Source organism: Chiloscyllium plagiosum, unplaced genomic scaffold (assembly GCF_037043375.1).
Source record: "Chiloscyllium plagiosum isolate Xiang-an unplaced genomic scaffold, Cpla_swu_hap1 HiC_scaffold_51, whole genome shotgun sequence".
Taxonomy (NCBI): Eukaryota; Metazoa; Chordata; class Chondrichthyes; order Orectolobiformes; family Hemiscylliidae; genus Chiloscyllium; species Chiloscyllium plagiosum.
Window position 1 is genome coordinate 16,696,845 of NW_028270189.1, and position 72,089 is coordinate 16,768,933.

The 72,089-nt window shown below is 42.1% G+C and overlaps 1 long non-coding RNA gene and 1 pseudogene across 2 annotated transcripts; one reads left to right on the forward strand and one right to left on the reverse strand.

Moving 5' to 3' along the window:
- Positions 1 to 8,628: 8,628 nt before the first annotated feature.
- On the reverse strand, positions 8,629 to 32,940 carry LOC148135027 (Ig heavy chain C region, membrane-bound form-like; annotated as a pseudogene). Its single transcript, XR_015755567.1, has 9 exons — positions 32,806 to 32,940; positions 32,369 to 32,677; positions 31,107 to 31,175; positions 18,609 to 18,914; positions 15,215 to 15,526; positions 12,963 to 13,271; positions 12,177 to 12,506; positions 9,232 to 9,359; positions 8,629 to 9,092 (listed from the first exon to the last, which is right to left on the reverse strand). The product of XR_015755567.1 is annotated as an Ig heavy chain C region, membrane-bound form-like (transcript).
- A 24,652-nt stretch (positions 32,941 to 57,592) lies between these two features.
- Positions 57,593 to 61,814, forward strand: LOC148135028 (uncharacterized). The gene is made up of 2 exons (XR_015755574.1): positions 57,593 to 58,233; positions 61,311 to 61,814. It is a non-coding gene; the product is annotated as an uncharacterized LOC148135028 (long non-coding RNA).
- Positions 61,815 to 72,089: the final 10,275 nt, after the last annotated feature.

The following is a 72,089-nucleotide window of genomic DNA, read 5'->3' on the forward strand; positions in this document are numbered from 1 at the left end:
ATATTCAAAAGGGAAGAATGACCTACTGAGGAGAGATATTACAGAACTTTTTGTAGCTTTAACGGTGGACACTGATAGAAATTACTGACTCCAGTAGAACACACAGGGAATCAGCAAAGGTGACCCAAAGTGCTGATTCCTAATTACACATGTTGCACTTTCCAAATGACAACAGCCCATTTTCCTTTTTTTAAAATTAAAATGTTCAGCGATGTATGACACACTTCTGGAGTAGGTGAGACAGGAATCCAAGTCTACTAAATCTAATTTAGGAACTTAAGCCTACTGACCAAGGGTAGGGAGACTATCATTCTATCATCAGAGGTCTGTTTTGCATCTCATACAGAATTGATGCAATTGCCGTTAATTGCTTCATTATTCCCTGGGGATGTAAATAATAAGCCACTTGTCAGAGCATTGTGCGTTGCTCAGGTGCCACTGAGTACAATGCTGATCGTTGAGTCGGAGGGTTCAAGATCTACCCTCGGGTTTAGAATACACTAATTGATACTGCCACGGCAGTGCAATCTTGAGATAATCCTGCACATCAGACGTGTATGAGGCATTAAACCAAAGCCACACTGCCCTCTAATGGGACCCTTATTATTTTGAATTAAAGTGAGATTATATCTGGTGTCCTGGCCAATACTTATCGCTCAATCCCGATGAGCAGACCATCTGGTCATCATCTCCTTCCTGCTTTTCTCACGGTACACAAATTAGATATCACATTTCTGACATGTGACTACATGATCAAAAGTACTTCGGTTGTTGTATAGAACATCTCTGATTGAAAATTGACTTTGTCAGAACCTGCATGTATTATTACTCAACTTGGCCGTTCATTTTTCACTCTCTTGACCCTCTGTTGTAAGAAAGCACTCCTTTCCAACTTCCACCAAAGGAGAATGAGACAAAGCTCAGTGCTGTAATATTTCACTTTATACTAACATCTTGATCAAACTGAAATACCATTCAATGCAAATATATAACGGACTGAACCAGTTTTAAAGGATTAAAACAAATTATATTTTTCACCAAAGGAGAGTATTGAAATATTTCAATAGTTCTCATTGTGTCAAGTACAAGCAAACAGTGGAGTCTGTTGCAATCTATTTTATCTTGTCTAAAGAACAGGCTGAGGAAAAGCATTGCAGGCTCTTTAAATTCGAGAATGAGGAAAGGAGTACAGTGTGGAACAGTGACTAACAGCAGGAAAATTATTCTCCAGATTAGAATAGATATGGAGTGGAATATACTAAATGATAGAATGCGAGAAGCTAAAGTGGGATATTGCCAGCGGAATGTTTTATAAGCTTGTTAATATCGGGTCAGTCAGGATCTTATTAAGATGTTATATAAATGTGCAACTTTTCTACTCTGCAAGGGTAGAGAGGGTTTTGCTCTCTATCAAACCTGTGCATCATTTGACTTCAATCTGCTTTTCTTTGTTGCATTATTGTATGGAGTTTATTCTCTTAAGTCAATAGCCTGTGCCTTGCCCAAATTTTAAGGGACTCTTACTGACATTGGTGAGTTTCTGTATCCCATGAGGTATATTCGTTGCAATCAGTAATGGAAAATATAGCAGATCAAATATATTATTGTTAATTGTTATTACATCTTTTAACATGGATAACTATGTGCTGTTCTATGAACCTCAGGATTTAAAAACCTTTTCAGTGGAGCCACTGCTGATTTAACCAATGCGCTATACTGGCGGACTCACTGATACTGAAACCTCTATAATCTGGGACAATGATGAAATAGAAACTGACTGGAACTGCAACTTATCAAGAAAGCTAGTGATCAGCGAGAGGTTGGGGCCGAAGCTCAGAATACAGAGGCACTGCAAACCCAAACACCCATTGACACAGCTTCTGGAGATGAGTTTTGATGTGGTTCTGCACTATTCGGTTCTGATCTCTGTGGTTTGTGGAAAAAAATGATGTCTGCTAGAAGACAACTACAAAGCTCTCTTGCGATAATGTGACACAGAATCAAGTGAAATTTGGAGTTCTCCTTATGGGCTTCTTTCATCCTTTCAAGTGGCAGCTGAAGTTGGTGATCAGGTATCAATTACTATCAAATTGGATGAAATCTTGATAGTGATTCCTTTATTTACATTTCCCTATCTCTGAGGTTTGCCCCATTTCTTTATTAAAGGGCCAATGGGTGTGAGATCTCTTTAGTGCTGTCAATAGGATAGCCGTGCTCCTGCCACTGTGTAACTTCATATTGATAGCTGCCTTTAAAAACAATCTGAATCTATGGTCACATACTGGGGTCGTAATTAACCGGGGTTCATAATAGAATGACTCATTCTTCAACTGCTGCAAACCAATATGGGCTAGATTTTCAAACTGTCATTATCATAAAGGTGCTTTTGGTGCCACATTCAGTATTCAGAATGACAATGAGGTTTTCTGTTAGTGCAGAATTTCTCTCTATTACTTTAAATAATAGTGTGCTGTGTGTATGTGCATGTGGTTTGTTTCTATTTATTTCTGTTCCTCAATGGCTTTGAAATTGTTGTTGTATAGGATCAAAGGCAAAGTATTGTCTCCACAAGGACATTGTTGCTGGTTTTCCTCTGAGACCAGTGCAGAACTTTACCAGTTCATTGTAGGCCTGATACATTATAGTTAAGTTTCACCTCTGCCAGCTGGTACAACATGGAAATTTGAGTATTGATGAAAATAAAGTTTTTAAATTTAAGTCTTTAATATTGTACTTGGCAGGACACTCTCAAAAATTCCAATGGAAAGGGAGAAAGCATTTAATCTGTCTGGGTAATGAGTGCTGTTTGGTAAAGACATGGAGAGTGGACCAGGTGATGGTTGGCAGTTAACTGCTAATGCTTGTTGTGATTCGACTAAATTGGTGATGGCCATTCTCTGCCTCATTTGGCATGACAATACCTTGACCACTCAGGCAACCTGCCAATTGAAAGCAGAACAAAGTTCAGTTGTCAACTGTCCATCACCATCTGACCAGTCCATTTTTCCATTGGGAACATCTCGGTCAATGATTGTGCACTTTCCAAAGCAACAGAACTCATTTCTTGTTAGTACAAAATGTTGTTTCCCTTTATGTCAAAATATTTCTGTATTTGCAAACAATCGTTTGACTTTGGGAACCTTTTGTTAATGGAGTATCCAACATCCAGCTGCTATGATTAAAATGGAATCTAGTTTTCGAATTTGAAATGATTTCACCCCCTGACAAGCTCACTTTGTTCATGAAGATCCTCTTTGAATATTGTATCAGTCTGGCTGTTGAAAGACAGCTTTGGAAAGTTGTTTACTTTGGTCAATTTCTATTTAATGAATTGCTGAAACGGTGCAAAATGCATTCTATTGCATTTACAAAACTAAGATATCTTGTGAAATCAGGAGATGTGCACAGTGCAAATAAAAATCCCATTTACTGCTGGCCTGGACAAGACTGGTAAACTTCAACTTGTGCTTATAGAGAAAGGACTGAGATCTGAAGTGGCTCATTATCATCTCATGTATTGAGTTTAAACTTATGTCTATCTCTAAATTCTTCAAAGCCTTGATCCACGCTGTCTCTTGTACCCCTTATATACACACTCTGTTCTTTGGTTCTCTGATTGCTTTATATCTTTTTGTCCATGAGTATGGCCAAGCCCCTTAATTAGCTGTACTTTACTGATAAACTTCCTCAGATGACCTCTGGTACTCATTCTCTCTTTGAAAGCTTGCTTAAAAGCCGGTTTCATGTTTTTGGTCTTGGTCCTAACTCTTCTGATACATGCCAATAAACTTCCCCTGTTTGGCATTTGGTGCATCCTTTTCTAGTTTGGAAGGTCGAACTCGAATAAATATAGGGTTAAAGACAGGATTCTTGGCAGTGTGGAGGAACAGAGGGATCTGGGTGTGCAGTACATAGATCCCTCAAAATTGCCACCCAAATAGATAGGGTTGTTAAGAAAGCATTTGGTGTTTTGGCTTTCATTAACAGGGGGATCGAGTTTGAGAACCACGAGGTTTTGCGACAGCTCTACAAGTCCCTGGTGAGACCACACTTGGAATATTGTGTCCAGTTCTGGTCGCCCTACTGTAAGAAAGATGTAGAGTCTTTGGAGAGCATTCAAAGAAGGTTTACTAGAATGCTGTCTGGACTGGAGGGCTTGCCTTATGAAGAAAGTTGGAATAAGCTCAGACGTTTCTCTCTGGAGAGAAGGAGGAAAAGAGGAGACCTGATTGAGGTATACAAGATAATGAGAGGAATAGATAAAGTCAATAGCTAGACACTTTTCTCCAGGGCCCATTGTAATTCTCTATTCCCATCCCTTCCAAGTGCTCGCCTTGAAATACATCTAAACAATTGATTTCTACTATTCCGACTGGTCACATATTCCCCGTTCTCATCATTCTTTCAGTGAAGAGGTTTCTTCTGAATTCCCTTTTGGATTTCTTGAGGTACTGTCTTATATTGACAGTCTCTAGTTACGTTATACACCGTAGTGAAATGTTTTCTCTGTACCTTCTGTTTTCAAAACCTTTCATAATTTTAGAACTGTCATCCTTCTTTACAAGAGAGAAGTGAACAGCACAACAATTCTTCCTTGATATACACAGCCAGAAACTTGTGTAGCATTCTTATAAATCTTCTCTTCACTCTCTCTCATACATTCTATAATATGTCAACTCGAACCGCAGGCAATACTATTAATTATAGTCAACCAAATTTCTATAGTGACCCTACTTTCAAATCTATCCCTTTAGAGATAAAACTTAGAGCCTTGTTTGCATTTTTATGGCCTTTGCAACCTGTGGTGAAATTGTTAGTGACTGATGTAATTGTCTGACATCCCTTTGTTTGTCTCCCTCACTTAGACGTGCATCTTTGAATAAATGACCTGCACATTATTCCTACCAAGATGTAACACCTTATGTTTATCTGTGTGGATCTTCATTTGCTAATTATTTGAACATGCCGTAAATTAGTTAATGATCACTTGCAACTTTTTGTAGTCCTCAGAATTGGCTACATTTCAACATTCCTTTCCAATATGGTGTCATTGAATTGCTAATTATTTTTCTCGTAATTACATACAATATTAATTTTGCAGTTTTACTTTATTTTGTTTTGAATTTTTAGAGAGGTGCAGTAATCCACACGGTAACTATAACAACTAAATGTAGAATGACAGATAGATGGAAAGTATTACACACACAGGACTAATTAATAGGCTCTATTAACTTCAAGGTCAAAACAGGGAATTATTTTTTACACCAATGATATGGTGAGATTATCCGTAGTGCAATCACTTTTGTCCATTTCTTTTTTGGTGCAGTTTATTCCGCCAGGTCTTTCTGTGCTACTGGTATGAAATTGAAAAGGCACCCATCCTCCATTTTAAGCTAAATGATAATTTAAAAAAAACAGCGTTTATATAAAATGTAACATGATTTATGAAAACATCTCTCTCGGCTTATACATATTCACAGCCATGTAGAGTTATACAGGGAGAGGCTGAATGAGCTGGGGTTGATTTCCCTGGAGCGTTGGAGGCTGAGGGGTGACTTTATAAAGGTTTATAAAATCATCAGAGGCATGGATACAGTGAATAGACAAGGTCGTTTTCCCTGAGGTGGGTGGAGTCTCATCTAAACCTCGTGAGTATAGGTTTAGAGTGAGAGGGGAAAATGTTGAAAGTACCTAAGGAGTAACTTTTTCATGCAGGGGATGGTGTGTATGGAATCAACTGCCACAGGAAGCAGTGGAGGCTGGTGCAATTTCAACATTTAAAAGGCATCTGAGTGTGTAGACGAATAGGAGGGTTTAGAAGGATATGGGCCAAGTACTGGCAAATGGGACTAGATTAGTTTAGGATATCTGGTCAGCATGGGCAAGTGAGACTGAAAGATCTGTTTCCAAGTTGTACATCTCTATGATTCTATGATCTACCCCTTTGCTCTTAATGTACTAGTCGAATCTCTTTGGATTATCTTTAACATTATCTCCCAAGGTTATCTCATTTTCCTTTCTTGCCCTCCTCATTTCCCTCTTTACAATGTCCCTGCACTTCTTGTACTCTTCGGGATTCACTTGATCTTATTTCTCTATATCTAATATACGATTCATTCTTAATCTGAACCAGAGCCTCAATATCGTTATTCCTCCAGTGTTCCCTCCTCTTACCAGCCTTATCTTCACACCAACAGGAACATCACGCCTCCAAACTCTCGATATCTCACTTCTGAAAGCCTCACTCCTGCCGGCCGTCCCTTGAGCTGCAAACAGTCTACTCCAATCAACCCTTGAAAGTTTTTGTCTCATACTATCAAAATTTGCCCTCGTCCAATTAAGAACTTTAACTTATATATAATGCCAATCCTTTCCATAAATATTTTACAAATAATCGAATTATGACCCCGGCCCCAAAACGCTCCCCTACTAACCATTCAGTCACTTGCCCTGCCTTATATCACAAGAGTAGGTCAGGTTTGCTCCTTCTGTGATAGTTACATCTGCATATTAATGAAGAAAATTGACTTTAGCACTTACCAAATTCCTCACCATCCACGCTCTTAAGACCATGGCTGTCCCACTTTATGTTTGGAAGGTTAAAATTTGCTATTATTCCAATCCTATTATTCCTACATATAAATAAGATCTTTCGACATATTTGCTACTGAATTTCACTCTGACTACCGGGGGGACTATTACAATCGCATAAAAGTAATCATGCTTTTCTTATTTCTGAGTTCCATCCACATAGCTTCACTAGACCATCCCTCAGAAATACCTTGTGTTAGAACAGTAGTCATGTTTCACCACAAGAAAAATTGACTCCAATCTCCTTCTAGCTCTTCCTACTTCTGCCGTACCTTTGATGATGGGAGGGGCTTTGAACATAAATTATTCAACTTACTGGTGATGGTTAGTAGCTGAAAATAAAGATCCTATGGGTGACTTGGGTGATGGGAAATAAAAGGTTACATTGTGTGGAAGGAATATTCTGGATAGAAACAAGAATTTTAAAAAACAAACTCCATTCTGTCTGCCCAGGTCTTGCCTACACCGCTCTACCTCCAGAGTACTTTCCTTTTATTTTGATGAGTTCAAGATAATCTCAGCCGCTGTTTTGTACTTGTTAACCATTTGTTAACGGGTGTTTGCCGTTTCAGAATGTAGGTTGCCTTATCGTGTACGTTCTCAGAGTTCAGTGTTTGGAGTCCTTGTTGGTTCAACCTGTGCTTTGGTCTATAATGCAAAATTACAGAAAAATATTAATAGCAATTTAAAATAAAATGTTTGGGTATTGGAAGAACAGCTGAGAGCTTCAAAGCTTGACAGACGGCTTGTGGGAAAGGACATGGAAAGCAGCAGGGTTTCCAGAACTTCTCATCTCTGCCTTCCCTGATCGAAATCAACCTGTGATTTATAATTGTTGAGGATTGTTATTAATTAATATCGGTGTGTCAGATAGATCTCAGTCTCAGGGAGGGGTGACCTGCTTCTTTGTTTTGTGATGAACTCAGGGGAACATACAATAGTAAGGGGGTAAACCCAAAGGGGTGCAGGAGCAGAGGATCCCCCGTGTGTATGTGCACAAATCAGGGAATGTACCATGATACATGGACAGAAGAGCAAATAAACCCTACTTCATCACCCTACGCTGTAGAGAACAAACACAAAGCAATTATGTTAAACTGAAATAAAACAGTCTCTTGTCTCACCTGGAATGTTGCATCTAGTTTCAGGTGCCACGTTTTTGAAAAAAATGCAAAGTTATGAGATTGGGTGCGTGACTGATTCACAACACTATTCCCGGGATGATACACCTCACTAACTCTGAGAAATTGAGAATGTTCTCCTCTGCTGATAGTCTCCAGACTCTGTGACCAGTTGCTGTGATTGGTTCTCAATTCCGTCTTGCGTCATTTCGATCTCAATGGCTGAATATTTCAGGTACTCATGAGCTGTGCCTTGCCTGATCACAGCGACCTCTGATTTATTATTTTTGAGGGTTGCTGTTCAGTAATATCCCTGTTTCAGACAGATCTCAGTCTCATTCCCTGGGATTTGACAGATGTGGTGTGTCAAGTAGATCCCAGGAATTGTGCTCCATGAGATTTATGTGTGAGAAAAACTCCAGTTCTGAGAATCCGCCCTTGGATTGTGCACGTGTTGTGTCTGAATACCTGACTGAACGTTGACATTTTTGGCTGATGAATGTTTCGTTGGGCGCTTTAGTTGGCGATTTCTGCATTACTAACCCAGGCTGCCCTGACATTGGGAGTACTTTTAGTTTAGACAGTGTAGAGTAAACTTTCAAACTCCGTTGTCTGCCTTTTTTCGGCTTCTGGTGGAGCCTATAAAATTATCATGAGGTGACCCGAGGCCGTGACCCTTGGTGCATAAGTGGAAATGTTCTCTAATCATTCTGCCTCTGGAGTGTTCCATCAGGCACATCGTGTGAAAGATGTATTTACATTAGTGGGCTGCATGGGAGCGCAGCATTAAACTAAATGACTGGATAAAATACAATCAAACAGAACAAGTGAAAGTATTTGGCTGGGAAAGGAGTAGGATGTGGGAAAATGTATTATTACTGACTGGCCTTGAAGAAAGAATTAAGCAAACTCAAGGTTAGTGCATATTCATTCGAGATTTATTAACCATTTCAGAAAGCATTTTTATCCAAAAGATTGATGTAAAAGCTAACAGAATTGAATATAATGGCTGGATGCCAATTGAGACGAGAACACATGCGCTGTGAGCTGGGAATTTTCTGTACATTAGTAACAGTCACAAGAAAGGGAATACAAAGGCTCATCAGAAAGGGTAGGCAACCATTCTGAGTAAGGAACAAATAAAAACAAAACAAACGGGCTTCAAACAACTGGGAAGCTACAAATTCTTCCAACCACAACCATCTCAAAGATATCAAAGTAAAAAGGAAAATCCATCAATAATTGTCTCAGTTACACGCTGATAAACTGAAGTCATCTCACTGTTCGAGTCAGCAACAGGACAGATTGGAGATTGGGAATTCAGAGACCTTGATAAGCAGATCAGGAAAATCAAAGGGGTCCACAACTCATTCACTTAACCTGGAAAAGAGAGAGAAAGCAATGACGCAGATATTTATGATCAGGGACTTTCAGATTTAATGTTTATTCAATGGCACACTGAGAGATTTCACAAAACATATTGGGCTGCTTGGCGTGAGAAAGATGTGATTATTCTCACCTTCACCAGAGTGACGGCAGCGCTGTAGAAAATACTCAGGAAGAACAAGGTGATGAACGTGGAAGCAGTTGTCCAGATGTTGCTGTTATCATCCTCATAGTCTTCAATCCAAGTGCGATCTATTGAATCTATGAATATAAAGCCGAGAGAACGCATTTAGATTGTTTATTGATCCAGATCGATCTATCTGCATCCAAGTCATGTAATTGGAGACCATTACATCTTCATAAAGCAGTCAGGGATTTCTCAATGTGACTCTTATCTGTATCTATTAGTGCATTATTGACTCAGCAACAAATTACAAATACTAACTGCACATGTTCTTTCTTCATTGTCCATGTCAGAACGTTTTAAATTATTTTTCTTTTCATCTATTATTTAAGGATATTATTATTTGAGGAATGTTTATTACGAATGATGATTTTAATTATATCATTATATTTTAAATATAGGCTGTGACAGCACTTTAGTTGAAAATTGTGGCCATCACTGAATAAAAGTTCAAATGTGATTCTCATCTTTTATATTGGTGACCAATTGCTTGGCAAATCATGAATATAAGTAACATTACAGTCAGGACATTGCTTCATATTTTAGTTTGTAGGATCTGTATATTTAGGAATAAGTTTTTGTACGTGTGTCCCTTAATTTATTTGATCTACTGCTTGGTGTGTTTGGTTTCCCTTTAATGTTTGTGTATGTGGTTATGAGAGTCTCTTACTTCACTCTAGCCCATGTTGGAGTCTGTGCATGAATAAACATATTTCTGTTCCTTTACTGCTGGTGTGCTCATGTGTTTGTGCACCCAAAGTTTGGTCTTTTCCCAGTGTGTAAGCATCATCATGCTAATATGCCACTTCGTTGCTGCCTATGCTTCTCTTGTAATGTCTTTGTGAGTGTTCACTTTTCATTAGTGCGATCTAAAATGTGTGCTTATGTGTCTGTTTCAGATCCTACCTACACTGGGTTATTTTCATGTTTATGCTTAATAAATGTTAGCATGCAATGTTATGTTTTGATGGATGTTTGTATTTATATGATGATGATTACTTGTGTGGCAATCTTTCCCAAACCATCTCCTGATAAGCTTGTTTGTGCTATTGTTTGTGGATGCTTGCTGATCCTTGTGCCCATTATCCTTATTTAATAAACACCCCTCTATTTGTTCATCTATGCACTTGTGTGTCTGCATGTGGGACTCTGAATTTGTGTGTGCGTGTGATATTGTGTCCATGCTGATCAATGTGGTTTCAAAATAATTAATTCAGCTGCCTCTGTCATCATTTGTTTGTGATTCTGAAAATGGGAAAATAATGATATTAATGTTTATCTCTGTGCACTTACGTGCCTGTGTGAGTTGACATGTGGGAGGACATTTTTCGGAATTTGTATCTGTGTGTTCATTTGTGTATGTCTGTACGCATTGTGCTGTATGAATGTATATGTATTCATGCCCATTTGTGTGTTACCGTGTGTCGATGTTTCTCATGGTTATGTGTGAGTACTCCTGTTCATTTGTGCAAATGATTTTCTTTCGGTGTATGTGAGTTTTTGTATGAGCTTAGCTGAGTGTTCAAGTACCACTTGCATGTGTGGCTCTGTGCGAGTATGCGTGTGTGACATCTTATCTATATGCACATTTGAGTGTGCACATAAATATGTGTCTTTAGGTGAGAGCCCATATATGTGTCATTACGTGTGTATTTGCGATCATCTCTCTGTATCTGTTCTTATACCAGACTGCAATTTTCATTATTCTAATTTATTGTTCTAATTTTAATGCATTGCCCATAATTAGATTTGACCTTGGTGTTGCAGGAAACATTTCCCATCGTCGTGCTGAGGTAACCGTTTTATGAGCAACTCTTCTGTTGCAGTGATAGAACTTCTGTCTCTGAGAGAAAAGGCGTGAGTTCAAATCCCCACTGCCCCAGAGATAACATTTCTGAATATGTTTATGAGAAAATGTCTACTTGTTTCTGTATGTGAAACAAAATGATATCAGGTATTCGAATACCAGAATTGATCCCATGTGCTCCAGAAAACTGAGACAAAACTATGGAATTCAAACTGGGACGATGCAAACACCAGTTTTGCATTATGGGAATCAATGTTAATCATTTGTGAACAGAGCCAAGCGTGTCTAACTTGCTTCAAAGATATTGTTTTGCATGGGAATGTAAAATCTTTGGACAGTAAGCAAGAAGCTGACTGTTCCTGTTTGCAACTGGGTTACATTACAGAGGACATCTACCATGAAAACTCTGCACAGGGAGCAAGAGGACAGACCATTCATCGTTCCCCTCCCCTCTGCTCCACAACAACTTATCTGTTGATTCTCTTTGGTGTGAAGGTGAAGATACATTCTGTCAACTCATGCGCTGGCGCAAAATCCCTGGCAGTTCCCCAGAAACAAAGGTTACATTCAAACTGTTCGGCACTCTTTACGATTGGTATGTTCCAATCAAATTTAATTTTAAAGTGTCTTAAATTTACATTTCCAATTGGTGCAATTTGGCAGTTTAAAACTGACATGAATTTTGTAAGAATGTCAAATGGGGGGAATCAAAAACACCAAGTTCAAAACTCGTGCCCTACGTGGACATTGTCAGATTTTCTCACAGAGGGATTTAGGATGAATGAGGTACTTGGTGGAATCCTGCAATGAGTGAGCTTTACTCTGTCTCTGACCCAGGGTGTATCTGAGCAGAGAACATTAACTGCACAAGACACTCGTCCTAGACCTGTTAATAATCCACTTTAACTACACAGATGGAATGTAAGTCAGAGTGAGAAACAACTAATTCAGTATTTAACTCACAACTGGAGGAAAAGAAACACTTCATTACTTCTGTTGAATTATTAAATGCAACTTTGAGATTTTTATTGACATGAATTAACAGTGTCCATCAGTGCAAGTGAAATGTTTACAAAACTCGGTTTACCGCTGGATTTATCGACTGTTCTGTTGATGATCTTCAATGGAATCGCTTCATGTCCCACCACACAGGAGTAAGAAGCACCGCTGGCCCACTCCTCCGCTGTAATGGATAACAGGCTGTAGATGAAGAAGGAAGTGTTGTCACTCTCCGCTATCACCTCGGTGTTCTTGTAGTTACTGGGATTCACCGGCTTGTCATTGTTTGTCCACTTGACGAAGATCTCTCGGGGGGAGAAACCTCTCACTAAACAGGTGAGGGAGAGAAACCTCTGAGCGGAGATTTCTTCTGTTGGTGGCAGGAGGACCGACACTGATGGCTCCAGCGGATTAATCACTGCAGAATATTTGAGACAAATATAAATCAACCAAAAAAATCCTGAACCAATATCACAATTTCACTAAATATTAAAATACGCCATTTTAAATTTGGGATTTATTCACTTTCGTTTTCGAAAGGAGCAGAATGGTATACATACTGTTCAGTAAAAAATAGAACGTTTAATGTGAATGTTGCCTCCATGTTTCCAGCCCACAACAAGGACATTCTGTCCATTTGTCATTGCTGATGGTGACGTCACAACCCAGGCTTCTTCCCACCTTCTCTGACTTAATCAGAATACAATATCCTTTGGTCCATCTTTTTCTTAATCAGCTAATTAGCTATCCTGCCTTCAGATGCATCGTTAATGCCCCCAACGGGTGTTGGTTCATTTCCAATCAAAGCCTGTCATTGATGTAACTGGATCTGGATTACACATGGGATCCTTTGTGTTTTAATCTCACTGCTCACCTTTCTCCTTGTGGATGGAGTCTCTCAGCGGAGTCGGTAGATTCTGATGGTACACCACACATTCAAAAGTAACGCCACTCAGCCAGGCTTCAGTAGAAATGTCTAATTTGCTGATCACGCTGTCGGGATTCTGTCCAGGCTGCTCAGCAATCTCTGATTTCAGAGGCTTCTTTTCTTGTCTCCAGGTCACATTGACTCCAGAAGGAAGATTGGACACAACGCAGGTTAACGTCACCGTCGCCTCCAGTAAGACTTGTTCTACTGGCGGTGGGAGGATTTTAACGGTGTTAGGGTGGCACTCGGTATCTTCTATGAAACAAAAATCAAAGTCAATGAAAAATGCCCCTTTCTGATACAAGCAGCCAATCTTCAGATTACTCCTTCACAGGGTGAAGACACCACCTTCAAAATGGCAAATCCAACTATTGCTGAAACGATGCTTACTATTGTTGATGTATTTTGATCTGTGAAACATTTGTGATTACCTATAACATACCCTGTGTAATTATTCCTAAAGAGCACTGGCTTTGTAACAAGTGAAACCTGTGAAAAAAGTAAAATCATCAAAGATACCATCATGTAACCCATGGAATTATCTTTCTTTCGGAGTTTGTCTCTCACTTAAGACCATCTATTGATACTTGTGAGAAGAGTAATCTGAATATAATGAGTTCATTTCCATGTTCATAACCCTTAGGTACAAGTGCTGCTGGTCACACTGACTGCCAAATCACATCCCAAATTTTGGACAAATTATAATAAATAATAATTATTCTCTTTGCAGAGTTCTAAAGTGTTACAGGAGCGGTGTACAGCCATGGAAATTCTGTTCATTATATTTAACGTGATCAAAAATACTTTGCGTTATTGGTGTGATGTCATTCTCTAATTTATGTCATTGTTCCTCGTGGGCTGTGTTTGGAATAGATCTGAAAACAAGACATTGAGTACATCACTGGATATCGAGAAGGACACCCATCTCCTAAAGTCTTTGCCTCCATTCAGTTAGTTCATAACTGGTCTGTACTTTTACTTTATTTACCAAGCTGCATTTTTTAATTTCTTCATAGAGCAGGGGAGAAAAAAACAAACAAAAGCGTCTTAAATTAATCTACAAACGCGATGGAAATGTCACTAATTTTATAGACATCCACTACTCACTGTGTAAACCTCGCCACCCCAAACCAGGCTAAATCAGCCTGTCTCAAGTTCCTCGTTCATTCATCCCTATTGTAGCATTCCCACCAGAATTTATTCTCCTGCCTCATCCATTAATTACAGAGAGCATCTTAAAGAAGCTCAGTGAGATCACATTTATCCCAGTTCATCAAATGTGATACCCACTTGGTCTGTGGTCTGATCCCATAAATGAAGTTAAAGAGCTCAGTACCAGATAAAAATCGATGTCGTACAATGTCCAATAAACAGGTCATTCCTGAGCAGGGAATGAAGCATTGAACGCATTTTGATTTATTTTCAAGTAAGGGTCTCTGCATATGTTAACCACGTCAATTTGATAGAGGTTCAGAATAAGGATGTTCGGCCAATCCAGAGTTTAGATCAGAATGATGCTGGAAAAGCACAGCAGGTCAGGAAGCATCTGACGATCAGGAAAATCGACGTTTCGGGCTAAAGCCATTCTCCTGCCTTCTCCCCGTACTAAACAAGAGCCGATCTATCTCTGGCTTGAGTACACACAATGGCCTGGACCCACAGCCCTCTGCAGCAACATGTTCCACAGACTCATCACCCTCTGGCTGAAGAAACCCTCCCCATCTCAGTTCTAAACGGTGCCCCTTTGACCCTGAGACTGTGCCTTTGGGTCCTAGTCTCGCCTACCAGTCAAAGCATCTATTCCACATTCACTCGACCTCAGTCTCTCAGTATTTTCTATGTTTCAATCAGATATCTCTCCAATATCCCCCCTCCACCCCAAACTTATCCTTGAAGCGGCTACCAGGCAAGTATTCAGCACTCTGAATGCCTCTCCCAGCATGATCAGGCAACAAACTATTTAACAAAGCTCACTGTCTATATATCTATCTTCAACAGAGACGAAACATGCTTTTCTGACTTGCCAAAAGGTTGAATTATGAGCAATGCTCATGTAACACTCAAACTGAAATGAGATACGTGGCATGTTGGGAAACGAGAAGCTGTACCGTGCTGTTTACTACGCCTGATAAATTAGTGTGTTTGATTCACATCAGAGTTCAGAATGATTTGTAGCTCTCTCAGTGTGTGTCTCTTACCCTGGAGTGCGGTGATGTTTTTATTTTGAGTGTTCTCTCCATGAGTGACCTGGCAGGTATAGACCGCACTGTTGTACCATTCACCATAAGGGACCATCAGCCGACTCGTCACCGAGAAGTTCCCGTTCGCCTCACACACGGGAGACGTGAAGAAGCCAGAATCCAAGCGTCGGCCATTTTTCAACCAACTCACGGAGATTGACTTCGGACGGAACTCGATGATTGAACAGACGACGGTTGCAAACTTGCTGCTTGCGATGTCTTCACTGGAGCTCACAGTTAGGAGAAGGGTTGGTTGGAGAATATCTGGACCTTTAGGAAACACATCGCATACATTATCCGACGAATTTCATAACAAATACAATCAGTTCTCATATATCAAGGTTTCTTGTGGTTAATGGACACAGGAATCATAATTGTGCAGAGTGCTGGAGAAGCTGGGATCCACACAGAAAGACCAGCAGGACAATGTGAAAGGCTAAAGTTAGAGGACACAGCAAGGGAGTCAAGGAGGCACAGAAACTATAGGCCGGTAACATCAGAAGGGAGATAGCAACGTTGGATGGTATTCGTTTTAATGACAGAGTCTGATGAACAAGGCAGACGAATTACTGGCATAAATGAAGATATGATGCCGTTGCTATCACGGAGACATATTGAGAGCCGGGCAGGAGTGGCTATTCAATATTCCAGGATTTAGTGCCTTCAGGCGAGACAGGGAAAGATAGAAAATGATGGGGACAGGGGTGTGCGGTACAGAATGTTGCTTCTGTCGCAATTCTGACAAGAGTATTTTAGGCTGTAAAGAGAAATGAAATCATGGATACCTCCTTGAACAAAGGCAAATGGACAGTACTTCAAAACCAAAACACAGCAAACATAACTACTGGGAGAGCACGATAGACCTTACTATTGGTCCAAAAGACCAAGTGCAAATACATGGGCAAATTTCAGAGACATGTAAATTAAATAGGGGAATGAGAAAAGAGGTTTTTAACTTCCTCAGCATAGGCTTGGATATTCATTTTGTCAAAAATTTACAGGGAGCACAATTCTGAAAATTCCCCCAGGAGAATATTTGAACAAAGTATGTGTTTAATACAGAGAATTTTAATCCAGACCTTGCAAGAGAGGGGTGAACCTGAACTTAACTTTAGGGAATGAAGTCGACCCAGTGGGTAAAACACCAATGGTGGAGCACTTTGCAGACAGTGATCGTAAATCAGTGGGATTTCAGATTGTACTGCAAAGGAATAGAAATTGGCCCAAAGTTCTGAAAAGGGAAGGACAATTTTAGTAAGATCAGGTAATGACTTGACCAGAGTGGACTGGAAGCTGACACTTATTGGTAAATCTGGGTCAGAGCAGTGTGACACATTTAAGAAAGAGATAGGAAAATCACAGGGAGGACATTTCCCAGGAAGCCACTGCGTGGTACCAAGAATGCAGCGGGCTCTGGACACCAAAGGGCATGGAGGGGGAGATAAAGAGAAACAAGGGAGGCTTCCGGTCTATACTGAAATCTCAAAACAATAGAAACTAATATGGAGTACAGAACGTGCAAGGGGAAGTTTGAAAGACAAAGGAATTAGAAGAGCAAAAGGGACCATGAGAAAATAATAGCAGCCAAAATAAAGGAAAATATTTTTAAAAGTTACAGACTCATTCATAATAAAAGAATTATTTGGGAAACAGTAATGCCCATTAAGTGTTATTATTGGAGTGGAGCTGGAGGATTTGGTTATGGTCAAAACGAATGTGTTGTGTCAGTGTTCACTAGTAAGAGGGACAGTGTGGGGACAGAAATCATGGAGGGGTGTTGTGATGTACTTTCAGAAATTAGGACACATGACGTGATGTTCTGTGTTGTCTTGCTGAAAGAAAAGTGGTTATATTTCCAGGGCAGGTGAAAAGTATACCAAGCGGTTGAGCGATGCAAAGGATGAAATAGTTGGGTCGCTGACAATAATTTAGAATTCCTGTCTTGCCACAGCAGTTGTGCCAAGTGAGTGTAGATCAACCAACGTTGCACTGTTATGCAGGACGAAGGAAGGGATAAATAATGAAAACACAGATCTGTCAAGCTAGTCTCAGTGGTAAGGAAACTATTGAGAAGTGAAATTAGTCTTCATTTGGAAGATAAATCAACAATTTTCAGCACGGTTTTATTGAGAGGAAGTCACGTGTAACAATTTGATAGTAGTTTTCAGAGATAACTCGATGTCCAGATGATAGCAATAATCAGAGCCAATGGGATCCGAGTTAATTTGACAGATTGGATCTAGAACTGGCTGAGTGATGGGAGCAGGGGATAATAGTCATCGGGTGTCTGCGTGACTGGAAATCTATGTCTCCTGGTGTTCTGTAGGGATTGGTGTTGATTTCCGTGCTATTTCTCTTACATACCAATGATTGAGACTCAAATTTAGGAGGATTAACCAGTGAATTCACAGATGAAATGAAAACTGTCATGTTGGTAAGTCATGAGCATAATGGCTTTAGATTGCAGGAGGATATAAAAGGGTTGGTTGTATGTGAAGAGAAAAGTTGCAAATGGAAATTATTCTGAATAAATGTAAGGTGATGTAATTCGGCAGAAGAATCTGTGAGGTATGACGTTTTGAATGATGGAACCCTGGAAAGACCTGAGGATCTTTGGTGCATGTACCCACCGATCCCCTATAGTACTGTGTCGTCTGGATAAAGGGGCTAAGAAAGTGGGAGGATATTTGCTTTTATTAGCCTAGACATTGACAATGAAGAGTGGTGAGATGATACTGGAACTTAATAAAACACTGGTTAGGCCATACTGAAGCGTTGTGTGCATGTTATGGAAGGAATGTGATTACACTGAAGGCAGTATTGATGAGATTTGCCAGGGTCTTGCCTGGGTTGGAGGGTTTTAGTTATGAAACTAGTTTAGATAGACAGGGGTTTTCCTTGGAGCAGAGGAGAATTAGGGAGAAGATTATCATGATGTCTAGAATTATTTTAGGCATAGACAGGGTAAACTGGATGAAACCTTTCCCCTTGATGGAGAGATCAATGCCTCAGGGGCACAGGGTGAAGGTTAGGCCAGGAGGTTCCAAGTGGATCTCAGGGGAAAACAAAATCAAACAGAGGGTGGTGTTAGCCTGGAGCTCAGCACCTATAAGTCATGTAGAGACTGAGCCCCTCATTATAAGTATGAAGTATCCTTGCAAGGGCAAGTCACACAAGGCTGGCACATGAGACTGGAATAGTTAGGTGGCTGTTATTGATAGGCGTGAATTGGGTGGATCAAAGGGCCTTTTTCCTGTGCTGTATAAGGTGAGTCTGTGAAAACGGTTATAAATAATGCCTTATTCATGTTAATCACAGATGATCTGTTTATCTCAGTTCCCACAACACTTACCTGGACATGGCATTACTTTGCTCTTGTGTGTCCCGCTGTGTTGAACCTCACAGGAGATTTTGCTGGGGCAATCTACCGCTGACCCGGGCAGGGTTAACTGGCTGCTCAGGGTATAGGTTCCCTTCTTGTTTCTCACTGATGGGTAAGTCTTCAATCCAGTCGTGATTAGCTCCCCTCCTTTCTTCCAGGTTACCTTGGTGACGTCAGGGGAATAGTCCATCGCCAAACAACCAAAGATCACAGAACCGGTGTTGTGCTCCTGACAGGAGGAGACCAGGCCATAAAGCGTGGGGGGAGACGGTGTCTCTACAATAGAATGACCAATTGAGCATGTTAGTTTCTGTTAATTTGACCTTATCAGTTACTCAAATGTATCCTCAGCTGTTTGCCAGTATGCTCCCGCTGAAGTCGACAGCATAACTGGGGTTTATTTTTGTTTCCTATCAGTTGCTGATCATGATCATTGGTTCCCTCCTTAGAAACATGCCCTCGACCTTGACCATTACCATATAATTTTGGAAGAAGAACATCCTGATCCCACCCCAGTAACTGTTTGAAGATCTCACCAACTGACACTTTCACTGGATTGCTGTGAAGAGCAGAGACGTTTCACAAAATACAAACCAAGGAAATGCAGATTCATCGAAATTCTACAGTGTGTGCAAACAGGCCATTTGGCCCAACAAGTCCACACCCACCCTCTGAAAAGTAACGCATCCAGACCCATTCCCCTACCCGATTATGCTACAGTTAACCCTGACTAATGCACCTAAACTCCTAATCACTGAATACAACATTTGCAATTCCCCCAGCTTGCACATCTTTGGAGTGTGGGAGGAAACGCACACAGACATGGGGAGAAAGTGCCAACTCCACACAGACAGTCACCCGAGGCTGGAATGGAACCCGAGTCCCGAGCACTGTGAGGCAGCAGCACTAACCACGGAACCAGCGTGCTGCCCCACGAGGTGCCGTGCTGCTGGAAATACCCAACAGCTGGCAGTACCCCCGGAGAGAAGTCAGAGTGAATCATAGAACATAGAACATTACAGCGCAGTACAGGCCCTTCGGCCCTCGATGTTGCGCTGCCCTGTCATACTAATCTGAAGCCCATCCCACCTACACTATCCCATGTACGTCCATATGTTAGCTCAATGACGACTTAAATGTATTTAAACTTGGCGAATCTACTACCGTTGCAGGCAAAGCATTCCATACCCTTATTACTCAATGAGTAAAGAAACTACCTCTGACATCTGTCTTATACCTATCTCCCCTCACTTTAAAGTTGTGTCCCCCCGTGTTTGCCATCCCCATACTTGGAAATCAGGTCCAGTGAGCCTTCCTCACTTATCAATGCAAGGTAGAATGTTCTCTCTGGGAGGAAGGTCACTGCAGCAGCAGCACAGGCAGGAGCTGAGCACTGGGACGGGGAGGATGGCTGTCACGGCTGAACTCTGGAAGTTGAAACATCTCATTTACAATTATCTGAATTCTGGAGGCCTCTGAAAAATGGAGGACTATTAAGGTTCAGAGACTTTGGAGTGTTACAGCTGAGTATTTACGTAAATATGATTTGAGAAATGAACAAGTAATCTGTAACTTTAATAACTATCAAACTGACACGCAGTTCACCACCAAACCTCATGTCTCAGACTAACTACTGCACTTACTCTGTCTAGACCTAAATTCCCACTCACATTGACAAACCCTACCCTGCTATACACCCATTCATGCCCGGAACACACAACCCCTATCACACGAAACACATCCAAGGCAATCCATATTGGTAGTGTAGCTGAGCAGAGAGATCTCGGTGTCCATGTACATAGATCCCTAAAAGTTGCCAGCCAGTTTGATAGAGTTGTTAAGAAGGCATACTTTGTGTTGGCTTTCATCGATAGAGGGAATGAGTGTCAGAACCACGAGGTTAGGCTGCGGCTGTACAAAACTCTGGTGTGGCTGCACTTGGGAGTATTGTGTACTGTTCTGGTCACCACATTATAGGGAGAATGTTGAAGCTTTGGAAGAGTTCAGAGGAGGTTTACCAGGATGTTGCTTGGTACGGTGGGAAGGTTTAATTCGGAAAGGATGAAGGTATTTGAGAGAAGAAGGTTGAGAGGTTACTTAATTGAGACATAAAAGATAAACAGAGGGTGGACAGTGAAAGTCTTTTTCCTTGAATAGTGATGGCTAGCAGGAGAGGACATAGATGACAGATGTCAGAGGTTGTTTCTTTACTCAGAGAGTAGTAGGGCCATGGAACGCACTGCCTGCAACAATAGTACACTCGCCAACTTTAAGGGCATTTAAAAGGTCATTGGATAAACATATGGATGTAAATGGAATCGTGTAGGATAGATAGGCTTCAGATTGGTTCCACAGGTCAGCGCAACATTGAGGGCTGAAGGGCCTGTACTGCACTGTAATGTTCTATATTCCAGATGGACATATGATCTCAATTCCTTTCACTCATTTACACTCTTGCCGCCCTGCACCTGGCCCATGGTGAATCTGGGCCTGACTGGACCTAGCACCATCATTTTCACAACCTCTGACAAAAGCCCACTACCCAAGACGTGACCTCAGTCCTTGATCACTGACCTCTCACCTTACCCAAGTCAACCTGTGCACATTGCATCCCAGCTCCTTTCGCATCTGTCCTTTACCACCCACCATTTTGCCAGACTCCGAGCTTTGCATTTAGACAACACGTCCCCCTGTCACTTCATTACAGTGACCCTCCACCCCCGAAACATCCTGGCACTCTGCCCAGCTCTACACTAACCAGCCTAGCACACTGCCCACCTCTACACTAACCAGCCTGGCACTCTGCCCAGCTCTACACTAACCAGCCTAGCACACTGCCCACCTCTACACTAACCAGCCTGGAACACTGCCCACCTCTGCACTAACCAGCCTGGCACACTGCCCACCTCTGCACTAACCTGCCTGGCACTCTGCCCACCTCTACACTAACCAGCCTGGCACACTGCCCATCTCTGCACTAACCTGCCTGGCACTCTGCCCACCTCTACACTAACCAGCCTGGCACACTGCCCATCTCTGCACTAACCAGCCTGGCACACTGCCCACCTCTACACTAACCAGCCTGGCACTCTGCCCACCTCTGCACTAACCAGCCTGGCACACTGCCCACCTCTACACTAACCAGCCTAGCACACTGCCCACCTCTGCACTAACCAGCCTGGCACTCTGCCCACCTCTACACTAACCAGCCTGGCACACTGCCCACCTCTACACTAACCAGCCTGGCACACTGCCCACCTCTACACTAACCAGCCTGACACTCTGCCCACCTCTGCACTAACCAGCCTGGCACTCTGCCCACCTCTGCACTAACCAACCTGGCATCCTGCCCACCTCTGCACTAACCAGCCTGGCACTCTGCCCACCTCTACACTAACCAGCCTGGCACTCTGCCCACCCCTACACTAACCAGCCTGGCACTCTGCCCACCTCTGCACTAACCAGCCTGGCACTCTGCCCACCTCTGCACTAACCAACCTGGCATCCTGCCCACCTCTGCACTAACCAGCCTGGCACTCTGCCCACCTCTGCACTAACCAGCCTGGCACACTGCCCACCTCTACACTAACCAGCCTGGCACTCTGCCCACCTCTGCACTAACCAGCCTGGCACACTGCCCACCTCTACACTAACCAGCCTAGCACACTGCCCACCTCTGCACTAACCAGCCTGGCACTCTGCCCACCTCTACACTAACCAGCCTGGCACACTGCCCACCTCTACACTAACCAGCCTGGCACTCTGCCCACCTCTGCACTAACCAGCCTGGCACACTGCCCACCTCTACACTAACCAGCCTAGCACACTGCCCACCTCTGCACTAACCAGCCTGGCACTCTGCCCACCTCTACACTAACCAGCCTGGCACACTGCCCACCTCTACACTAACCAGCCTGGCACACTGCCCACCTCTACACTAACCAGCCTGACACTCTGCCCACCTCTGCACTAACCAGCCTGGCACTCTGCCCACCTCTGCACTAACCAACCTGGCATCCTGCCCACCTCTGCACTAACCAGCCTGGCACTCTGCCCACCTCTACACTAACCAGCCTGGCACTCTGCCCACCTCTACACTAACCAGCCTGGCACTCTGCCCACCTCTGCACTAACCAGCCTGGCACTCTGCCCACCTCTGCACTAACCAACCTGGCATCCTGCCCACCTCTGCACTAACCAGCCTGGCACTCTGCCCACCTCTGCACTAACCAGCCTGGCACACTGCCCACCTCTACACTAACCAGCCTGGCACTCTGCCCACCTCTGCACTAACCAGCCTGGCACACTGCCCACCTCTACACTAACCAGCCTAGCACACTGCCCACCTCTGCACTAACCAGCCTGGCACTCTGCCCACCTCTACACTAACCAGCCTGGCACACTGCCCACCTCTACACTAACCAGCCTGACACTCTGCCCACCTCTGCACTAACCAACCTGGCATCCTGCCCACCTCTGCACTAACCAGCCTGGCACACTGCCCACCTCTGCACTAACCAGCCTGGCACACTGCCCACCTCTGCACTAATCAGCCTGACACACTGCCCACCTCTGCACTAACCAACCTGGCACACTGCCCACCTCTACACTAACCAGCCTGGCATCCTGTCCACCTCTACACTAACCAGCCTGGCACACTGCCCACCTCTGCACTAACCAGCCTGGCACTCTGCCCACCTCTACACTAACCAGCCTGGCACACTGCCCACCTCTGCACTAACCGGCCTGGCACACTGCCCACCTATGCACTAACCAGCCTGGCATCCTGCCCACCTCTGCACTAACCAGCCTGGCATCCTGCTCACCTCTCCATAAACCAGCCTGGCAAAGACAGACCTCCTGCATTTCAGCTCAAACTACCCCTCACCTACCAAGCACAATTCGACCAAATTATCCTGTGACCATTACCATTTACCTTGATGCCACCTTGCCAGACAGAGTGCATGCAAGCTTACCCAGCAGCCAGCCAACACCTCACAGCCTACCAGCCCAAACTCTCCCACATGCCCAATCTAGCCCCTCACTTGCTCACCACCTTCCAACTTTGAGCCTACTCCACCATAAAGTCAGTGAGTCATAAAGTCAGACAGCACAGAAACAGTTCCTTTGGTCCAGCTCATTCATGCTGACCAGAGTTCCCAAATTAAACTAATTCCACTTGCCTGCCTTTGGCCCATATCCATCCAGACCTATCCAGTTCCTGGAGCTATTCAAATGTCTTCTAAATGTTGGACCTATCTCTGCATTTACCACTTCCTCTGGCAGCTCATTCCAATGTTTTGGACAGTTACAACATGAAGCCCCAACTCCTGCACTCAGTGCTCTGACCAATGAAGGTACATGTGCCAAACGCCTTCAACACACTAGCTACTTGAGACAACGCTTTCAAGAATCTATGAGTCTGGACCCTCAGGGTCCTCAGTGTTCAACATCACTACCCAGTGCCTTACCATGAACTCTGTAAGACTCTATGAATCTGGACCCTCAGGGCCCTGTGTTCAACATCACTATCCAGTGCCCTACCATTAACTCTGTAAGTTGTGACCTGATTTGTCTTCTCAAAAAGCAACACGTCATATTCATTTAAATTACACTCAATCTGCCTCTCCTCAGCCCATTGGCCCAGCTGATCAAGATCTCATTGTACGTTTAGATAACTTTCACTGCCAATTATACCACCAATGTTGGTGTTATGTGCAAACTTACAAACCATGTCCCAGTCAATGTTTTCATGGCTTCCAACCAATATTGTACCCTGTTTGCCTTTCTCCCACATAACCGGAGCATTTTTTTAAGGATTGAAGGAATCTATCTCCTTATTGAAATCATTTAATGTTTTGTCCTCAATCAATTTCTGTGGTGGAGAATTCCAAAGGTTCACCATTCTTTTGCTGGAGAGTAAACAATCAGGTTCAATGTTATCAGTGTGTTGGGAAGACTGGTGAGCAGCAAGATTAATGATGATCCCATGAATGGAATAGCCTTCTAGAGGGGCCGAGGGGCCTTCTTCAGCTTCCAGTTTGCATGCTGACATGTCCCTTCAGCAGCATGTTCCAAAGCTGTGATCCTTGAGGATAAGGGTGCACATGCATGTAAATGCTTCACCTGAAAGCTCTCCTCTCAACTATTTCTCTGCCGTTTCCTCTTCCTCAATCACAGCCATGGGACTCACTTCCTAACAGCGCTGTGAATGTGCTAATACCACACAAACTTCAGCAATTCAAATAGACTGATGATAACTGGTTTCTCAAGGCGATATAAAAAGTCTGACACTTCCACACCTGTCTAGAGATTCAAACAACCACTGGAAGAATTGAAAATTATTTGAGGCACTTGTGTGTCTCCACAAGATGACATGGTTTCCTTTTGTGTGATTTGACTGTGTTTTCACTGAATGAACAGAGCTATTTCTTAATTATATAATAGGAATGAAGCTTCCCTCATTTTTAGCAGGGCAATCACACATTATATTTCTTTATTCCAGGGAGGTACAGTGTTAAATTAATGAAATATGATGATTGGGATGTTTCAATTGGAAATTGTCAGAGATTTAAAGTTTACTTTCATGAGAAATTAATTCCAGCCTCATTGTGTCACAGTACTCACAGGAATGTCTTTCAGAAATGGTGTCTCCCTTTGTTACGGGCAGTCCAATCAGTAAATCTGGGATAGTTTTTGCTTGTTAATCAAAGGTGTTAAAGAGTTTTAGCCAAAGGGAGACCTGTGGATTTAGCTCACAGATGCTCCATGATCTAAGTAAGTGGTGGAACAGCTCGAGGGGCTGAGTGCCCTCCTCTTGCTCCGACCTTCCTATCATTGTGTCATTCATTAAGCTAGCACTGGCGGTGAACACTTTTTATTAAAATATTTCAACAAATTAATTGTTTCACACATGCTGTAAAAAAACCTTCTGTTGATTATTTGGAACGGGATCATTGACATTCTCTATTTGAGTGATCAAAATAACTTCCACCCAATTACAGCAGCCACTGCGCTCTGGAGTGTGTTGTTACTTCATAATAGTTTCTTGTGAAATTAGAGCTCGAGATCAGGGCGATCAAATTCAATGATTCTCTGATATTTAATATCTCTGAACATTCGCAATTTGTTCAAATGCATCTTTTCTCTGAAGAACGTATTTCATCGAACAGAACTTTTTTCAATGAAACAACAAACTTTAAATGCTAGAAAACCAAAATAAAGACAGAAATTTCTGAAGAAACTCAGCAGGTCTAGCAGCTCCTGGGGAGAGAAGGCAAGGTTAACCTTTCGCATCCAGAGACCCCCGCCCCCCTCTTCACCAAATTGTTTTCATGTTTTTGCCACAAGAGCTCACACCTGTTGAGATAAACAGTGATTACGTTGGCTTGACTCCTGTTGGAAAAAGAATTCTTAGCAGAGGTACTGGATGGTCTGAGATAGCAATTGAAGACCAACTGAAAAGCTATCACCATCTGCAGCAAGTGTTGGATTTAGCGGAACTCCCAGCGTACTGAACAATCAAATTCAGCTACAGCACTGGTTTAATATAAAGTAAACCAGCCTAAGCCTAATCTCATCAAATATGCTTCGAAAATGATTCATTCTGGATTAGTTATAAATGATATTGTTAGAACAGCAAATCAAAAGCTGGGATTTCTTTGAGCACTTACTCCATTAACCCCATCGAGCGATGCCCAAAAGCTTGTGAACAAATATTGATCTGGAAAAAGCTGCTAACCACCAAATTTCTGTTTAATATCTAAGACACACAAGTCAGGACTGTGATTGAATAGATTTCATTGGCCTCTGTGAGTGGAATTCCAACAAACACCCAGACATGTCAATCTGCTTTCTTGCACTGAAGTAACCTGATAAGAGATTGTGTTACATACCTCTCTAACAGGTTGTAAGTGAACACAGGCCACCTGGCACAGAATCAGGGATTCTACCACAACATCACAACAGACCTGAACACAATGAGCTTGACACTATCACGGAGAACACAGCCCACATGTTTTGACAATACATAAACCATGTTAGTTATTATCACCTTCCAACAACCAGGGATTGTTCCAGAATGTTTGTACAATGAAAGTAACATTTCAACATATATCCAAGAATGCTTTGACAGCAGCTCCAAATTGTTCAAACTCTATGGGAACTTCAGAGGAATAAATCTAGGAATTGCATTGCCATCAATTCACTGTCACTGGATTCCAACCTAGAACTCCCTTCCTCTTTCCCCTGTGAAAGTTGCTGCACCAGACGGTCGACTTAGTTTGGAAAAGATTAAAATGTTTTGAAGTGTAATATGACCGTTGCCAGTGACAATAAAAGCTGATAATAGGTTTTCAAATAATAAGATGCAAAAAAATTCTGATTCTACATTGTGCCACGGAATATGTCCTGCATAACTGAGGCACAAAGAAAATATGCAGCAAATATCTCTTGTTGCCAACAACCAATTTCAAAACTCTTGCTATCTGCCTTTTGTTCCTGAAACGTTCGTTCTGATTGGAACAACTTAGTCAGGGCTCTCAATTCTGGGGCACCTAATCGAATATTGTATTTCTGGCAGATAAAAGTGGTTTTGAAGCGCGAGATGAAATTGAACTGTCTGAGATTCAGGTATCCGAACTGGACAATTTACAAATGGTCAGGACCATTGACAAGTTAGTCAGAGATAGTACTGAAACAAACTGCACAACAGACTTAACCCTAGAGGATACATTGCTCAACTCCTCACGTCAAATATATTCACTGTAATTGAACATTCATCAGAGGAACTAACCAGAGGATTAATGTGAATGAGAATGTGTTCACAATGAACATACATAACCACTGAGTTAATAAACTTAATAAGTCATTGTATTTAACAAAATTATTGAGGTGGGAAATATCGCCAATTAAAGCACAGATCCTGAGGAAATGGATTATTCTCTAAATTATTTTTACATATTCTTAAAACGTTCCTTGAACAGTGGAGATTTTGCATGCACTGCATAAAGTCAATACTGCATTCCAGTGTGGAAAGCATTTCTGTTGAAGGAATTAGGGCAAGGTCATTTTCTTGTTAACTGCTTTTAATGAACGAAAATGTTTAAAAAGGTATGAATTGAAAACATGCCTCTGTCTGGAGTTGCCCGCTTTAGCGGATGTCTAAGTAAATGTGGGCACTGCTGCCTCACAGATCCAGGTACCCAGGCTCGGTTCCAGCCTCGGGTGACTGCCTATGTGGAGTTTACACAATCTCCCCTGTGTCTGTGTGGGTTTCCTCCCACAATCCAAAGATGTGCATGTCAGGTGAACTGGTCATGCTATATCGTCCATAGTGTTAGGTGCATTAGTCAAGAGTAAATATAGGGTAGGGGAATGGGTCTGGGTGGGTTACTCTTCAGAGGGTCGGTGTCGACTTGTTGGGCCAAAAAGCCCGATACATACTGCAGGAAATCTAATCTAAATGATTGTCACACTTAACTAATGTGAGCAGATTCCTTCCGATCGCTACATTGCAATAAATCGGTCAAGTATATTAATTAAAATAAATATTACTCTCTTTTCAGTGTCTGAATAAACAATGTGCTCTGTTATCCTCTAGTTCATGTCTTCTGCAAATTTGTGAACTCTGCATCCGTCTGAACACATCGATGTGAAATGTATTCTCTGCGTTTGCAGCAAGCACTCCCATGGTTTTAAAAGTAGGGTTCCTACAGTATAGAAACAGGCCATTTGGCCCAACAATTCCATACTGACCCTCTGAACAGTAAATAGCCCACCCAGACCCATTCCCCCTAATGTATATTTACCCCTGACTAATGCACCCGAACCTACACATCCCTGAACACTGTGTGCAATTTAGCAGAGCCAATCACCTGACCTGCACATCTTTTGGACTGTGGGAGGAAACCAGAGCGCCCGAAGGAAACCCACGCAGACACAGGGAGAATGTGCAAACTCCACACAGGCAGTCACCCGAGGGTGGGATCGAATTTGGGACCCTGGCACTGTGAGGCAGCAGTGCCAACCACTGAGACACCATGCTGCCCTGCGAGTTCATGAGTGGATTATTTTAATTAATTCGAAATTTGGCCTTGGTCACATAATTCACTATAGCAGTTGTTTCGAAATAATGACTCCTCAGTTGATATTTTGTTGGAAAATGTAACTATTTATTTAAAATGCACAGATTGGGAACACCTAAAGCACTGTGCAGATTAAATAATTCAGTTAATGTTTTATTTTATCCAGTAAATCCAGTTTAATCAGGGACATAACAATTAATTAACTCAAGTTACGTGTGAAACTGATCAAAGCAGTGAAACTGATCTGTTCTTCATAGAATTGAGCAGAATTTCCAAATGGTCTTTGCCAATGATCTTTTCCAACCAGTAAAATATGTATGTAGTGTACAGCGGAATTGAAAGGTGTTTCTTGATCAATTATAACACAGTCATGGCGTTTTTGCTCAAGAGCAAGAACTATTAGAATATTACACTTTTGAAATTCTATTTATATTTCTCTATGACTTGTAAACTGTTTAAAGACAGACCTTGTGATTGAACTAGATAGTGGGGTTCTGAATTTGGATTGTAAAGCATGGATTAGATTAATCCTTAATTATTACTTTTAAGTAAAAATGGCGCCCAAAGGTATCTGTTTTCCCTTCATTTCTAAAACCTTTGCGATTTGTCTTTCACTTAATAATAGGCTTTATGAAATTTCACCTCGCATGCTGATCGCATTGAATGAGGAACCTGGAGCGGTTCACTGTCACCAACCGTGTTAACATTGCAAAAACAATGTCGAAACCAGAAACGGTTTCCCAAATATAACATATTTAATGTTACCCAAGCACAGTCCCTCCTCAACAGATCAATGATCACCAGATCACAACACGGTGTGTTTGCAGCAGAACTAGCTCTGCAAACATTTTCAACAGAACCAAGAACATGATGTAACCTCACAAAAAAAAAACAAATTGAAGTCTAACAAAGCTGCTCAGAATCCAGCAAACTAATGATTAAATTGAAGAGAAATAACAAGTCATAACAGCAGCCTTGTTTGTGAGGGGACTTAACACTTAAAGCTGTAACGTTTCTGGCAACAGTTCAATTTATTTCCAACCTGTACACCCTTCCTGATCATGACAATCTTGTGCAGCACACAGTAGAGCGGTTGAAGGCATATATTGATTAATCACTTCATGGTCAAAACAAAATTACTGAATGGACAAATATTACCACATTATAATTTTAAGTTAGTTTCAATTACATAATCTGACCAATTCTGCAGTTTCAGATTTTAGTCCCAAATTTTATTTTGAATGAGACTACTCAAAATAAAATTCAGTTAGTTTACAATTAGAACTGAGTTTTTTTTTAAAGTCAATGCATTAAAAACTCGGTTTTTTTTTCATTTCTCACACTTCCGGGTTTCTGCCTTAAGTTGTTTTTCAGACCGTTACAAATGGATGTAATGTTTTCAATCAAGCAGAGAAAAATGTGCCATATTAGTTTAACAAATGCAGAAATGATTCATGAAAAACCAAAGAACTTCACAAATATTGGTAATGAAAAGTAATCCAGAGAGTCAATCTCCTCACCAGAAAGAAAACACCGATTACAGAAAGCATGAAAACGCTGATCAATTTCACAAACTGAATAAGAATCCAATCAACTCAATTCAACAGAATCAAGGAAAATAAAATCAGAATCCAATCAACTCAAAACAACAGATTTGAATGAAACATAATCAGAATCCAAACAATTCAATTCAACAGAATCAAGTAAAACAATTTCAAAAGCCAATCAACACAATTCAACAAAACCAAGTAAAAACAAAGTCAGAATCCAATCAACACAGTTCAAACCGAACCAACTAAAACAAAGCCAAAATCCAATCAACTCAATTCAACAGAATCAAGTAAAACAAACTCAGAATCTCATCAACAGAATGCAATATAGCACCGCAAGAAAATTTTATGACAGTTTCTAACCTGCTTGTCATCAACTAATTAACAAAATAAATGCGAAAATATAATCAGGGTAAGAACATACATTCGAGAAATTAATAATGATATTTTAGCATATTTTAATCATGTTTGGTAATGTCTCGAACATCTTTGAATTCTTAGCGTTTATTGTTGATAATAAAACTCACAGTCAGGGTGTCACTGACATTAAACATTACTTATAGTTGACTGATTAAGAGACATTAGATGTTTCAAGTAACCCAGCCACACAGAATACCCATCTGATCAAAAAAAGAGATACACCGAGCAACTGACTCCATCATCCCCATTGTAACTATTTGCTGAGCCTTAACTGAAGTCTGTAATCAGTCTGAACAAAAATCAATCCGAACCAAACTAAACTCAGCAAAGAATCTGAGTTTCATTTAATTCAGAAATTAGTCACATGAATAGAAAGTTATAAAAAAGTCACTAAGAAAGTTCAAAGTTCTTACCTGAAGTCACTGTCACCATGGTCCCTTGGCCCCAGTAGCCAAGATCGTCACAGTGTTACATCCTCTGGACTGGGTCACACAATAACTAACTCTGTATAAAACAAATCAAAAATCTACCATCAATTTAAATTTTCAGAACTACAGGCAAAATAAAGTCACGATAAATCTTCATCACATAACTGTGCTAGTGAATTCTGATCATTCTTGATAAATTTTAATACTGTTTTATACTTCACAGAGTAACACATGAGCTGATTCTCAAAATCCCCAACTGGTGTATCATTAATTACCCAACACTTTTACAAATTAAATAGTGATACTGGCATTAAACCGCACAGAACTAATACTGCAGTGCAAGTTAAGACGGTTTGTAGAAGTAATCACTGACTAGTTTCAAACAATGGAGGCTGAATAGGTTTTTGTATTGATCATAATTGCAGTGTCACTCCAGCTATATCACTGTGAGACACGTTGTGTCAAATACTATGACAGACTGTAAACTGTAAAATGCAGAGAATTTCTTCACTTCCTAGAAAGCAGTGATTCAGACTCCTCTAAAAATGATTCAGTGTGTTATTTCAGCTTTTACGATCCATTGTATTTTGAAAGCTTGGAATACTTTTCCAGGTTTGGTCTGTATTTAACTTGACAATCAACACGAAGAAGGTAGAAAAAATTATACATTTGTACAAACTAGCACTACTGGATTGCGTTTAAATTGCATCTCACATTATTTCTCGCTCCTGCCATGGTAGAAATCACCAATTTGAGATAAACACTTGTCAGTGGTTTTTGTATGAGGATGTCGCTGTGCACAACACTGTGACCCACTGTAGTATCACAATGATGTAGACCAGTACACTCATTCTCTGTTCTTTACTCCAGGTCTCAATTTTCATTTGAAAGAGCCATTTAGTACTGATCATGTTTAGAATTGATGCCATAGTTGACATAACAATGAGCAGTGATTTCCTGAGCTGTCAGATATATTAAAACGAACATTTTGTCCGAGCATTTAATTGATGGAAGTGTTAGCAGTACATATGACATGCCCAAAACATTGTCCCATTGTGTCACCAGTTTGCTAGTTTAAATGGTACATTTCCTCTTTGATAGTTTTGTAAGAGGCAGCCTGAGGTCTGCTTCAGATCGCAGTTGGTATAATTGTATTTAAAACTCGTACTGACCGTCAGTTTATGATGGAATTGACAAAATGTTCCCTCGAGCTGTTTTTGAACGGGTCCAGCCCTGGTTCCTCTCGCTGTGGTCTCTTGCACAGTAATAGATGGCGGTGTCTTCGATCTTCAGGTTCCCCATGTCCAACGCGAAAATGTTGTTTGAAGTGTCTTTGGATGCAGTAAATCGACCCTTAATCGCTGGTGCATAGTTACTGCTGGATGAACTATAGTAGTACAGCAGCCACTCCAGACCCTGTCCGGGAACCTGTCGGACCCAGTACATGGTGTAGCTGCTAAGATCGAACCCGCTGGTTTTACAGGTCAGTTTCAGGCTGCCTGCGGGACGGCCAGTCTCTGCCTCTGGCTGGGTCAAAACAACCTCCGACTGGACACCTTTAAAAAAGAAAACAAATAAACCATGAGCATTAATGTTGGTGAAATGATGACTGAGTCTTTTACATTCCTGCCGTAGACTAACATTGAGACAGTAACAAAGAGAGACTTGAACAACAAACACTCACATGATAAGAAAGTCAGTAACAAACTGAGAAAAAGTGTCGACACAATCATTCTGATAACTTGTGGGAAGCGGTTCTGCTAAGATCTTTCTAAACAGAGCCGACCCAGGAGTGTTGAATAACGGTCCAGTGCCCAGGATTTATATGGCCATCGGAAGGGGCAGGCTTACAGCTTCCGCGTGTTGGTTTCCTGCTGGAGGCTGAGACTGGATCCTGGTATCAGCTTGTACAGCCCGAACACATGGGGTCATGTCTTTACATGAGATTCTGCTTAAACATGGACACATACGCATCTTGGGATATTGGTTTTGCTGAATAGCTTCTTTGGAAGTAAATTTGAGTGGCTTCAGGTCTGCTTCACTTGATAGTTGCCTGTATTTTGTTTTAAAAAAACCATTCAACTGGAAGTTAGCTCCCTTTATTTCTACATTCATTCACAAGCAGATAAAACTAAAATTAAAGTTCAAACATATAACTAGCTAATAAAACAGTTGAGATTTTCTTCCCTGGATACTGCAAGTCTCTGTCGCACTAAAAAATAACATGTAATTCATACTAAACATTTCAAAATTCAATTTAGGCAACTGAATACAGAGCGTGTCCAAAGTGATTATATTTAGAATATTCAATTAGAAGTTAACTCCCTTTAATCCTACGTTCCACCACAAGCAGATAAAGCTAAAAAGAACTTCAATAATATTATTAGCCAACAAAATGAATGACTTTATTTTTGCTGTCACTCAAAGTCTCTCTCACATTACAAACTAACATACCATTTCTAATGTGCGTTTCTAAATTCAGTTTCGGCAACCTAATATGGAGCATGTCTAAAGTGATTATGTTCAGAATGTGAGTGTATGTCACTAAACAGTTTGGACCCGGAGATTAGAAGCACCTCCTTACATTGCAGAATGTCTCTCCCTGCATTTCTTTTTCAAATTGCTCCGACACTAAAATGCCCAGTAAAGGAAAGCTGTGTGCCTGAGAAACAAAATGTGAGTCCGCAGTGATACATAACACCGAGGTACACTTTTGAAAGAGCATCTAATGAACTAGAACAAGACATTCCATAAGTTTTTTTTAAAATCCTCAACGTCTAAACCATTGCATGTCACAGTCTGGGTACATCAGGAATGTTTGGTTAAGTTAGAGAGTATTACAGGAATAATTACCACGAATGTAGGTTATAAACAGTACATTTCTCTGCTCACTGATAGCTCTGACAGGGCAGTTAACTCATAAAAATCAGCAAAAATTCGCTGTTACACTACACCAGTGTTAACCATGTATAAAGGGCCCACTCAGTTTTAATGAGATACATGAATCTGAGAATGGTGTAACAAGTGATGTGAGTTTGAACCAATTCAAATTTGTTAATTTACTTTGAGATGATAACAAATGTTACTTCAATGTGGGATTTTGGATCCATTAACTTCATTTTCAGGAGCTTTAAAGATACTCAATAAACAGACTGAACTAACCAGAACGTCATTGCATTCAATGTCCTGTTTTCTGATAGTCATACAGTGAATGCTGTATTCAGTGACTTTCCTTTTAAAGGGAGAAATGCCAAGTGAAATGTGTCCATTGTGAGTTAATGGGAAAATATAGTTTATTTGGTAGGATTTTACTTTAGTTGATTCATTTTCCCTTTAATCGGCCGGATCCAAGATTTGGCAGCAATTAAGCTGACGACAGAAAAGGTCCTTGAGTTCCCAGTTTCATTTACTGGAAGCAGGTGGAGTTTCTGCAGTGGATCAAAGATATTTTGTCTCACTGTTGACCAGTTGGTGGAAAGCCAACTGCAAACTATAACCACCGCCTCCGCAGAAACACATCTACTCAGCAACAATGCTGGAGAAAAGTTTATTTTCAGTTGTGTAACTTGGAGAACTAGTCACTCCTCTCATTGAAGGAAATATTCGCAGAGTCTCAGACACAACCTTAACATCAACAGTTCATTCAAGGATCACTACAGCACTGTTTAGTATTGAGAAAAACTGATCAATAGTCATAGAGTCATGTAGTGATACAGCATGGAAACAGACCCTTCGGTCCACCCAGTCCATGCCTGTCCTAATCCCAAACTAAACTAATCCCACCTGTGTGTACTTGGCCCATATCCATCCAAACATTTGATATTCATTTACTTATCCAAATATCTTCTAAAGGTTGTAAGTATCCACCGCCAGATCATCCCACACACAAACCATTCTCTGTGTCTCTGATAACCTTTTTAAAATTTTTCTCCTCTCATTGGAAAAACATGTTCCCTATTGTTGAAATCCCCCACCATAGGGAAAATACACCAATGTCTGGGTCAAAAATTGAAAACAATCCCAGCTCCAAACATTTGCAAAATATCACTATGGATCTTCCTCGAATCTAAAAAAGATTGTCACCTTTGATCAATGATTTATAAAATTTACTCGCGTATCTACTATGATAGACGTTTTCAAATAACTTCTTAGGTGCAAATTTTTTTCACATCAATCGGATTAAAGTAACATTTCGTGCGCTACCCCCACACACTAAAAAACAAGTTTGTTAACACGAATTGCTCTGAGGAAGTCTACGATGGATTCTTTTATCAAACAAAATCATTTCCAATGTTGTGAGAGCTCGTCTATCTTCTGTGCAATGGTCTGAATTTTAAGTTGTGTCTGACTGCAGATGAAATTGGCTGATCTGGGTAAAAGTACAGTTTGTGCCTTTCGCATTGTGAATGTATATTGCTGACTTTAGTTGAATAAAGAGATGTTGTTCCAGCATCGTCTGGCACCATTAATTAGACCATTAATTTCCACATCACTAACCGTAGGGTCAGGTGTAGTTTATTGATATGTGATATTTTTGAAACGAAAGCTTCGTACATTCCCAGTATGAATCGTGTCAATTAGAGCCATTCACCTTTCCACTCATGGCTTTATAAACTTATATGAGGTCACCCCACCCCCCCCCCCCCCGAACTCTCACCCTCCAGTGACAAAAGTTACAGTCTATCTGGATTTCCAACATGATTCTGTTCCCTCACATTCTGCTGTGAAAGATCCTCCTGCCACCCCAGATCCACAGACAGTATCCCTTGTTACTAGTTCAAAGAAATGAAAGGAACTTCTCCCACCATATTGTTCAATTTTAGTTGGCTTCAAACACTATCACAAATAAATGTTCATGTCATTGCTGATTTTTGGGAGAATTCCGTGTACACAGTATCTGCTGAAATACCTGTAGTACCATCCTGAATCTGGTTCGCAGATTCATCTGTTGCTCACAAACGCAACCAGACATCAGGGAATAGTGAACATCGCCCACGCCCACCCCTCCACCCTTCCCCTCTGTACTTTGCACTTTGTGAAATCCGTGTTGTCAATAATCAGTTAAAAGAAAGATTTTTCAAAACTTTCTTAATTCATGTTGCTGATCTTGGCTGAATAAAGGTATGTTGCTGTCAGCATTTCTGGGGAACATGTCTGCATTTTTTTCATGTCAGTTTACAATGATATTAAGGCAAGAATAGTCAAAATGTCCTGAGGAACAACGTTTAGAAATGGGCCTATTAGCTCCTCAGGGCTGGACCAACTGTTTGAATATTGATACAGTTCTGCCCCTACTTTTTCCCCTTAAGCCAGGATATACAGCATTGGAGATCATATCTATGTTGATAATGGATTAGACCCTACACAATGTTCCCGAATGTTTACAGTGCTATCACCTGCACGGTTATGGACAACATGCTATAAAGTGGGTGTTGGCTGGAAGACTCTATCTTCACGTGATACAGGTGCGATGGGCGAAGTGATCTCTCTCTGTCGTGAAAACATCCTACTACTCGAAATTCATCTTTCCTACTTTGTCTCCAGGATGTTGCCTGGAATGGAGAATAGGTCGCACGAGGATAGGTTGAGAGTGCTAGGCCATTTCTCATTGGAAAGGCGAAGGAAGAGGGGTGACTTGATAGAGGTTTATAAGATGATCAAGGGAATAGATAGAGTAGACAGTCAGAGAGTTTTTCCCCGAGTACAACAGAGTGTTACAAGGGGACATAAATTTAAGGTGAAGGGTGGAAGGTATAGGGGGGATGTCAGGGGTATGTTCTTTACCCAGAGAGTGGTGGGGGCATGGAATGTGCTGCCTGTGGGAGTGGCAGAGTCAGAATCATTGGTGACCTTTAAGTGGCAATTGGATAGGTACATGGATAGGTGCTTAAGCTAGGACAAATGTTCGGCACAACATCGTGGGCCAAAGGGCCTGTTCTGTGCTGTATTGTTCTATGTTCTATGTCTCGTTCAGAGGCTCCACTTCACATGATTCATACCGGAAATATTCCAAGCATTCGTTTCAATGAGATCAATACACCACACCTGATAGTCTGGCTAGTAATGTGGAAATTAATGGTCTAATTAATGGTGCCAGACGATGCCTGGGACAACATCACGTTATTCAACTAGGGTCAGCAATATACATTAACAACGTGAAAGGCACAAACTGTACTTTTATCTAGATCAGCCAGTTTCATCTGCAGTCAGACACAAAATTCAGACCATTGCACAGAAGATAGACGAGCCCTCACAACATTGGAAATGATTTTGTTTGATAAAACAGTCCATCATAGACTTGCTGAGAGCAACTCGTGAATATTGCTTGATTTCTTTTTGTGTGGGGTAACACATGAAATGTTACTGTATTCCGACTGATGTGAACCATTTGCACTTCAAGTTATTTGAAAATGTCCTTCACAACAGATATGTTAGTAAATTTTAGAAATCATTGATCAAAGAGACAATTTTTTTTGGATTCCAGGAAGATCCATAGTGATATTTTGTAAATGTTTGGAGCTGTGATTGCTTTAAATTTTGAACTAAGACATTGGCATACAGTGCACAACTTCACAATTTGCTGTAACATGAAACTCGCAACCACTGTGAATCTGGAAGGCGATGGTTCCGAATTTAACAAGGACCTCGCAAGGTTCGTGGAATGGACCAACAAATGATTCATGAAATTTAACAAAGGCATTTCTGAAATGATTAATTTAGCTAGGAAGAATGTCGAGACACAAATTCACATCTCTGTTTGCATTTCAATATACTATAAATTACTTTTCTATTATATCCTAAAATACTTGTGCCTTTGTTCATATTTAATACACTCTATCTTGTTCCGGAGCTAACACAGTTTCTTTATTTATTTCACTCAAGACTGTATGCTGTATTTTTGCCTCAGTATTGACCAAACTCGGTTTGGTGCCAGCTTATACCACTTGAGCTGCTTTTTCAGGAAGTGAATCTCTCCACCTGTTTTGTCAAAATTATCTGTTCATGCTTAGATCAAAATAAATCCTGTTAATATCATCCCAAATTCAGGCTCGGTTATTTTCTATTTACTCATTGGAAATGAACAGAATATGACCAGCCTGTTCTTGGTGGAGTGGGAGAGGGAGTTAAAGTGGTCAGCCACGGGGCCATGCTGTTGGTTGGCACGGGTGTCCCAGAGATGTTCTCTGAAATGATCCGCAAGTTAGTGTCCTGTCTCCCTGATGTAGAGGAGACCACAGCAGGTGGAACAGACACAGTGGATGACATTTGTGGAAGTATAGACAAATTGCTCCGGGATGTGGTAGGATCATTTGGGGCCTTGTCGGAGGTGAGGGGGGAGGTGTGGGCTGGTGGAGGGGCATGGACCTGATGAGGGAGTCACGGAGGGAATGGTGTCTCCGGAATGCAGATAGGGGTAGGGAGGGAAATATACCCCGAGTGATGTGGTCTGTTTACAGGTGGTGGAAGCAGTGGAGGATGATATGATGCATGCAAGGTTGGTGCGGTGGAAGATGAGGGCCAGGAGGGCTCCCTGTTGCGATTGGAGGGTTGGGGTTCAAGGGCATCGTCGACCACATGGGAGGGGAACTTACAGTCTTTGAAAAAGGAGGTTATCCGGGATGTTTTATGGTGGAACTGGTCCTCCTGGGAGCAGGTGCAGTGGAGGCAGAGGTATTGACAATAAGGGATGGCATTTTTACAGGAGGTCGGGTGGGAGGAGTGCAGCCCAGGTAGCTGTGGGAATCAGTGGGCTTGCAGTAAATGTTTAGTCGGTCACTGGAGATAGAGGTGGAGAGGTCTAGGAAATGAAGGGACGTGTCCAAGATGGTCCCTGTGAAGTTTAGGTCAGGGTGGAAGGCTTTAGTAAAGTTGATGAACTGTTCAAAGTTGAAACTTTATTGCTGGAACAGCACAGCAGGTCAGGCAGCATCCAGGGAACAGGAGATTCGACGTTTCGGGCACAGGCCCTTCTTCAGGAATGGTGGACTGTTCAATCTCCTTGTGCTAGCATGAGGTGGCGTTGATACAGTCATCAATGTAGCGGTGGTAAAGATGGGCAATGATACCGGTGTCGCTGTGGAAGATTAACTGTTCCACATATCTGACGAAGAGGCAGGCATAGCTGGGGTCCATACAGGTGTCCATGGCTACCCCTTTGGTTTGGAGGAAGTGGGAGGATTGAAAGGAAATGTAGTTGAGGTTGAGCATGTACTGCTTGGTTTGGCGTGACAGGAAGAAACGGAGGGCTTCGAGGCCGACATCATGGCGTTTGGATGTGTACGGGGCCTGGACATTCTGTTCTCCCTGGGGCTTAGCAATAGCTTGCAGTTATTATGGAACTGAAAGTGCAATGGCTGGGAACTCGGAGAAACCAATGTTTAAGTCTTCTGTTTTAAGCACATTTTGACCAGAACATTTAAACACCACAAAGCTCACTGTAGGAAATGCCTGGGCTGTAACTTTTAATAATGTTTGAAACTTTGTTAAAAATAGGGATTTTTAGTCATAGTTTCTGAAATAATCAAGAAAAGAATTAACCGTTAGAACAAGCTCTTTCAAAGAGAGAGGATTTGCAAAGATTGAAACCATACAGTGCTGTGCTTTATTTGAATTCAATGTCGGTCAGAGTTCGATACAGCCAAGATGATCTCTCCATATATTGGTTCTGTTAATCTGACACACCAACATACCTGTCTGTACAAAACTGTATTATTTGTTTAGTTGATCAAAATTTAGGAAACAGATCAAACAGAATGTATTCGGCTGGGAAGGTGATGGATACAGAAGACAGAATCAAAACTGGGAACATTAAATCTGAAAAGAGAGTAACAAGTAGTACAAGATCAAAGACATGACAAGGTGCATGTCGATATGTCCCAGACGTTAGTGAATCGAATGAGCTTGTTAGATGGTCGAGAGACTCGTCCAATGATGTCCTGGAATCAGACCGTGAAACAGAGATCAAAAGGTCAATTTGCAAATGTCACTTCAATGTAATCACTTCATACTCTGTGTCCTGATATAGGCCACATTGGCAGATGTTTCCGCTAGATTGCATCCCCCGGGTTTATTTTCTGATCAGAAGTGAGATGTGTGGCTTGCTGCTGGCACATAGAAACAGGAAGTTGTGTGCCAGCTGAGAATGATACATCAGGCGCTACTTTCCGTATTATCAGCACAAAGTCTTCCTGCCTCTGAGGGGGAACACACACTGACAGTGTCAAGAACAAACGGACAGATTGCTGTTGGTTTCAACACTGTATTCAATTCCATTCCCATTTCCCAGAATGAAACAGAAGAGACACAAGATTATTTCAGCTAGAGTAAATTATCTGTCAGAGAGATAAGAAGAGTTGTCATCGGGTGAAAGGAGCTAAGTGACAATGTGTAGTTTCACTCATGAACCTATGTTTAAAAGTAGAAAGCTTGAGGGAAGTTAATAAGTAAATCTAAGAGACAGCATTCATTAAAAGTTGGAATTGTAAGGTTTAAGCAATAAAATTCAGCATGGCTTTGGTGGAAGTGATATCATATCGGAAGTGGTTGATTCTGTTTTCCGGAGAGGCAATGAGATGTAACATCGGGTGTAAAAAGTGGATGTAATGCTTCTAGACTTCAATCAGGTTTTTGACCAGATCTTGCATCTTTAATATGGTAAGGGTTCATGGGATCTGGTGCAGTTTGGCAAATGATTCGAAGGTTTATTTGTTGGCAGAAGGTAATGGTCGAAGGTAGTCATTGTGAAGACATCTTGTGTCCAGTGGCTTACTACATGACTGGTTGCTGGATCCTTTGATGTTTGCAGCGTATATAAACGGTCTAGTCAAGAATGTAGCAATTTTCATCAGTAAGTTCAAAGATGAGGTGAGAAACGTTTGGTTTTGCAATTAGTGAGGACGAAAGCCAGTGTGACATGGATGACCTTGTCTGTCGGAGAGAAGATTTGAAAACAGAACATTATATCCTAAAGTCTGTTAAGTAAAGTATTTTCGAGACTAACAATTTAAGCGAATATACAATGCATTGTTGGAATCTACACAATACAAAGGATAAGTGATCTTCTGTTGTGAATATCCACATTATGGAGTGGGGGTTGGAATTATAGTCTGGAGATATTGTACCTAGACCATTCTTTCAGGAAACAGGGGTCTGAGCCCACAGTGCTGCCACATCAAGACATGAATTAAAGGTGATAATTAAACAACTCATTGAAGGAATAAGCTCCAAAGATATTTCCTTGCTCTGCTTTGGAGATCACAACACATCAGCACAAAAGTTAAGGCTGAAGCATTCACAGCAATCTTCAGCCAGAAGTGCCAATTGTGTGATCCATCTCGGCATCTTTCATGGATCACCAATATCACAGATACCTGTCAGCAGGGAATTAGCCTCTCTCCATGTGAAATCAAGACACTGTGGCTGGGTGGGAGGTGGGGGGGGGGGGGGGGGGGGGGGGGTGGGGCGGAGGAGGCAGGGGTTACTGCAAATGCTATGGAGCCTGACAAAATTCTGGCAATAATACTGATGACTTGTGCTAGCCAAGCAATCCCGGTACAGCTTAAACACTGGCATGGACAATGTGGAAAATAGGCCAGGCACGTCCTGTGCACAGAAAATAGGTGAAACCACCCTGGCGAATTACTGCCCCATCAGTCCATGCTCAATCATGAGTTAGATGTAGGGAGGTGCTATCAAGCAGCACTAGCTCAGCAATAACCTGCGTAAATGTGGGTTACGCAAGGCCTACTCAGCTCATGTCTGAATTACAGACTTGATTTAAACATGGACAAAGAACTGAATTCCAGAAATGAGGGGAGAGTGACAGCCCTTCACATTAAGGTCACATTCGACAGAGGGTGATATTATGGAGCCTCGCAAAACTGGGTTCAATGGGTATCAGGTGACAACCTCCCTGCTGCCTGCAGTCATACCTCACACATTGAAAGATGGCTTTGCTTGTTAGAGGGCAGTCGTCTCAGCCAAAGCAAATCCCTGTTGGAGTTCCTGAAGAAAGTGTCCTTGGCACAATCATGTTCAGCTGCTTCAGCAATGACCTTCCCTCCATCAGAAGGTCAGAAGTGAAATCTGCATTAATCTCGCACTTTTTAGTGACTCCTCAGTCCACATTCAAACACAACAAAATTTGGACAATTTCCAGACTTGAGCTGACAAGTGGCACATAGCATTCACACGACAAAGCTGCGAGACAATGACCATTGACAATAAGAGACAACCTAACCAAAACCCCTTGACATTCAATAGTGTTACCATCACTGAATCCCTCACCATCGACACCCTGGGTTTTATTGTTCATTAGAAATTGAGCTGGAAACTCCATATAAATACAATGGTTGTACGAGCAGGCCGGAGGCTAGGAATACTGCAGCGAGTAACTCACCCTCCTGACTCGCAAAGCCAATTGACTGTCTAAGAGACAGAGGTCAGGAGGCTAATAGCACAGCTCACCCCTTGACTGGATAGGAACAGCTTCAACTGCACTCAAGAAGCTTGGCATTGTCCAGGACAAAGCATCCCACTTGATCAGTAGCACATCCACAAGCGTCCATTGCCTCCAAATCTGATTCTTCGTACCTGCCATATGCACTATCTAAAATACTACACTGCAGAAACTTAGCCACTTCCTGAGACAGTACCTTCTCACTACCACTTGCATCTCGAAGGACAGGAGCAGCAGATACAAGGGAACAGCACCACTGTAAGCTCCTCTCTAAAACACTCGGCATCCTGACATGGAAATACGTCACCGATCCTTTACTATAATTGGGACAAAATCTGGAATTCCCTTCCTCAGGCCATTTTGGAACATGTTATTTCAGAAAGGCAGCTTACTGCCATCTGCTGAAGGACAACTACGGACAAGTAAAAGCAACCACCATGTTCCAGGAGTCAATAAAAAACTCGTTGAAGCTAACATGACAGTTTGATAAAGTGGTTGAGGAGGCATTATGAGTATGTAATAAGCAATCAAAAGGTTTGAAGTAAAGTTCCAGAATCAGTCCCTACCATGGTAGCTTCAATTAATAAAAGAGTATGAAATGAAAATGCTGGAATAAGGAACGATAATCACAGACCTACCAAAGGTTTGAAGCATGTTACATGGTTCAGTATTGTCCTTCAGAGGAGGTCGTCTGACCTTCCTACCTGGCCTGCCCTACCCGTTCAACAATAAGGTGATGGTCCTTTCCTGTGCCGAACCTGACTAAGAAACCCATCAGGAGAAAGTGAGGACTGCAGGTGCTGGAGATCAGAGTTGAGAGTGTAGTGCTGGAAAAGCACAGCAGATCAGGCAGCATCCGAGGAGCAGGCCGTCAAAAAGGTAGCTGATGAGCACCTTCTTGGTATATGTGACTAACTTTTTCATAAGTCAGTGAAGAATTCAAAAAATGCAAATTATGGTGAGTCAGGCTCTTCAGACAGAGTCCGGTACACAGTTTAGATTGATGATTGGATACAAAGTCTCCTGTGATGTTGCTGTGAACAGCAGGAGAGTTCTTGCCAGTATTGCACTCCAATATTTGTTCATGAGGTAAAGTGTCAGATTGATTGCATTTCTGTTTGTGACCGCTTTCTGTGCATTCCCAATATTAGGATCACAGCGGTGACACCATGACACTAGTATTCCCAAACTCCAGTTTGATGCTGAATGGACGGCGTTTGGAATACCATTGTTTGCCCAGAGTGAAATTTGAATTCTAAGAAAGCCTGGAATGGGAAAGAAAGCCAAATGGTGACCATGTCACCCGAGTCAATGGAAAAAATACAAAAACAGCTGGTTCACGAATGACAAGGCATCTGTCACCTTTCCATGGTCTGGCCGACATGAGATTCCAGACCCACTGTGTTCTGAAGTGGCTTTAGCAAGCTATTGAATGGGCAGTTGGGGATAGGGACTCATTCCTGACCCTTACCAGAAAGTAAAACGTGTTACAAAACCTCACAACAACTATATCAATTAAATGTAATTGTTACGCAGTTCCTGACGTCATTTCAAGTATTTCATGTGAATATTCTAAAATGCACTTTGAGTGATGTTGCACCGTCTAAATGGACTACAATATAAATTAGTGGGACATTCAGAGTAGGAGAAAGTGAGGACTGCAGATGCTGGAGATCAGAGCTGAAAATGTGTTGCTGGAAAAGCGCAGCATGTCAGGCAGCATCCAAGGAGCAGGAGAATCGACATTTCAGGCATAAGCAACACATTTTCAGCAGCGACATTCAGAGTAGATCCAGTTCAACATTGAAGTTTAATTGCAGAATTTTCAGCACTGAATATTTAACCTAAATAAAAGTTTTAAATTGTGTTTATCATTCAGAAATAAATAAAATCTGTTGCAATTCGTCTTCATAAATTGGTATTCACTTCTGAAAATGGTCACTATTCTTAAAATAAACTTGTTTCGATTTGAATCTTACCAACAAATCACTTCTTTCATCTGGCTTTGCTGTCACCATCACTTCCTTGAAACCAATTAAGCATTTATGTAAATAAACACAGAAATAGAATTCTCAGAATAAATTACGGAACAACAAAACCCCAATTTATATTTCCCCACAAGCACAGCACACGAATTGTGGAAAAAATGCAAATAACTCAATGGATTCCAATACTAATTGATGTTAGGACTTTTTAATACATAAGTTGTATGATTGTTGAATGACAGAGGTATCAATTGTCATGTTTAGTCAAAAAAAACCGATAATTAAGTGATACATTGGCACAGCTAATATTTCTGTCTCTCTTTTTCTCTCTTCCCCTCCTGCCTCCCCCCATTTTCCTTTATATCTGATGCATTGTTTTGCCTCTCCACAATCGGACAACGTTTTCCTTAATAACATGAAGCCAACACCTCACCAACATATGCTCTCAGCCAAATTCATCCATTTCTTTCGAGAGATTTGAGTCAGTACAACCAGATTTTCTCAAAAATCTGTCTGAGTATTGAGTGATCTGGAAATGCTTGATCGGAAAGACTTTACTGTGATAGTGTTTTCATTGTAACTCAGCAGTATTATTCTTGGCTGAGGAATGTTTAATGGTTCAGTGCAATGCATATTTAGTCTATAATTAACTTTTACTGCACATCTCATGGAATGTTTAATATTGTAGAGGGTGATTTATTCTGTGTCGACTCTGTGTTGTACCTGCTCTGGGAGGGTTTTCTTTAGGGAATCCTGGATGCGGATCTATACTGTGTCTAAACCAAAATGTATTTGACATGTTTGCATTGGACAGCACAATATAGAGGGAGATTTACCCAGCACATTACATGAGCTGTACAATCACAGAAAACATTTGATGTAGCCGTGTAAAGGGGTTTGAACTCCTACCCACTGTCTTTCTGATTTTGAAATACTTGATACCAGAATAAAAAGGAAACAACACGATGCATCGAAACTTTGTTATACAAGTAGATTATCATCTACAGGCACAGACATACATACACACATAAGCAAATCATCTATGAACAACCCTTGCAGTGTTTAATGGATAAGTGCAGAGAGTCCTTTAATATGCAATGTGTGTATTCCATGCAATGCATACCGACAATGCGTTTGATATGATAGTTTAAATGTAGTTTTGATCTGTCTTTAACCTTTTCTGTGATAGCTGTGGTTGTGTTTGACAAATATTCAACAGAACTGGAGGCCTATAAATCCAGTCACTGCATGAGAGGCAGAATGCAATGCCATCAAACAGGGAGAAAGGCGATCCCTGTCTTTTTTCATGATGAGGAGGCATTGAAGCAGCCGGGCTTGAAACATGAAATGGAGGTTAATTGAAATGAGGCCGAGATAATTCTGAAAAGACTAACTTAGAGCAAAGGTGAATGATAGGGAACCAGAAGCAGCCTGTTCAGCCAATGGGGTTTGGTCTTCCAAACAATGACATCATGGCTGAGCTGATAACCCTCACCTCCACTTTCCAGCGTTTTAACTGTCAGCATTGATTCAATTACCAATCAAAATCTGTCCATTTCCGCCTTCAAAATACTGAATGACCCAACCTCGACAGTTTTCTGTGGTAAAGAATTCCACAAATTCTCTACATTCTGGGAGACAAAATTCTCTTCTGCCCGAAATTTGTGACCTCTAATTCAGAGATTCTACTCCCTGGTCCGAAACTCTCCCACAAGGGGAAACAACATTTCTGCATTTACACCATCAAGCTTCCTGAAAATAATAGATGTTTCAGAATGTCAGTACTGAATCTTCTATGTTCTAATGAGTATAGGCCCAAACGACTCAATCTCTACTCTCAAGACAGTCCCTGCATCTTTAGGATCAGTCGACTGAACCTCGTGTGGATTGTCTCTCTGTCCAGTGTACCTTTTCTTTGTGATATGAGTCCCAAGAACAGGTCACAGTATTCCAGCTGTGGTAAGAATACAGCTTCTTTTCAGTTTTAACAAACATTATAGTCATACAGATATCCAGCACAGAAACAGAACCTTCGGTCCAACTGCACTGACTAGATATCCCAATCTGACTGAGTACCATTTGCCAAACATTTGGCCAATCTTCCTCTAAATGTTACCTGTTCATACACCCATCCAGGTGCCTTTTAAATGCAGTAATTGAACGCGCCTCCACCACTACCACTGGCAGCTTTTCCCACATACACGTGAAAAAGTTACCCCTCAGGTTCTTTTCAAACGTATCTGCTCTCACGTTAAACCGCTGTCCTCTCGTTTTGGACTCTCCCGCTCGAGGAAAAAGGCCTTGGCTATTCACCATATCAATGCCCTGCATGATTTTATAAGTCTTGTTCAGGCTACTCCTTAGCCTCCTTTTCTCTCACTGCAGGGAGAAGAGAAGCCCCAGCCTATTCAGCCTCAGCTTATACCTTAAACACTCCAGTTCCAGCATCATTCTTGGAAATCTTTTCTACACCCTCTTAAGTTTCACAAAATTCTTCATAGAAACGGTCAGCCAGATTTGTCTATAATAATTCTAAATGTGGCCTCACAAATGTTCTGTACAGCTGAGACATGACATCTCGACTCCTTCACTTAACATTATGACCAATGAATGAAAGCGTGCCAAACACCTTCCCCATCCTGTCTCCCTGCAACTCCACTTTCAAGGAATGATGCATCTGCACCCTTTGGTTTCTTTTCTCAGCAACACTCCCCAAGGCCCAGCCATTAATTGTATAAGTCCTGCCCTGGTTTGCCTTACAAAAATGCAACACCTACATTTATTTAATGAATCATGGGTTCATGAAAGGCAAGTCATCTTTAACTGATTTATTGGAATGCTTTGAGGTTATAATGAGCATGGTAGACAATGGGGAACTGGTGAACGTGGTGTATCTGGATTTCCAAAAGGCATTCAGCAAGGTGCTGCACAAAAGGCTGCTGCATAAGATAAAGATGCACAGTATTACGGGCAATGTATTAGCATGGACAAAAGAATGGTTAACTAACAGAACCCAAAAATTGGGGATAAATGGGTGTTTTTCTGGTTGACACTCAGTGGCTAGTGATGTGTCTCAAGGACCAGTGTTGAGAATGCAACTGTTTACCATTGTTGGGACTGCAATTGTGTACAATTCAGGGAGATTGCTTCGAGTTAGAGACCAAGTGTAGTGTGTTGTAGTTCGCAGAAACCACTTAAATGAGTGATGGAGCAAAGTGTGCAGAAGGATATAGACAGGTAAAGGGAGTGGGCAAGGATCTGGCAGATGGAGTACAATGTTAGTAAACGTGAGGTCATCCATTTTGTTAGGAATAATAACAAAGTGGTCTACTTTAAAATGGTGAAAAATTACAGAATGCTGCTGTGCAGGGGGACCTGGGTGTTCCTGTGCATGAAACACAAAAGTCTGGTTTGCAAGTCCAGTAGCTAATTAGGAAGACAAATGGAATAATGTCCTTCATTGCCAGTGGATAGAGGTTAAAATTAGGACTTTCTGCTGGAGCTGTATAGGGCGCTGGTGTGGCCACGCCTGGAGTACTCTGTACACTTTTCATCGCCTTACATGAGATGGCACTGGGGTGTGGTTTGCTGAGGAGTTTGACTACGTTGATTCTGGAAATGAGGGGGTTGGCTTATGAGCAGACTGGGATTATACTCATTGGAATTCAAAAGAATGAGGGAGGGGATTGTAAAATTATAAATGCGATAGATAAGACAGAAGCAGGGAGGCTCAAAGTTTGTGAGAAGATTTGTAGCTCGGGTGCACGTTGTTGTGGTTCTGTTCGCCGAGCTGGGAATTTGTGTTGCAGACGTTTCGTCCCCTGTCTCGGTGACATCCTCAGTGCTTGGGAGATCCTGTGAAGCGCTTCTGCGATGTTTCCTCTGGCATTTATAGTGGTTTGTATCTGCCGCTTCCGGTTGTCAGTTCCAGCTGTCCGCTGCAGTGGCCGGTATATTGGGTCCAGGTCGATGTGCTTATTGATTGAATCTGTGGATGAGTGCCATGCCTCTAGGAATTCCCTGGCTGTTCTCTGTTTGGCTTGTCCCAATAGCAGTTTGTCCCAGTCAAACTCATGTTGCTTGTCATCTGCGTGTGTGGCTACTAAGGATAGCTGGTCAAGCCAACGTCTTCACCCAAAGAGTTGTGAATCTCTGGAATCCCCTGCCTAGTGAAGCAGCTGAGGCTAACCTGTTGAATGTTTTAAAGGTGAAGATAGATTTGTGAACAGTAAAGGAATGAAGGGTCATCGTGAGCAGTGGGTAAGTGGAGTCTCAGTCCATTGAAAGATGATCAATGATGTTATTGAAAGGCAGAGCTGACTCATGGAGTCAGATGGCCTACTTCTGATTGTATTTCTTATGTTCGGATGTTGTTATATTCTACCAGGCCTCCAATTCAAAACGTAATGCTCTCTAACTACGAAATAAAAACTGAAAGAACTGTGGATGCTGTGTATCAGAAACAAAAGCAGAAACTGCTGGAAATGCTCAGAAGGTCTGGCAGCATCTCTGGTGTGAAAAGCTCACCAGTTTATGGTTCCCTTGTTTTTCCATACAACTTTCTTCAATAATGCTGCCACATTAGTCACTCTCCAATCTTCTGGCATCTCATCTATGATTATCAACGATACAAATATCTCAGCAAGGGGTCCAGGAATCTCTTCCCTAGCTTCCCACAAAGTTCTGGGAAATATCTAATCAGGTCTCCAGGATTTATTTCCATGTTTCTACTTTAAGACTTCCAACACCTCCTTTTCTGTAAAATGAACTCATTTTAAAGAACTCATTATTTATTTCCCAAGTTTCTTAGCTTCCATGCTCCTGTCTACTGTAAATATTGATGCAAAATATTTCCTTAGTGTCTCTGCCATCTCCTGTGGTGACATGCAGGAAAGCCATGTTGATCTTTAAGGCCTGTATTCTCGACTTAGTTATTCTTTTAAACTTAAAATAATTTTAGAATCTTTTCGGATTCTCCTTAATTCTATTTGCCAAAGCAATTTGATGTCCCCATTTTTCCCCTCATGATTTCCTGTTTATGTATACTCCTACTGCCCTTATACCCTTCTCAGGATCACTCAATCCCAGCTGTCTATATCTGATGAATGGTCCCTTCTTTTTCTGGACAGGAGTTGCAATTTCCCTCTTCATTGAGCTTTTCCCATGCCTTGCTCTTCACACAAACAGAAACATACCATCTCTGAACTCTCATTGTCTCATTCTTAAAGGCCTCCCACTTGTCAGCCATCCCTTTACCTGTGAATAACCTCCCCCAACCAACTTCTCAAAGTCTAATACCATCGAAACTGGCCACACTCTAATTTGAAACTTTCATTTTTAAATCAATGTTATCCTTTCTCATCATTATTATTAAACCAATAGAATTATGATCACTTTCCCTGAAGCGTGCCCCTGTGGACACCTCAGTCACTTGCCCTGCCTTGGTTCCCAACAGAAGGTCAAGTGTTGCGAACTGTCTCGTAGGTGCATCCACTATTGAATAACAACGTTTTCTTGTACACACTTAACCAATTTCTCCACATTCCAAGATCTTAACACTATCCCAAACTCTGTTTGGAGAGTTAAAATTCCCTACCATTATCCTTTTTTCTTACAGATAGCATAATCGCTTGTAAATTTCCCACTGACTATTAGGAGGCCCATTTTACAATCCCAGCAAGGTCATCACCTCTTTCTTATTTTTAAGTTTCATCTATATAACTTCACTGGGCAGTCTCCAAGAAATATCCTCTCTACATCCAGCTGTAATCTTCTTTCTAACCAAAAACACCACTCCATCTCCTCTCTTGCTCCTCTGTCTATACATTCTACAGCATCAATATCCTGGAACATTAAGCTGCCAGTCCTGTACATCCCTGAGCTATATTTCTGTAATGGCAATGTTATCCTTGTCCCACATTCCCACCTATGCCCCATGTCCATCTGTCTCACATGTCAGGCCTCTTACATCGAAGTAAATGCAGTTTCGCAGTCTTACCTCGCTCTTGCCAAACTATTGTCTGCCTCGACCCCTAGAATTGCTCACCACATCTCACCTCAAACATTTCTCTTTTCTCACTATCTTGTTGGTTCCCACCATCCCCCTTACTAGTTTAAAACCTTCAGCATACTGCTAGCAAACTTCCCCACAAGAATATTGGTCCCCTTCCAATTCAGCTCCCTCTTATACAGGTCATTTCTATCCCTGAAGAGATCCCAGCGATTGAAAAATAGGAATCCTAACCCCTGCAGCAGCTCCTCAGCCACACATTAGATGCTCTATCTGACTGTTCCTCATCTCAATATTGCATTAGTTTTTAAACAAACCCCAACATGACATTTGCCATCCTTATTGACAGTTGAAATTAAAAGCTAACTTTTTGTGGTTCGGAGATGCTGATTCCCTGTAGATTTCTGAATTCAATCTCTATCTTGCCCGTTAAAATGCATGACATCACTGTTTATGTCTGTTCTCATTTATTTAATCCACATTACATTATTATGCAAAGCTCCTTGTTCACTCTCTTCTCCTATCTGTATCTCTCCACAAACTTCTTTTTGTGTCATACTCACCACTTGTCTCTGCTCCAATTTTTGAGTCATTCGCAAACTTACCTACAATATACTCACTTTCCTCATCTAAGTCATCAAAATACTTTGTAATTTTTATTTGTCCCCAGAACAGATATATGTGGTACTCCACAGATTGACATTCTGTACAATAAAACTCTTAATCAAACTTTTCTGATTGGGATTTCAAAGATCCTCTCTCCATGTTAATACAGTACCTCCAAAGCCAAGGCTCCTATCTTATTCAGTAATCTTATGCATGGGTGCTATCAAACACCTTCAGAAAATCAAAACATATTACAATCACGGTTTCCTCCATTTTCTCCAAGAATTCCGATACTTTTATCAGGCAAGATTTCCATTTTATAAAGCCATTCTCAGTTTTCTGCTGTAACATCCTTTTTTAAACACTCGACCATTTTTTTTTCAATAAATGATGTTAAACTAAGTAGCCTCAGTCAATCTTTTGTGTGCCTTAACGTTTTATGAGTGAAGGTGTTGGGTGAAGGATCTACTATCAGCCCTCACTTCCAACTGCTGGAGAAGCACTGTCATCTACTGTGAAAATCTCAACAAAATGTATCTATGTTCATTTACTGAGAAAACAATTCCACAAATGTTCTAGCTCATCACCTTCTGTTAGTGGCCCCAGATTTTACGAAGCAATTCATTGAAAGTCGACAAGGCTAATTAGCATTAAACCAAGATCAATATTTGTGCAAAAATATCTCAATTCCTGGTCACGTATTTTTGTTCATCTCTTTTTAGGACATTAGCTTCGACAATGTGGAGTCTGTGTGGGTGGAACTGTGAAATACCAAGGGACAAAAACATTAGTGGGTGTCACACAGAGACCCCCAGATTGCAGTGATCATGTTGGAATAGTATTAAACAGGAAATTCGACGATGCCCTCCACAGCATTTCCTCCATTTCCCGCTCCTCCGCTCTTGAGCCCCGGTCCTCCAACCGCCACTAGGACAGAACCCCACTGGTCCTCAACCTACCACTCCACCAACCTCCATATACATCGGATCATCCGTTGTCATTTCCGCCACATCCAAACAGACCCCACCACCAGGGATATATTTCCCTCCCCTCCCCTATCAGCATTCCGAAAACACGACTCCCTCCGTGACTCCCTCGTCAGGTCCACACCCCCCACCAACCCAACCTCCACTCCCGGCACCTTCCCCTGCAACTGCAAGAAATGCAAAACTTGCGCCCACACCTCCCCCCTCACTTCCCTCCAAGGCCGCAAGGGATCCTTCCATATTCGTCACAAATTCACCTGCTCCTCCATACACATCATTTACTGCATCCGCTGCACCCGATGTGGCCTGCTCTATATTGGGGAGACAGGCCGCCTACTTGCCGAACGTTTCAGAGAACACCTCTTGGACACCTGGACTAACCAACCCAACCACCCCGTGGCTCAACAGTTCAACTCCCCCTCCCACTCCACCAAGGATATGCAGCTCCTTCAACCACAACCACAAGGGATTAACTCAGATTTCGCCAGTTTCCTCATTTCCCCTCCCCCCACCTGGTCTCAGTCCCAACCCTCAAAATCAGCACCGCCTTCCTAACCTGCAATCTTCTTCCTGACCTCTCCGCACCCACCCCCACTCCGGCCTATCACCCTCACCTTGACCTCCTTCCACCTATCGCATTTCCAACGACCCTCCCCAAGTCCCTCCTCCCTACCTTTTATCTTAGCCTGCTGGACACACTTTCCTCATTCCTGAAGAAGGGCTCATTCCCGAAACGTCGATTCTCCTGCTACTTGGATGCTGCCTGACCTGCTGCGCTTTTCCAGCAACACATTTTCAGCTCTGATCTCCAGCATCTGCAGTCCTCACTTTCTCCCTAAACAGGAAATTAGCCAAGCTAATGATATGGAGACATCTGTGATCATGGGTGATTTTAATCTGCATCCAGATCGGACAAATCAAATTAGCCACAGTGTCTACTTGGGGGAATTCCTGGCCTACATATGGGATGGTTTTCTTAACCAACATGTGGATGAACCAACTAGAGAGCAGGCCATCTTCGACTGGGTACTGTGTAGTGAGAAGGGAATCATTGCCAATCTAGCTGCGTGTGACTCCTTGGGGAAGAGTGACCATGACATGATCCAGCTTTTTTATCAGGATGGAGAGTGAGCCAGCTGATTTGGAGACTAGGGTGCTGAATTTTAATAAAGGAAACTATGAAGGTATATAAGGCATGAGTTGGCGTTGACCGATTAGTGGAAGTTGCTTAAAGGTGTGACAGTGGATAGGCATTGGCAAATATTCAACGAAATCATGGGGGAACTGCAACAACTATTTATTCCTGTCTGGTACAAAAGCAAAATGGGTAACAGGGCCAATCCATGGCTTATAAAGGAAATTAGATAGTATCCAATTGAAGGAAGAAGCATAGTGATTGGCCAAGAAGAATAATAGGTCTGATGTTTGAAAGCAGTTTCGAATTCAGCAAAGAAGGACCAAGGGATTGATTAAAATGTGGAAAACACAGTACAAAAGGAAGTAAGCTGCAGGGAACATGAAGACTGACACTACAAGATTCTACAGTCCGTGAACAGGAAAAAATTGGTGAAGTCAAATGTAGGTCCCTACAGATAGAAATGGGGAAATGTATAACAAAGGACAAAGGAACAGCTGAGCAACTGAATACATACTTTAGTTCTGTCTTCACAAAAAAGGACAGTTGTACAGGAGGTTGGTCAGGCTGCAGTTGGAGCATGTGTTCAGTATTGGTCACCTTGCTCGAGGAAGGATGTTATTAAACTGGAAAGAGTGCAGAAAAAATTTATAAGGATGTTGCTCGCACTCAGTGGTCTGAGTTATAAGGAGAGGCTGAAAAAGCGAGAACTTCTTTTCTTGGCAGTCTAGGAGACTGAGAGAGGACCTTACAGAACTGTACAAAATTATGAGAGGCATACACTCGGTCTTTTTTGCCAGGGTTGGGGAATCGAGGATTAGATGGCATTAGTTTAAGGTTAGCGGGGAAAAGTACAAAAGGGAACCTGAGGGGCAATTTGTTTACACAGAGGCTGGCACGTGTATACAATGAGCTGCCAGCGGAAGTGGTTGAGGTGGGTACGTTAACAACATTTAAAAGCATTTTGACAAAAAACATGGATAGGAAAGAGTTAGATGGATGTGGACCAAATGCAGGGAAATGGGGTTAGCATGGGTGGACAATTTGGTCAGTATGGACCACTTTGGGCCAAACGACATGTCTCTGTGCTTTAGGACTCTCTGACTCGAAGATACAAATCAAGTACCAGAAATCCTGGAGAATGCAAGATTTAGAGAGAGGGAAGAACTGAGGGAGGTTAATATTAGTAGAGAAATGGTGCTGGGAAATTGAGGGGATTGAACCTGATAAATCCTCAGGGCCTGATAAATCTGCATCCCAGAGCACTTAAGGAAGTGGTTCTAGAAATAGTGGATGCTTTGGTTGTCAGGATTCTTTAGATTTTGGTGCAGTCCCTGTAGATTGGAGGGCAGCTACTGCTACTCCAACACGCAGAAAGAGAGATACAGAGAAAGGGAATTCGAGACCAATACGCTTCAGATCAGTAGTGGGGAAAATTCTCAAATCCTTTACCCTTTATGACAGAGCATTGAGAAAGCCGTGGCAAAATCAAATAGAGTCAGCATGGAGTTATGGAGGGGAAATCATGCTTGACAAATCTATTGGAATTCTGTGAAGATGTAACTATCAGAGTTGACAAAGGGGAACTGGTCAATATGGTATATTTGTACTTGCAGAAAGCGTTTGACAACGCCCCATTTAAGAGGTCACTGTACAGGATTAAAGCACATGGAATTGTGGTAAGTGTACTGAGATAAATAGAAAACTGGTTGGCAGAGAAGGAACAGAGGAGGGCTGAAGGGGCCCATGTCAAACAGGCAGACAGTAACTAGTGGGGTACCACAGGGACTCCAGCTATTAACAATATATATTAATGATTTGGATGACGGAATAAAATGTAACATCTCAAGGTTTGCAGATGATATCAAGTTGGGTGGGAGGGTGATCTGTGATGAGGATGCAGAGACCCTATGGCATGGTCTGGACAGATTGGGTGAGCGGGCCAATCAATGGCAGATGCAGTTTATTTTAGATAAATGTCAGGTTATTCACTTTGGAAACAAAAGGAAGATGGTGGATTACTACCTGACTGGCTGCAAATTGGGAGAGGGGAGTGTGCTGCAGGGCCCACATGTCCTTGTGCACCAGTCGCTGAAGGTACGCATGCAGGTGCAGCAGGCAGTAAAGAAGGCAAATGTTATATTGACCTTCATTGAGAGATGTTTCGAGTACAGGAGCAGGGATACTTTCTTATAGTTGTACAGGGCCTTGGTGAGGGCACACCTCAAACACTGTGTGCAGTTGTGGTCTCCTTTTCCGAGGAAGGATGCTCTTGCTCTGGAGGGAGTACAGCGAAGGTTTACCTGACTGATTCCGAGGATGGTGGAACGAACATATGAGGACAGGTTGTCTCACTTAGGATTGTTTTCACTGGAGCTTAAACGAATGGGAGGGGATCTCATTCTAACAGGACGAGACAGGGTAGACAAAGGGAGGATACTCCTGATGGTGGGTGTGTCCAGAATCAGGGGACACAGACTGAGGATTCGGGGTGGATCATGTAGGATGGAGATGAGGAGACATTTCTTCACCTAAAGAGTGATGAGCCTGTGGAATTCATTACCACAGGAACTTGTTAATGCCAAAGCATTGAATGTATTGAAGACGCGGCTACATGTAGCATTTAGAGCAAATAGGACCAAAGGTCATGGGGAGTAAACAGGACGAGGCTATTGAGCTGGATGATGATGAATGGCAGAGCAGGCGCAAAGGACTGAGTGGCCTCCTCCTGCTCCTATCTTCAATGTTCATGAGGATATTGCCCTGAGAAAACCGTGGACATTAGTGCTTTCCCGTTTACCTCAAAATATCACTCATCACCCCACCCGAAAAATAATGTGGAGACGTAACCTCTCAAATTTCAATGACACAGCTCCTCCCAAGATTCAAGGTGTGATGGTTGAGGTGCACCTTTGTTCATTCTTAACACAAGATGTCATTTTGTTCTGTGAGTGCTTGTGTGTGTCTGTATTTGTGTATCTGTATTTGTGTGTGTGTGTGCATGTGTATTTGTGTGTGTGTGCGCGTGTGTGTGCGCGTGTGTGTGTATGTCTGTGCATATCCATGGCTATGTGTCTGTCTCTGTGTAGGTGTGTGTGTGTGTGTGTGAGAGAGTGTGAATGTGAGTATGAGTGTGTGTCGCGCGCGGATGTACATTTCTGTGTCCGTGGCATTTTGAAACACATCATATTTCCTTGAAACTACTTTCTTTGTCAGAGGCCACCAGCATGCTCCAGTTGCTGGAAGGTGCTCTGATGTATTTCAGATTGCGTGACTCCATGCAATGTAACTTTGCTGCTTGACAAAGATACTAATTCATAACAGACAGCTTTTATCACCAGTTTCTCACTAACACTTACAGAGTGTCATTTTATGCCTTTAGTTTTAGCGTCTAAGGTGATGTCTGGTCACCCTGACAGCTCATGTCAAACCAATGGAAATCTTCCCATTCATTTCTCTCAGCCAATAGGGACTCTCTCCATGTATAGTCGATGTTCAGGGCTGTCATACCATTCTTCAGCATTCCTGAAGCAGACCCTTTGGTCCATCACTAGCTGCCTGGCTGTAGGAATCTCACCATGCAGGAAGTAAATTCACACGTCACATGCTTCCATTCTGTTGACATGTCCAAGACACACTTGTTGGATGATTTAGGAACTCTCCATTTGAGAGGACACAGAATTCAAGAATTTGTCATGTCACTTCCAAATCTCAGCATTCCAACTGGGATACCCTCGCCCACATCTCAATTAAACCCAACAACCCCTGCAAGTCTCCATACAACAGCCTTTTCACTCCTCCCTCTGCATGATCCAGGACCACAAAACTCCTTGCAAGTGCATCTGTACCCCTCAGCTTACTTCAGACCAGACCAGACATCCGAAGGAAAAGGAGAAGGTGAGGACTGCAGAATGGAGTCAAAACGTGTGGTGCTGGAAAAGCACAGCAGGTCAGGCAGTATATCCAAGGAGTAGGAGAGTCAACTCCATAAGCCTTTCATGGAGTTTCCTGCCCAAAACACCGACTTCTCGGTCAGGAGTGAAGACTATTGTTGGGACAAGGACTGCTGTTGGAATTGGGCAGTGAAAATCAATAACTTCGTCATCATTCTGTGGGATATAAATGAATTAATGTTATTTCTGCAAGTATAAATTCTGATACAGAACAGGAATGAGAAAATACATATTCAGCAAAAAGAAAGGAGATGTTAGCATGAGACGTGAATACAGAACAATGGTGGATATATGGGCAAACAGGAAAGCATGTTTCCCTTACTCGGAGACACAGGAACAAACCCTAATCAAAGAGGTCAAAGTGGCCTCTGGATGGAAATAGATGCTGATAGAAGAAAAGATATGCCTAATCAATAATCTACAATAGACTGACGTCAAAAACCCTTATGGGAGTCAGAGATAAGAGTTTGTCACGGACAAGACAGGATAAACAGAAGTTGTGGGATAAGTCTTAAGGAAATGAGTGACATAAGCGAAGCAGGGAACAGACAATGGAATAAGGAAAACATATGGGAAAAAACAGTATAAATTGCAAGGGTTTTTTTGGGATATACTGTGCATTTTGTCCTTGCCTTACCTGGTAATTAGACAAAGCACCCACCTATAGGTGTACAAATAAACGGCTGATTCAGATATTTGTCTCGGACTGAAATTATTAAAATGAGTGAGCTTTTGTTTCTCACAATTGGGGGCTCGTGTCCGGGATTTTCTTCCATCACCGGGGGGAGTGGCTGGCCTTGGACACTGGGAAGACGCGTCCTGTTCCCCATTGAGGAGCGGTCTCGTGTCCCGGTTTGGTCTGCTCCCTTGGGTGACTGATGTGAATCCTATAAGAGAGACATCTGAATCAGACAGTGATAGGAGCTCGATAGAAAATACGGTGACAAAAGGGGCCAGGCAACTCTGTGCACAGACCAAGGTAAGAAAATTGACTTTTAAGTATTGCCTTGGTGGCCGGGATTGAGTTTTAGTAGTTAATACGGGACTAACGAAGGAACTCACTATGGCTTGCGCTGTGGGTAAGGAAAAAGCCTCCAGGGAAACAAAGTAAGGAAACGGCAATGGAAATGGAGGCGGGGTCCCTTACAACATTCCTCCGGAAAGTCCTTTGGGCAGGACGTTGTGGAAATTGGCAAAATAATACTTGTGCAAGGGCGAAAGATGATTAAATATTGTTGCTTTGTATGGACTAAGGACTCCATTCTTCGTCCCGCTGTCTTCTGGCCAAAGTACAGATCGGACGGAGACTGGGTTTGTGAATATCTGAGTTTATATGTCAATGTGCGAGAGAGAGAGAGAGAGAGAGAGAATGTACAGAGCTGTACAGCTGGTAGGAAGTTTAACCCTTTGTGATTTGGTTTGAGTGAACATTTGTTAGTTGGTGATTGAATGTTTGTGTTTTATTCCCTGGAGCTTGAGTTCCAGGACTGTTTTGAATCTGATTTTGTTATGGAAACTTAACATGATTTCTTTTAAGGTTAAGGATTCTATTGTGATTATGAAGAAAAAAAAAGGAATGATAACTCCTGTTCTTTTTACAGATCATGACTGCCTTACTATCAGTTTCTAACTAATCTCTTTTATCTTTACATAACAGCGATTTATGGAGGACAGTGGAAGTTTCAGTTCAACATTAGATTGTAGTAAAAGCAAAATTCTATGGTTAATATCTGTGACCTTGGATTCAGACATTGTTCGTGCATTAGAAGTTTTTTTTAAAAAAACTTGAGTAGACAAGTTCTTTTAAGGCAAGCTCTGATTATTTTACGACCTATAGTATTGTAATTGAGCAATGATTGGTCAGGACTATTTAAGAAAATTAATTTTGGATCTAAATTAAAGGACTAAAACTGGGTAATTACAGTGAATTGCAAAATTGGGAACTGTATGCATTTTGCATTTTAACTATTAAATACTGAAGAAATGAACGTAAATATATATAAATATATTTATAAGTTAGGAACAGGCTATGAAGGTTAGTCAAACATGAATTGATGAATTGGTGTTTGAAGTTATGGGGAGCTAGAAATATTGCAATATTTCTTTAAAAAAAGAGAAAAAGTGGAAAAACGTAATGACTTATCCCCTTTGGGAGGTACCCATAGGGGACAAAGAGATTGGGTTTGTAAGTGCCCCCCCCCCCTCACCAGTGGGGAGGTCAGAACATTTAAAAAGGAAATGAAGGTCCTGATTGAGGATCCGGTGGGGTTGTCTAAATAAATTGATCAATTTTTGGGGCCCAGTCTGTATACCTGGGCTGAGGTAATGTCTATTTTGAATATACTATTTACTGGGGAGGAAAGGGGACTTATATGAGGAACTGCCATTAAAATATGGGACAGGGAACACCCGATTGGAGATGGGGATGCTGGACAGGGAGAGGTGAAGTTTCCCTTCAGAGACCCCCAGTGGGAAAACCAAAACCCGGAGCACAGAGAAGAAATGAGGGAATTGAAAGGCCTGATTCTAAAAGGAATAAGAGAGGCAGTTCCGAAGTCACAGAATTTGATTAAAGCCTTTGAAATTAGACAGGAGAAAGATGAGACTCCCTCAGCTTTCTTGCAAAGATTAAGGGACTCAATGCGGAAATACTCTGGAATGAACCCTGAGGACCCAGTGGCACAGGGTCTTTTGAAAGTGCATTTTGTGACAAGAGCATGGCCAGACATACAGGGAAAGATACAGAAGATAGAAGGATGGAGCGAAAAACCATTAGATGAATTGTTGCGAGAGGCACAGAAAGTGTTTGTAAAAAGGGAGGATGAGAGACAAAAACAGAAGGTGAAAATGATGGTAGCTACGGTGGATGAGATAATTAAGGGGAGAATGGAACCAATAGTGAGCAACCGGAGCGGCAGGAGGCAGCATGTAGGACAGAGAGGAAGAGGAAGAGGGAGAGGACAAGGGGGAACATTTGATAGAGGGTTTGAGCGACAGGGGCAGAGATGGAAGTCGCTACAGGCAGGATGTTATTATTGTGGAGAGATAGGGCATTTTAAGTGGGAGTGTCCTGATCTACAAAGGGAAGAAAGGGCAATTCCACTTATGAATTATGATGAAGAATAGGGGTGTCAGGGGTTCCTGCCCCCGGGGGCCCACCAGGAACCCTTGATAAACTTGAAGGTGGGACCCTGTAGGGAAGAGGCAGTCTTCCTAGTAGATACGGGGGCAGCACGGTCATTGCTGAAATTTAAAACAAAGAAGGTAGAAATGTTAACACGGTCAATTATTGTTTCAGGGGTAAAAGGGGAAGGATTTATTGTTCCAGTATTTGAACCTATGATGATAGAAGATCCTAAGGATAGGATCACAGGGGAACTGCTGTATATCCCTGATATAGAAAGTAACTTACTGGGGAGAGACCTAATTATCCTTTTAGGACTGGAGATTGGAATTCAGGAAAAAGAATTAGTTGTACAACTGGCGATGTTGACAGAGGATGCAGAGAGAAAGATAGACCCTATTGTATGGGCTAGAGAAGGGAATCGTGGAAAACTACAGATCCCTCCCCTTACAATAAATTTAAAACGAAAAGGAGATGTTATCTGTGAACGACAATATCCTATTTCCATAGAAGGTAAACGAGGACTGCAGCCAGTAATTGAGGGACTGATTAGAGATGGACTATTGGAACCATGTATCTCTCCTTATAATACCCCAATTCTACCAGTGCGGAAATCTGATGGAACTTATCGATTGGTGCAGGATTTGAGAACATTAAATCGGATAGTACAGGTCAGGCACCCAGTGGTGCCAAACCCCTACACGTTATTAAGTAAGATCCCTCATGATTACAGATGGTTTAGTGTGATAGATTTAAAGGATGCCTTTTGGGCTTGTCCCTTAGCGGAGGAAAGATTTGGGACTATCCCCCTATGAAATCTTATTTGAATTACCTTATCTGGGAACGCAGGGAGAATTGCCAATTCCCGAAACTAAAGATTTGTTTTTAAAGAAGTATATACTGGGCTTGTCCTCCACTTTATCTTTCCTCAGAAAACAGGGTCTATTGGCACAGACTCCGCCCCTTGAATTTGCTGTTCATCCCATCCGGCCAGGAGATTGGGTCTTAATAAAATCATGGACAGAGACTAAGCTGCAGCCAGACTGGGAAGGGCCATACCAGGCTCTTTTGACTACCGAAACGGCAATAAGGACGGTGGAGAAAGGCTGGACTCACTACATTCGGATCAAAGGGCCAGTGGACCCTCCAGTTGAGGAAGAAGTCTGGACAGCCGAATCAACGCAAGACCCGCTGACACTCAGACTAAAGAGACTTTGAGTAACTGACTATACAGTGGCGATGCGGGCGCGGGATTATTTCTGTAAGATTGTATATTAAGCCTTTTTGTGTTCTAGCATAATGATCAGAATACTGGGAATGCTTAGAGTTATGATGCTAGCCCTCTTGGTATTAGGATTTTGTCACATATCATTTTCATATGTATTATTAATGGTTCCTGAGTCTGATAATCCAAAAGTAATAGACACTGATATATGTAGCTTAGTAAATTGTGGGAATGTAGCTAATCAGAGATAATACCGCAACTCAGAGATACATCTTAAGTCCTATGGGGATGGCCTCGGGGATGGTACCTGGTATAATGGTCTTGTCACAATACACCGGGCCCCCTTCCGACCAGCACGCGATTGTCCCAATAAAAAGTGTAACCCCATATATTTAACGATAAGGAAAACCACATGGCACGGAGCGGTTTTGGGAGGTGGCACTTATGAGGTACAATTAAATGAAACATTTGGGATTGAAATGAAGGCAAATGGGAAGGAGTTTGTGGGCTGTTGTTTTCGAATTAGCGTAGGACAGGGAAAACGGGTAGAATTACTGGGTAATGAGATACAACCTTTCACCCCTCCCGATGATCCTAAAGTAGTAAAAATTATAGAGGTAAAGGATTTGAAACAGACCATCGAGATAGAGACTGGGTACGGGGATGCAAATGCCTGAGTTGAATGGGTAAAGTATACTGTAAAAAGTCTGAACAAAAGCAATTGCTATGCATGTGCCTCCGGTCGGCCAGTGGCCCAGGTGGTTCCCTTTCCACTCGGGTGGAAGCAAGACTGGAAGGGCATGAAATGTATGATAGCCCTGTATCAGGATGAGACTGCATGGAATGATAGGAATTGTACCTCCCTATCTCTAATGTTCCCTCCCTTGGAGGAGAAAGATGCAAAAGATCCCCCCCACATTTTCCGCCGCAGTTGGAAACCACACATCATGTGTGCACAGGCGAGGTACGAGTCGGTCGAGACATTTGGGGGAGCTGAAATTATGTACAGAGATTAAGAATGTTACCGAAACGGAGAAGGGAGGGAACTACTCAGCATTAAAGGTTCCCCGAGCGGATCTGTGGTGGTACTGTGGAGGAAAAATATTGAGACCCACCCTACCTCCGGATTGGAGAGGGATATGCGCAATTGTACAATTGGCAATTCCATTTACCCTGGCATTTGAGAAGGAAAAGATAGGGAAGGGGTAAGAGATTACTGTTAGATACTTCTTTTGATGACAGGATTTATCTCGATTCGGTAGGAGTCCCGAGGGGAGTATCTGATGAATTCAAGGCTCGTAACCAGATTGCAGCAGGCTTTGAGTCAGCTCTCTTTTGGTGGGTAACAATTAATAAAAATGTAGACTGGATAAATTACATTTTCTATAATCAACAGCGATTTATAAATTATACAAGAGAGGCGGTTAAAGGAATATCAGAACAGCTTGATGCGACGAGTAGGATGGCATGGGAAAACAGAATAGCCCTTGATATGATTTTAGCAGAGAAAGGGGGTGATGGTTTCTATCCTTACTTCCCTGATAGTAGTAGTCGGGGTATTGGTGGCCATTGGCTGTTGTATCATACCCTGTATACGAGGGCTCACCCAGAGGCTGATTGAAACAGCCTTGATGAAACGAATGCCCCTGAGGGGAAATTTGACAGAGGAACTTTATCAACTAAATAATAAGGAGATGAGTGAGACTAAGATGGATGAAATCTCTGAAATGATGCTTGCGAATTTCGGGAACAATGTTTAAAAAAAAAGAGACAAAAATGCAGAAGATAACAGATAGTAATGAAAAGAAAAAGGGGAAATTGTGGGATATAAATGAATTAATGTTATTTCTGCAAGTATAAATTCTGACACAGAACAGGAATGAGAAAATACATATTCAGCAAAAAGAAAGGAGATGTTAGCATGAGACGTGAATACAGAACAATGGTGGATATATGGGCAAACAGGAAAGCATCTGTTTCCCCCACTCGGAGACACAGGAACAAACCCTAATCAAAGAGGTCAAAGTGGCCTCTGGATGGAAATAGATGCTGATAGAAGAAAAGATATGCCTAATCAATAATCTACAATAGATTGACGTCAAAACCCTTGTGGGAGTCAGAGATAAGAGTTTGTCACGGACAATACAGGATAAACAGAAGTTGTGGGATAAGTCTTAAGGAAATGAGTGACGAAAGCGAAGCAGGGAACAGACAATGGAATAAGGAAAACATATGGGAAAAAACAGTATAAATTGCAAGGGTTTTTTTGGGATATACTGTGCATTTTGTCATTGCCTTACCTGGTAATTAGACAAAGGACCCACCTATAGGTGTACAAATAAACCGCTGATTCAGATATTTGTCTCGGACTGAAATTATTAAAGTGAGTGAGCTTTTGTTTCTCACAATTCTAATAGAGGGCAATAATTCAACATCTTGTGGATGGATTATCTCATGTTCAAATTAAAATACAATGATCATCACTGCTATGTGAATCATGAAAGAATTGGAAAACATTAACGGAGAGGTAACAAGGTCATAAAGTCACCAATTGAAACAGGAGAAGAAATCAAAGAGTACAGAAAAGCAAGTTGAAACAGAATGATCAGAGCCCACATTTGATTGAATGGCTGAGACAAAACAAGAGCAGATGGAGAACTAATGGATATTTTTAGTTCAGAGAAATGAACTCAGCTACAACAGAAAGATGAAAAACTGAAGCAATTGCATTGAAAAGCAAACACAGAAGAAGAATCTGAGTGCATTCCCAAATGTTACTAACTTAAACATGATGTCTTGATGAGACATTCAGGCAGATGGGAAAGTGGGAGAAATTCATTACCAGGGACTTATAGAAAGGAGGTGTGGCAGGTAGCACATCAGTCACCTGTGGGTCATTGTGGGAGTGAGAAGAACTCCCGGCAAAATACAAAAACATTTTTGCAGGCCTGGACTTCATTTAGGTGGAGAAGAAAATTGCCAGAAATGTCACACATGTCATGTAACCGGAAAACTTCAGGCAATAATAAAACCGGCAACTTTAATGCCCATCCCTGCATTTGAGGAACCTTTTACAAGGGTCTTACTTGATTGAGTAGGACCCCTACACAAAACAACAAGTGGTTATCAGTATTTGTTAACAATGATAGATGCGTCCATTTGATATCCACAGGCCATTCTATTTGTGCAATCCCACTGCTAGAAAGATTGTAGAAGAGGTACCCCAATGTTTAACTCGATACAGACCACCCACAGAGATACAATCAGGTCAAGGGGCAAATTTTACATCAAATGTATGCATGGAAGGTATGGGGAGCTTATCGGAGGAGAAAGTGAGGACTGCAGGTGCTGGAGATCAGAGCTGAAAACGTGTGGCTGGAAAAGCGCAGCAGGTCAGGCAGCATCCAAGGAACAGGGGAATCGAGGTTTCGGGCATAAGCCCTTCTTCAGGAAGAAGGAAGATTCCTGAAGAAGGGCTTATGCCCGAAACGTCGATTCTCCTGTTCCTTGGATGCTGCCTGACCTGCTGCGCTTTTCCAGCAACACATTTTCAGCATGGGTAGCTTATCACCTGCTTACCAACAAGCATGGTAAGGGAGTGTTCGAAATGTGGCGTTAAACTTTAAAGACCATTAGTGAGCTTAGAGAAGACCATGTCGAGGGCTTATTGTCAAGACAATCCAAACGACTGGATAAAGGAATTCCATTTGTGCATCAATGAGTTTTGGGGCATGAGCTGAGAGGACCACTGAAAATAAATAAGGAGAAATTAGTGAGTCAGAGTTCAACGACCACATATTTGAACTGTGAATGATTAAATTGAGAGGGGGAGTTGGCTCCAATTATGCAATATCCTTACACACTTACGCCAAAAAAAGTTGGCACATGTTCAAAGACAGACTGAACGGATGTTCCAAAAACAGCAGCATCAAAGTGAGTTGCAGCAACTGGAGCTCAGCCATAGTAATGGTGCCAAAGCCAGATGGTACCCATGGTTGTGTGCAGACTGTGGCAAAGTGAATGCGGTTGCAGATTCCACAGATTCATATCCGATTCCACATTGGGAAGGCTGTATTGAAAAAGGTAGGACAAGCAACTTAGATTTGTAATTTGTACTTGCTCAGAGGATACTGGCAGGTACCTTTATCCGAAGGAGTGAAGACTATTTCGGCTTTTGTAACACTGAACGGACTTTACTAACTTAAAGTCATGCCAGTTGGTATGGAAAATGTGCCAGCCACATTTCAAAGGGTAACCAATCAAGTTATTCCTGGGTTATCCAATTGTATGATGTACATCGACAAACTTGTGATCTTTTAGTCACACAGGGAAGGAATATTTGCAGCCTTTATTGGAACTATTTAATTGACTTTGGGAGGCAGGCTGGTGATAAACGTGGCTCAGTGTGAATTCACCAAAGTCCGAGTCATGTGCCTGGGCCCTGTTATCAGGTATGGACATATGGTCCCAACCATAACATTGACAAAGAGAGCAGGACTATGATTCCTGGCAGTGAACAAGTTTACCAGAAGTTTGTACAAAATTGTAGTAGTGTGGTTGCTCCACTGACTGCCTAATTGAAGAAGTGCTGGATATTTTAGCGGACAGTAGAATGTCAGAAGGCATTTGCCAGCCTGAAAGCTGTGTTAACCACTGCCCCAGTGTTAGCTACACCTAATTACCCAAAGCTACTCGAGATGGCCATTGATGTGGGTGTTGGTGCTGTATTCTTACAAGACGACGATGAGAAGCTAGGAAGCCCCATTGGTTATTTCATCAGGAAACTGAATATTTATCAGGAATATTCCATGATTGAGGAGACCTTGAGCTTGGTGTTCCAACATTTATATTGTTAGTAATGGGTCTTGTACAATTGTCTGTACTGATCATAACCCATTAAAGCTTTTGGAGAAATGTAAGGACTGCACTTCCAGATGGTTTACATGGAGCTTATTACTGCAGCCATTCAATTTGAAACTTATACACGTGGCAGGATGAGAAAATGTAATTGCTGATGTGTTGTCACAACTTGGATGATGTAAGATGGAGGGAGTTGGTTGCAGGAGTAAATGGACAGAAACAGAATGCAGTAATGCATGGTTACAGTTGATGCAATTTGCGTGTATTGTCGCGTAATAATAGATTAAAACTAAGGGTTTTAAAATGAAATAATCTTTGTCTCTTATTAATGTTGCAATAAAAGTACAACACTGGTACCTAACCAACAATGCTGAAACTTGCCCAGGGATGTCCTGTACACACAAAGAAAACAGGACAAATTCCACCCAGCCAATTAACGCCCCATCTGTCTATTCTCGATCATGAGTAAAGTGATGGCAAGTATCATGAACAGTGCTATAAAGCAGCACTTGCTCAGCAATAAGCTGCTCAGTGAGGCCCAGTTTGGGATCTGCCAGGGCCAGTCAGCTCCTGACCTCATTACAGCCTTGATCCAAATATGGACAAAACAGCTGGGTGCTTGAGGGAAGGTGAGAGTGACAGTCCTTGACATCAAGGCTGCTCTCGATTGAATGTGGCTTCAAGGAACCATCGGAAATCGGGAATCAATGGGTGCAAACTCTCTGATGGTTGGAGTCATACCTGACACATAGGAAGATGGTGGTGGTTGTTGGAGGTCATTCACCTCAGGGCCAGGACGTCTCTGCAGGAGACCCTCAGGGGAGTGTCCTCGGCCTGACCATCCTCAGCTGCTTCATCAATGCCCTTCCCCTCCATCACAAGGTCAGAAGTGGGGATGTTCACCGATGATTGCACTATGTTCAGCACCATTCACGACTCCTCAGATTCGGGTGTCCATGTTCAAATGCTACAAGATCTGGACAATGTCAAGGTGTGGGCTGACAAGTGGCAAGAAACGTTTCCATCAAAAGTAAAAGACAATCCAACCACTGCCCCTTGGCTTTCAATGGTATTACCATCACTGAATCCCATAATGTCAACATCCTGCGGGTTATCATTGACCAGAAACTCAACTGCACTTACCACAAACACAGTAGCTACAGCAGCAGGTCAGAAGTTAGAAATACTGCAGCAAGGAATTCTGCAGCCTGTCCACCATCTACAATGTACAAGTTGGAAGTGTGATGGAATACTCCCAACTTGCCTGGATGGGTGCAGCCCCATCAACACTCAAGAAGTTTGACACCATCCAGGAAAAGCAGCCCAAATCCACAAGTGTATATTCCCTCCACCACACATGCTCAGTACACACTGCTGCTACTATCGACATGATGCACTGCATAAATTCATCGAGGATCCTCAGACAGCACCTTCCAAACCCACAACCACTTCCACGTAGAAGAACTAGGGCAGCGGATGTGTGGGAACTGCACTACCTTCAAGTTCCCCTCCAAGTCATGCACCATTCTGACTTCCATCACGGTCACTGGGTCAAAGTCCTGGAATTCCCTCCTTAATGGCATTGGGGGTTAACCCACAGCAGGTGGACCACAGTAGTTCAAGGCGGCAGCTCACCTCCACCTTCTCAAGGACAACTAGGGAGAGGCATAAAATGCTGGCCAGCCAGTGACACCCACAACCCATAAAATGAATAAAAGATAATAGTTCATTGTGTGTGAGAGAGATCGAGAGATCGAGAGAGACAGAGACAGAGAGAAAGACCATATATCTGTGTGTGTGTGTGTAAGAGAGAGAGAAACACTATGCCTAAGAGTGTGTGTGTTTGAGAGTGAGTGAAAAGAGAGAGAGAGAAAAAGACCATGCCTGTGTGTGTGAGAGAGAGAGACAGAGAAAGACCGTATGTGTGTGTGTATAAGAGAGAGAGAAACACTATGCCTGAGTGTGTGTGTGTGTGAGAGTGAGTGAGTGAGTGAGTGAGTGAGAGAGAAAGAGAGAGAGAGAAACACATGCCTGTGTGTATGTGCATGTGAGAGAGAGAAATCATGCCTGTGTGTGAGAGAGAAAGAGAGACCGACAGACGCACAAACAAAGACCATGTCTGTGCATGGCAGAGGGAAAGACCATGTGCGTGTGTGTGTGTGTGTGTGAGTGAGTGAGTGAGACTGTGTGTGTGTGTGAGAGAGAGAGAGAGACTCTGTGTGTGTTTGTGTGTGTGGTGTGTGAGTGTGTGTCAGGGGGGCAGGGGGAGTGGGGGGTGTGGTGGTGTGAGGATGCTGTCACTTTAAAAAGGTTACTTTGGCCTGTGTTTTTTTGAAGAGGGATTGTAAAGGCAGAGGTGCCAAAGAGTCTCGAGTGCCTGTAGGCTTTTCTTAAAAGCAGTTTAACAATGGAAAAGGAGTGGCCAGTTCAGGTTCTTCTAGTTTTGGTCTAGCTGCAGCAATTCCAAGATGTTTTGAGTATCAGAAGGTTGCAAGCTTCAGTAAAAGATTCCTAACTGAGCACTCGGACATTTCTCCAGATGTTGTTCCCTCCGCCTGTAAGAATACGAGTTTGAATTTACCTTTTTGCCAAGGGGTGTGTTTATGAGATGTTACAACATTGGATCAGGAAATGAGTAAGTTACTGTATCAAGTAGTCAGTTATGTTTTCCAATTGTTTAGTTATTCTTAATGCCACTTTCTTTTGTTTGTGTTTCAACCGTAGTGTTTAAATAAATTCTGTTTGGATTAATGCAGAGTGGTTTAACCAACTGAATCACACCTGGAACATCAATGTCACATTTCCTTTAAACAAAGAAAACCTTATTTACGCGAACTATGCCCCTCATGATTTTACAAACCTCTATAAGGTCACCCCTCTGCCACCGACGCTCCAGGAAAAACAGCTGCAGCTACTTCAGCCTTTCCTTGTCGCTCAAACCCTCCAACCCTGGCAACTTCCTTGTTTTTCTTTTCTGAACCCTTTCAAGTTTCACAGCTTCCTTCCTTTAGGAGGGAAACCAGAATTGCATGCAATATTCTAACAGTGGCCTAACCATTGCCCTGTATAGCTGCAACATGACCTCCCAACTCCTATACTCAATGCTCTGACCAACAAAGGGAAGCATACTCAATGCCTTCTTCACTATGCTGTCTTCCTGGGACTACACTTCCACAGGACTATGAACTCCAAGGTTTCTTTGATCAACAACACTCCCCAGGACATGACCATGAAGTGTATAAGCCCAGCCCTGATTTGCCTTACCAAAATGCAGCACCTTGCATTTATCTAAATTAAACTCCATCTACCAACCTTTGGCCCATTGGCCCATCTGATCAAGATCCCGTTATACTCTGAGGTCACCTTCTTCGCTGTCCATTACACCGACAATGTTGGTGTCATCTGCAAACTTACTCCATATACCTCTATGTTCACACCCAAATCTTATAGCAGTGGATCCAGCACTGATCCTTGTGGCACATCACTGGTCACAGGCCTCCAGTCCGATGATCAAACATCCACCACCACCCTCTGTCTTCTACCTTCAAGCCAGTTCTGTATCCAAGTGGCTCGTTCTTCCTTTATTCCATGAGATCTAACCTTGCTAACCAGTCTCCCATGAGGAACTTTGTCAAATGCCTTACTTAGGTTCATATAAATCACGTCCATCGCTCTGCCTCACTAATTCTCTTTGTTACTTATTCAAGAAACTCAATCAAGTTTGTAAGACATGATTTCCCAAGCACAAAGCCATGTTGACTATCCCGAATCAGTCCTTGCCTTTCCAAATACATGTACATCCTGTCCCTCAGGATTCCCTCCAACAACTTGCCCACCGCCGAGGTCAGGCTCACTGGGCTGTAGTTCCCTGGCTTGTCCTTACCACCCTTCTTAAACAGTGGCACCACGTTTGCCAACCTCCAGTCGTCCAGCACCACACCTGTGACTATCGATGATACAAATATCTTAGCATAAGGATTTACCCACCTTTATGTATTTTAAGACATACAGCACCTCCTGCTCTGTAATCTGGACATTTTTCAAGATGTCACTATCTATTTCCCCACATTCTATATCTTCCATGTCCTTCTCCACAGTAAACATTGATGCGAATACTTCTTTTGTATCTCCCCCATCTCTTGTGGTTCGACACATAGGCTGCCTTGCTGATCCTTGAAGGGTCCTACTGTCTCCTTAGTTTCCCCCTTTATCATTAATGTATTTGTAGAATCATTTTGGATTCTCCTTAACTCCATTTGCCAAAGCTATCTCATGCCCCCTTTTTGCCCTCATGATTTCCCTCTTAAGTATACTCCTACTGCCTTCATACTCTAAGGATTCACTCGATCTATTCTGTCTATACCTAACATATGCTTCCTTCTTTTTCTTGACCAAACCCTCAATTTTTATAGTCACCCAGCATTCCCCACACCTACCAGCCTTGCCTTTCACCCCAACAAGAACACTCTGTCTCAGTATCTCATTTTTGAAAACTTCATCATTTTTCAGCCATTCCTTTACCTGCAAAACTCTGCACCCAATCACCTTTTCAAAGTTCTTACCTAACACTGCCAAAATTGTCCTTTATCCAATTTAGAATGTTAACAGTTAGATCCTGTCTATCCTTTTCCATCACTATTTTGAAATTAATAGAATTCTGGTCGCTGGCCCCAAAGTGCTCCCCCACTGACACCTCACTCACCTGCCCTGCCTTATTTCCTAAGAGTGGGTCAAGTTTTGCACCTTCTCTTGTAGGTTCATCCACATACTGAATCAGAAAATCTTGTACACACTTAACAAATTCCTCTCTATCTAAAGAAGAAGGGCTTATGCCCAAAACGTCGATTCTCCTGTTCCCTGGATGCTGCCTGACCTGCTGCGCTTTTCCAGCAACACATTTTCAGCTCTGATCTCCAGCATCTGCAGACCTCACTTTCTCCTCTCTATCTAAACCCTTAACACTACGGCAGTCCCAGTCTACAGTAGAAAGTTAAAATCCCCTACCATAACCACCCTATTATTCTTACAGATAACCGAGATCTCCTTACAAATTTGTTTCTCAATTTCCCGCTGACTTTGGGGAGCTCCATAGTACAGTCCCGAAAAGGGAATAATCTCTTTCTTATTTCTCACTTCCACCCAAATGACTTCCCGGATGTATTCCCAGAAATATCTTCCTCAGTACAGCTGTAATGCTATCCCTTATGAAAAATGCCACTCCCCCCTCCTCCTGTCTTGCCTCCTTTTCTATCCTTCCTGTAGCATTTCTATCCTCGAACATTAAGCTGCCAGTTCTGTCCATCCCTGAGCCATGTTTCTGTAAATGCTCTCATATCCCAGTCCCATGTTCCTAACCATGCCCTGAGTTCATCTGCCTTCCGTGTTAGGCCCCTTGCATTAATGTAAATGCAGTTTGATTTATCGGTCCTACCTTGTTCTCTGCTTTGTCCCTGCCTGCCCTAACTGTTTGACTTGCTTTTCTTCCCAACTGTACCAGTCTCAGATTGATCTCTTTCCTCACTATCTCCCTGGGTCCCACACCCCCACCTTATTACTTTAAATCTCGCCAAGCAACTGCAGCAATCTCCCTCTAATTCCCTTCCAATTCAGGTGCAACCCATCCTTC